Below are 72089 nucleotides of genomic sequence, written 5' to 3'. Positions count from 1 at the left end.
CCCCAGTAGCCCTGTGGCCAGGCTGGGAAGGTATTAATCCATATTCCAGTTTCAAGCCCTGCGTTTCTCACTGCCTGCAGTGTTTTTACCAGGCAGCTTCATCAGGGACTCACAGTGAACATTTCTGAAACATGCTGTCTGGCCCCCACCTACCTCTCTTACTCCTGTGTTTTGCTTTTGTTCATCGCAGCGTCATGTTCCTGATGGTCCAGACTTGAAATCTTGACATCCTTGTTGGGTTTCACTCTCTTCCTTGACTGCATATCCAGTCAGCCCCTAAATCCCTCTGCTTCTATCTTTGGTATTTTCGGCCTCTGATTTCAGCTGCCTTCTCTCACTGCCATCTGCCTTCTCCCTTCTCTCCTGAGCAATTGTAGTTGCCTCCCAAGTGATCATCCCAGCCCAGTCCTTGTAGCTGGATTAACCACCCTAAGTGTAGCTCTCTCTGGTCACTCCCCGCTCACAGCCCTCCAGCACTCCCTACTGCCTTATGAATTTATTCCAAATTCCTGAGTGGCATTTCAAGATCTCTTACTATGCATGACTCCAATCTACCTCTCCAGTTTCACTTCCTGTTCTGTGTCTTACATGGCAGCCAAGCTGGATCCTAGACATTCCTGAAGTATGTCCCAGGCTTCTCCATCTCTGGGCCTTTAATGTCACTGATGTGATTAGAAGACTCCCTCTTATTTCCCCCACCTTTTGGCCTGTTGGAGCCCTACCTGTTCATAAGTTTGCCCAAATGTCCTTTCCTCCACGAGGCCTTCTTAGTCTGTCGCTTACAAGTGGGTTCTTCTATGCTTTCCCTAGTCCTTTCAGATTATCTTGAAGCTTTATCAAATTTGCCTTTTATTGTGGTTACTTACGTAGAAGTGTAATCTTGTGCACTAAACTACAAGCTCTCTGAGGGCAAGGAAGGCAAGCCCCTTGTGGTTTTCATCTCTGCAGGCGCCAGGAGAGCCTGGCAGGGTCCTTAAACATTGTGCCAGCTCCAAAAACATTTGCTGAATCGAGCGGATTCCCCATCCAGCGTGCAGACAGTCTGAGAATCAAAGAGATTAAGTAGCTTGCACCAGGTCAGAAACTATGCTCACAGCCCCCGACTCACAGTGCAATCTTTCTTTACTTGACCACAAGATTAGCTGAAGAGCTAGATAGAAGTCCCATTGGCCATTCAACAAATACTCATTAGCCGCTGACTTTGTGTCTGGCCTTGGGTGCTGGTGATACACTGGTGAAAAGACAGTGGCAGACCCTGCCCTCATGGGAGGCTTAAACCAATGGGGGAAGGCAAAACTAAGTACATGATAATTACATGCTAAGGGGACAAAGAGTGCTGGGATGGCATAGAGAAGGGGTGTCTGCCTAGACTTGAGGGGCTGTGGATAGTCGGGAAGACCTTTCCTGAGACACCGCTGTTTAAAACAGTTATCTAGTTGAAGAAGACCTAGAAAAGAATGGCTTTCATCATGGAGGAGGGAATATTTAAAGGCCCTGGGGCAGGAAGTAGAGAGGATGAAAAGAAGGCCAGGGTGGCTGAAGCATAGAGAGGGAGAGAGACAACTGGCAAGAAACAAGGCTGGTCAGGGCAGGGTGTCTGAGGGGCCATTTAAAGGCCACGTCCAGCAGGGGCTGTGGTGGGAAGTGGGGTATGGAGAAATGAGTGGGCACGAGTGGATGGGGAGATCACCGGAGACATCAAGCGAGAAAGGATGGAGGCCTCAGGTAGAGAGGTCACAGTGCAGCAGAGGAAAGCAGACTGACAACCACCCCAAACAACCCTCTCCACGATTACATACTGTGAGCTCACACTTGGAAGGGAGCAGGAGGGTTTAATGCCTTTTCCAGCTACTGGTTTGGGCAGGCTCGGTGGAGAAGACAAGTAGAGCCCCAGGTGGCACCTGGAGGTCTGGCTTAACCCCCAGGCCCTCCACACACTTCTGTGTGGCCTGTGCAGGACCTGGAGCCTCTTTGGTTTTTATTTTCTGAAATTATAGTGAAATTGGTAAAGTTTCCGTGTTGATTCCACTAAAATCCTTTAGATTCTCTAATAGAATAGGACTCCAGACGTCCTCCAAAGAATGACTATCACTTACAGTCTCCTGGTGAGGGGGTCCATGTATGAAAGAAAATGTTGAAAAACAAACAAAAACACAAAACTCCCCCAAACAAAAACACCAACAACAATGCAGTTTACAGCTCTAGGAACTTATTGCAGACTGGCCTTTGCAAGGTGGACAAACCCTTGCTGTTCGGGGAAAAAAAGTTTAGCCAACACTCATTGGATTAAGAGTGTAGAAAAGCAAATGTGTTCAAATCTTAAACACATCATAATTTTAAGCATCCACAAGTATTTAAAAAGTGTTAGCTGCTATGAGCACATATATCCATTCACTAGTTAAACATCATAACCTGTTTCTTTTCTAAATACTTGGGCAGGAGAACAGAGGACGGTTAACATGTTAAACACACTGACATGTTTACTATGTGTTGCAAGAAGGTGTTTAACTTTTTGTGATCCAAAGCTAAACACTTTGGAATTAGAGGGTTGGGTAGTTCCACCACCAGTTAGTATGACTATCACCTAGTAGTCTCTGGCTTTGGGCAGAGACACCCTTGGAACTGCAGATAATCCAGTGATAACCTGGATTTCATAAAGAGTAGGACTGGGCTACTTACTGCAGGATCTTGGGTGCAGATGAAATGTATGTTTCTGAAAGCAAGTCATAAAGGGAATTAGTCCTGAATCCATGAATTGCTGAACCCAGACCATGCTCTGGGTTAGCATGACCAGACTCTTCTCCCAGGTGTTCATTCTATCCTGCTCTTAAAGAGCTTTCCAGGAGGCCCCAGAAGTTGACCAGCTTGGGCCTTGGTCTGTTTGCCACACTGGCTCAGACTCTTATAGAGATTGAGTAGAAGCTAGACTGGAAAGACAGAGAGGGAAGAAGGAGAAAGGAAGAAAGGTGAATATTTGTTTCCAGTGGCTGCTTAATCAACTATCACATACTTGGTGCTTAAAACAACATAAATGTATTATCTTACAGCTCTGGATGTAAGGTGTCCTACATGGGTCTCTTTGGGCTAAAACCAGATATCAGTAGGGCTGTGTTCCTTCTGGAGGCTCTAGGGGAGAATCCATTTCCTTGCCTAGTCTAGCTTCTAGAGGCTGCCACATTCCATGGCTTGTGGCCCCCACTTCATCTTCAAAACCAGCAGTGGGCAGTGGAGTCTTTCCCACACTGCATCACTCCATCTTTGCCTCTCTGCCTCCCCCTTTTACTTTAAGGACCTTTGTGATAACATTGCACTCACCTGAAAACTCCAGGATACCCTCCTTAGATGATTAGCATCCTTAATTCCCCTGCACCTTGTAACATGACATTCACAGGTTTTGGAGATAAGGACATAGACATGTTTAGGGAGGCGTTAATTCTGCTTTCTGCAGGGTATTACAGCAAGAAAGGCGAGGGGGGGGTGCAGGGAATGGGAGAAGCGGAATTACATGAAATTATACTAAATTGAAACCCGACTTATCCTGGGATTAGAAACCATCCCAGACAAGCACCAGATAGTGGTCTGGGAGTATGGGCCAAAGGACACAGTCTGGCCCTAAATGACTATGTAATTCATTTCAGACAGTCTGGGTCACTGGCCGCTTAAAATCCATTGTATCAGTTAGGGTGTGGGCTAAGCTGCTATAACAAAAGGACCCCCAAAATACAATGGCTTAAACAAAAGGGGCTGTTTCTTTTTCATGGTAGTAATGCAGGGAGGCTGCCATGGTGGCTCTGCTGTCTCCAAGCTTCTGGTTTCTATTTCTAGGTCCAAGGACATTGCTTCAATTTTCCTCAGCTCATAGCCTGGAGGACAGGAAGAAAGGACTGGAGAAGGTCATGTACATTCCTTTTAAGGGCATGATCTAGAACAGAATTTCTCAACCTTGACTCTGTTGACATTTTGGGCCAGATAATCATTTATTGTGGGGACCGTTTTGTGCATTGTAGGATGTTTAGCAGCATCCCTGGCCTCTACCCACTAGATACCAGCAGCAGCCACTAGTAATGACAACCAGAAATGTCTGGGGAGTGGGGAGAAAATCACTCCTGGTTGGGAATCACTGATCTAGTGGAAGCAACTGTTACTCCCAGTGTTATCCTATTGCATAGAAGTTAGTTGTATGGTCATGACAAGCTGGGTAGCCATATACCCATCTAAAACTTGGAAGTTCTCTATAAATGAAGAGAGAATGGGGACAACTTGTAGTCTTTGCATCTCTTTCATCTGCAAAGACTACTATCTGGACTGCCACATTACTGAGGTCCCACCTCATATCTGAGGTACCGGCCCGAAATGCACAATGGGGCTGGCTGTGGAGGTAAGGGACTAAAGGTGGTCACCAGGGGGAGGACTTTCTGGGGTCCTTGGCCAGAGCTCTGGATGGTCATCTGGTACCCCTGGGCAGAGCTTCCTGAAGGTGCTGGGCCATCTTTGGAGCCTGGCATCCCAGAGCTGGGGTTGGGGAAACAAGGACATTTCTGAGAGCCAGGGGTTTGCCATTCTTATACCATGAATCACGAGATGTGGCTTGACTGGTGAGGGTTCTGGCCTGGGTGCTCTGAATTGCAACTTTCTGTTCTGTCCTTTGAGGGGAGGGGTGGGGAGGACTAAGGTGACTTTGGGGACTCATTGGGTTGGATCCATATAAGGTAGTGAGTTAAAAGATAGAACTGGGTCCTAATTGTGTTTCTGGCATTTATTAGCTATATGACTCCTTAGCATCTTAGTTTTCCGCCTTCATAAAATTAGTACAGTATCATCTCCTGCATTGAAGGAGGTTGCTCGGAGGATTAAAATTAGATCACATGTGAAAAAGATGTAGTGCCGTCCTTGGGGCTTTATGTGTACTGGGTAGATGCTACTCGTTTACTCTTTTATTCCTCAAATGTATACTGAGTACCTACTATTGTAAGGCTCTGTCTGGATTCTGAGAACATGAACATAGCAGTGAGCAAAGTAGATCAGGTTCTTGTTTTCTCAGTAGCTATACTGTGGTAGTTACTACTGTTTTTATTATTATTGTCGTCATGATTCTGGAAAGAGGCCTAGACATTGTCTGCCAGTGGGTGGGTGAGGCTGAGCCAGCAAACTTTCAGTCTGAGTACGTAAGAATGAGCCTGTCTGGTGAGGTGGGTGTGCAGAGGTCTAGTCTGCATGTCTGATGGTGCCGGTTGGGTGGGGAGGAAGGGAGGGCGGAATAGCCAAGGACTTGGTCATATAAGCCAGGAGCAGAGATTCAGAAATCCCTGAAAATAAATTCAGAGGACATGAATTGAGATAGAGCTGCTATCTGGGGACTAACAAATATGGCAGGGATAGGGAAAGGCAGCTGCATGGTAGAGGAACTTTGGCCCAGTTGGAGGAGCTGAGAGACTTGGCTGAGGTCAGAGGTGACTGCTGAACTCATTCCTGGTAAGGCCAGGCTTGCTGATGTCCCAGAGAGGACTGTGTCTTGGGGTGAATGGGGTGCCCCACAGGCAGCCTAAGAGCGAGTTTAGTACAAATATGACAGCCCCTCACCTCCTTGTTCTACCGCCCACCCCGGTGCTATATCAGACAATCATGAGGGCGATTCGGAAGGCAGGTCACCTCCGTTAAATCCTCAGGGAGTCACTGAGTTAATGATGCCTCCAGGGCAGTGAGTCTTAGCCTTTTTCCATCCACAGCTCACTCTTGGCAAAGTGAAAGACCTCACATGTTCCCATTTACTAAAATGGAAACCCTTCTTTCTAGAATACAACTTAAATTCCTGGTCCGTCATTATAATCACTCCCTTGCCCCTCTCATTTTATTGTACTGTAAACCGCAATCAAGGTTAAATCCAACTCCCCATTTACTCCATGCTGGTTTAGGGGGAAAAAAATGCAACCATGCTGACTTGTGTCACTTTAAATTTATGCCCACAATTTCCAAGGTGGCCTTCAGCTGCTGCCAGGTCATCCTCCTCTACTCTCCTAGTCCACTCACTCTGCCATTATCCTGGATGATGACTTTACACTGTCACTTCTTTCTCCAGATCCCTAACGCCCTCTTCCCATATGACCTTGTTTCCCTCTTTATGACAAAGGTGAAGTCACCAGAAGAGAACTTCCACGGACTCCACCACTTCTCCCTGCCTGCCTCCGTCTTCCCTCATATCCTCTGTTTCCTTGGCTGTAACTTGATGAACTCTCCACGCCCCTCTCTAGAGCCAGCCTTTCCACCTGGGCATCAGATCCCGTCCCTGCTCACCTACTCAAGGATATTGCTCTGGCCATATTGCCCACTTCTCTCCTCCATCTTCAATTGTTCATGTTCTCCTGAATCATTTCATCAGCATGCAGGCATGTGATTGTCTCTCCCACTTTATAAAATCCTCCTTTTGAACCCACTTCTGCAACTTTTGACTTGCTCCCCACTCACAGCAGAACTTCTCCAGAAAATTGTCTGTACTCACTGTCTCCAATTAGTTGTTTCTTGAAAACAACTTTTTTGAGATATCATGGACATATAAAAATTATATATATTTAAGGAGTACATCTTGATGTTTTGATATATTCGATAGGCTATTTGGATATATTTGATGTTTTGATATATTTTGATATATTGTGAAAACATCACCACAATCAAGCTCAATAATTTATCCATCACCTCTACATAGTTACCATTGTGTGTATGTGTGTGTGTGTTGAGAAGATTTAACTTTAAGATTTAATTTAAGATTTAACTTTAAGATCTTTTTTTAAAAATTTATTTATTTTATTATTTTATTTTTGGCAGTGTTGGGTTTTAATTGCTGCGTGCAGGCTTTCTTTAGTTGCGGCGAGCGGGGGCTACTCTTCGTTGCAATGCACAGGCTTCTCACTGCGGTGGCCTCTCCCATTGCAGAGCACGGGCTCTAGGTGCGCAGGCTTCAGTAGTTGTAGCACGTGGGCTCAGTAGTTGTGGCTTGCGGGCTCTAGAGCACAGGCTCAGTAGTTGTGGTGCACGGGCTTAGTTGCTCCACGGCATGTGGGATCTTCCCAGACCAGGGCTCGAACCCGTGTCCCCTGCATTGGCAGGCAGACTTTCAACCACTGCGCCACCAGGGAAGTCCCTAAGATCTAACTTTAAAATCTATCCTCTTAGTAGCTTTCAAGTATACAATATGGTACTGTTAACTATCATCACCATGCTATACACAACTCATTCATGTTGCATAACTGAAATTTTGTACCCTTTGACCAACATCTCATTTCCCCCTCCCATCCTCCTAGCTCCTGGCAACCACCATTCTACTTTCTGCTTATATGAGTTTGACCCTTTTACATTCCACATACAAATGAGATCATGTAGTATTTGTCTTTCTGTTTTGTTTCACTTGGCATAATGTCCTCCATGTTGTCACAAATGGGAGGATTTCCTTCATTTTGTAAGGCTGAATAATATACCACTGTGATATATATTTCACATTTTCTTTATCCATTTGTCCTTTGGTGGACATTTAGGATGTTTCCGTATCTTGACTATTGTGAACGATGCTGTAATAAACATGTGAGATATCTCTTTGAGATACTGATTTCATTTCCTTTGGATATATACCCAGAAGTGGGGTTGCTGGATCACCTGGTAGTTCTATTTTTAATTTTTTGAAGAACTTTAATACTATTTTCCATAGTGGCTGTACCAATTTACATTCCCACCAACAGTGCACAAAGTTTCCCTTTTTTCTACATCCTCGCCAACACGTGTTATATTTGTCTTTTTGATAATAGCTGTTCTAACAGGTATAAGGTGATATGTCACTGTGGTTTTGAATTACACTTCCCTGATGATAAATGATGTTTAGTATGTTTCCATGTACCTGTTGGTCATTTGTATATCTTCTTTTGAAAAATGTCTATTCAGGTCCTTTGCCCATTTTAAAATCACCTTTTAAAAAAATTGAGTTGTAGGAGTTCCTTATATATTTTAGATATTAACACCTTATCAGATATGTGGTTTGCAGTTTTTTTCTCCCATTCCATAGGTTTCCTTTTCATTCTGTACAGAAGCTTAGTTTGATATAGTTCCACTTGTCTGTTTTTGCCTTTGTTGCCTGTGATTTTGGTGTCATAACCAAAAAATTATTGCCAAGAGCAATGTCAAGAAGCCTTCCCCCTAGGTTTTCTTCTAGTTTTACAGTTTCAGGTCTTACATGTAAGTCTTTAATCCATTTTGAGTTAATTTTTGTATATGGTATGAGATAAGGATCCAATTTCATTCTTCTGCCTGTGGATATCCAGTTATAGGAGAGACTGTCTTGTCCCCATTGTGTGTTCATGGCATGCTTGTTGAAGGTCAGTTGACCATAAATGTGTGGACTCCTCCCATTCTCTCTTAAACACACTCCAATCAGCCTTTGCCCCCAATACTCAACAGGCTACTCTTGACAGCCTTCTTATTGCCGAGTTCAGTGGTCAGGTGTGTCTTTACCACTTAGTTGATCAGCTGCATTTAACACAAAGTTGATCGCTTTTCCTCCTTGTTACATATTCTTCCCTTGACCTTCTCTTTGTTTTCCTCCTGTCTTGCAAGTTGCTCCCTCTTGGTCTCCTTTGCCGGTTCCTCCTCATCTCCTTGATCTTTTAATGTTGATATACCTCAGAGCTCAGTCCTTGGTACTCTTCTCTCCTTTTTCTACAATTAATATTTTTGGTGATCTCATGGCTTTGCACATCATATATCACTGTTGATGTCCAAATTTCAGTTTATACCTCCAGCCTTCAGATATCTATTTGGATGTCTACTTGGGTGATACCTTAAGTTCAGCATGCTCTCCTGGTCTGCCCTATGCCCAGCCCTGCCTCATAAACCTGCTCTACCCACAGCCATCTCCATCTCACTTGATGCCAACTCCATCCTTCAGTTGCTTAGTCTTGCCGTATTTATGGCTACCACCCTGGTTGGAGACTATCATTTCTCACCTGGATTACTAGAATAGCCTCCTAATTGCTCCCACCTTTGTTTCCTTGCAATCTGTTCTCAAAACAGCAACTAGAGGGAGTCTTCCAAGATTTAAATCAAATCATGTCATCAGATCATGTCATTCCTTTTCTCAAAACCTTTCAATGGTTCCCCATTTCTCTGTGGTCCTACAGAATCTGCCAACCATCTCGACTCTACCTCTCTCAACTCTCTCCTACTATCCTTCTTATTTACTCCACTCCAGCCTACTGACCTCATGGCGGTTCCTCAGACACACCTAGGATGCTCCGTTTTACAAACTATCTGTTCACTCTCCTGGAATGCTCCTCCCTCAAATAGCCACATGACTCACTCCTTCAGGTCCCTCAAATTTTTGCTCAGATGTCACCATCTCAGTGAGACCCACTCTGACTCCTGTTTATAGTACAACTGCCTCTACTCAAATCCCAGCCCTCCTCATCCTGTTCTACTTAGTTTGTTTCCATAGTAGTTATCACTTTCTGACATACTGTGAAATTACTTGATTTTAAGTGTTTATTGTTTATAGATCTCCTCCTGATAGAATATAAGTTCCAGGAAGGCAGAGCTTTTTTTTGTATTTTTGTCCACTGATGAATCTCAATGGCCTAAAACAATGGCTGGCGTGTAGTTAGTGCACAATAAGTATTTGTTGGATAAATGCACATAAAAACTGTTTCTGTTGTGGGAAGATTTCCATGAAGGATGTCTGCCATCCATCTATCTGTCCATCTGTCTGTCTGTACACCTGTCCATCCAGGTTAGTCATTCAACGAGTGTGTTTTAGGTGCCCGGTCCTTTTTTGCCCTATGCTTTGGCCTTTAGGAAATCGGTGTCTACCTTAAAGAACGTCTAATGAAGTTAGGGGAAAAAGCTCAGACATGGGAATCATTAAATACAACCTAGCCATTGTTATCTAAGCCAGAATTTAAAACATAGGCGTTGTCACTCTAGAGGGCTGGTGACAGGGGTAGTAGCACAATATTTATGGCCTTGCACTCCAATGGATTTGAGGGTCTAAAGATCAAAGGGTCTTTGAGGACCCCAAACACTGCTTATCCTGGGGATGCTGAGAATCTGCTGGGAGGGGGAGGGGGAAACAGCCTTTGACAGGCCTGAGATGGGGAGCCCCGAGGCTGAGAGAGGGGCTGTGGCCCTGCCTATTTCCTCTGTATTTTACCTAGATGCCCCCCCCCCCGCCCCCAGGGGCTTTCTTCCAGGAGCTAGGGGAGCTAGCCCCTGTGGCATGGGTGACAACCAGCTGCCCTGTCCAGGGAGCTGCCCCTCCCTGAAAGGCAGCGTCCTCATACTTGTTGCAGGAGCTGGAATCCCCAGCAGCAGCACTGAGAAACCAGAGCTGAGAGGCCAGACTCTGGCTGTCTTCAGCCTGGGATCCTTCGCCTCACCCCCGACTGCACCAAACTCAGAAAGGAAAACAGTCCTAATCCTATAGCCCCAAACCAAACAGCTTGCAGCTGGCTCACTCACCAAAACAAATAAGCCAGGTTCCCCGGGTCAGCAGAACGGGAATGAGTGACACCCAGGCCCTCTTGCTCCTCTCCTTTGTTCTGTGGCCCCGGGAAGGCTTGTGGGAGGGGAGGTGGTGAAACACATAAACACATCTGGAGGTGTTGCTGCAGCTCAGAGAAGGATGCACTGAACGAGGGCTCAGGGAAGGAGGCAGCATGGAAAATTCACACACACACACACACACACACAGACACACACCCCACCCACACACACGCACACACACACACCACAAACACACACGTACCCACACCCACAAACACCCCCCCACACACACCCCACACACACACACCCCACACACACACCCCACACACATACCACACACACACACACACCACACACACCCCACACACACCACACCCCCACACCCCCCCCACACACCCCCCACACACATACACACACCCACTCACACACGCACCCCCCCCACACACACCACACACACACACCCCACCCACACATGCACACACACACACCACAAACACACACGCACCCACACCCACACACACCCCCCACACACACCCCCCACACACACCCCCCACACACATACCACACACACACACACCCCACACACACCCCACACACACCACACCCCCACACCCCCCCACACACACCCCCCCACACACATCCCACACACATACACACACCCACTCACACACACACACCCCACACACACCCCACACACACACCACACACACACACCACACACACCACACACACACCCCACCCCCACACCCCACACACACCCCACACACACACACCCCACACACACACCACACACACACACCACCCCCCACACACACGCACCCACACACACCTCACCCCCCCCACACACACCACACACACCCCCACACACACACCCACACACATACACCCACTCACACACACACACACCACACACACCCCACACACACCCCCACACACCCCCCACACAGACACACACTACACACACACCACACACACACACCACCCCCCACACACACGCACCCACACACACCTCACCCCCCCACACACACACCACACACACCCCCACACACATACCCACACACATACACCCACTCACACACACCCCACACACACACCACACACACACCACACACACACACCACACACACCCCACCCCACCCCACACACGCACCCACACACACACACCCCACACCCCCCACACACACCACACCCACCCACCCACACACACCCACACACATACACACACCCACTCACACACACCCACTCACACACACACACACCCACACACCCCACACACCCCACACACACACACCCCACACACACCCACACCACACACACACCACACACACCACACACACACACTGCTCGGCATCAGCAGGCAGAGCCCCGTCCACGCACTCGGGAAAGCTGGCTCCTGGTGGAGGGGATGGTGGGGCAGGGAGTAGTTCTTGACTTGTCCACCCAGAGCTCTGAGTGTGCCTCTTAGCACCATGTAGTTATTTACACGGGACAAGAACTTAATGCTCAGACCATGTGCTAGAGGTAAAATCACTCAGACGATATTCACTCTGCACACAAGGCTGCTTCCATTGCCCCAGCTTTTAAGTTCCCCCTATTTCAGAAACTTGTCATTCGGGCTTCTAAACAAGTCCTAGCTTCCTTACGAAACGCTTCTGTCAAATTTCATAATTTTTGATACAAATGATTCATATTAATTGTAGAAAGTACAGAGAAATTAAAAGGAGAAAATTCCAATCACCCATAATCTCCCCTCCCCTAGAGATACCACATTTGGGCTCCCACACACAGACTTGTCCGTACCCACGTGTGCACACACAAGCATGTAGTTAAGTAATGTCCTGGGCTCCTAATCAGCGTGGGTTCTCCCTGGCCCCTTCCCTCCCTATTCTAAGCCCACGCATTCCTAGCCTGGGGAGCCTCTGGTAGAGGAAGAAGCAGAAGTTGCCCCTCTTTCCGTCTCTCAGGAAAGCCCAAGCTCCCTCCGGCCCCGTATTATGGCAGGTGTGTGCGGGGGGTTGGGAGAAAGGACAAGACGGCACCTGACCCTGGTCAGGGATGCAGACTGGTGGGCCCCAAGTTGCAGGGAACCCAAGCTGTCCTGGCAGCACCTGAAGAGGGGACAGGACACCTGAGGGAAATGACTGCCCCAGGGGACGGGTTAAAGGCACCTGAGCTCCCAGCCTTGCTAAAGGAGCACCTCCACACATCCCCATCTCATGAACAGCCATCTACCTGCGAGAGACCCGTGGGCTTGACCGTGGCCAAGGGATGAGGGGCTAGAGGCCAGCCTCTGTTTTCTGGGCACCGCGTTAGCATGTTGGATTCTCGTGTGATGCTGGGTAGGAGAAGAAGACTCAGCGATGCCAAGAGTGAATTGCCTGCCAGCCCAGCAGGGTAGAACCTGAAGTCAGATTTGAGTTGATTTAAATAATGACATGTGATACTTCTTGCATATCTGAGCTTGTGGAGTATGATTCATACATGTTGCACGTATATGCTTTTAACAGAAACGGGGCCATTCTGTTCTGTTACCTGGTTATTCCACTCAGCACTGGATCACACAGGTCTTCCACGTGTGTTGCTATGCACGCGCCGTTATTTGTAACAGTCAAATCACATCCCATCATCTGAATGTATCACAGTTTACTCAACCAGTCCATCTAAATACTTCCTAACCCAATCTCTCTCCAAAACCCGTCTCTCCAAAAGGCTGGAAGAGGGGAGAGTCTTCATCTGGCTGCTGCCCTCAGGAGCACTGGGATGTCTCCTCAGATCTTCAGTTTTGGGGGCTTGGTGCCTAAGAATGACTGGAAGCGGTCGTGAGAACATTGCACCCAGTGACAACAGTAATTAACGCTTACGCAGCACTCTGGGCCTGCCCCATCCTAAGCACTTTATGAATATTATCTCACTTAATCTTCATAACAACCCTATGGGGAAATTGAAGCTCAGAGAGAGAGAGAGAGAGAAACTTGTGCAAGGTCACACAGTAAGTGATTGTGCTGGGATTTGAACCCGGCAGTCTGGCACAAGCATCGTGCTTTTAACCACCAAAGTAGTCAACTTCACTGGAGAGTTTTAGCTGGTTATTGGGAACAGGCAGCAGGGTTTTTTGACCTTTCCCCCTAAGTTTTGGCACATTACATTTTGAGCCTCGCATTTTTTTTTAAACCAAGAAATTCTTTTCTAGTTTTCCTCTAAAGAGTTCAAAAGCCCATACCCTCTGGGCCAGTCATTCCTGGGCAGGACCCTGCTGACTGATGGATAGGCCATGAGTCAGTAGTTTAAGCTGTTTCTGGGTGATGTGGCTTGACACTCTTCCACCCAGCCTCTTCAGGATCGGAATGACAAGGGCTTTCTGCTGCTAGCAAAGGGTCACCCTGCCAACCTTCTTCATCCTGTCCCAGCATGTTTCTGCATGGAAGCTGGCCGCCTTGCTGGGTCGAATCCAGTGGTTAGAACTAGAGGGCCCACAGGGCTGTCATGTACTGTTCAGCTGTGTATGGTGACCTTGGGTACACACCAGAATCACTGAGCTGCTTTTGCAGAATACAGATGCCTTGGGTCAGACCTATAAAAGGAACCTCTGGGGGCGGGGCCTGGGTTTGCACCTTTTGGAAACAGCCCCCAGTGAATCTGATGCCCAGCCCTGGCCAAGGACTACTGGGACTCTGACTGGTTTCAGTCTTTCAGTCTCTGCCTCTAACACTGGCTGTACGACGGGTCTCTCACTTGTCTCTCAGATGGTTGATGTGAAGTTTGAGGCTGTGCACGTGGTAACTCCCCGGAGTGTGTTGTCTGTAACCTGGAGTGATTTCGAGTTGAGCTCCTCCTGCTGGGAGCCAGAGCATGGACTTGATTAATGTCAAGGGTCCTACGATGGTGAACAATCCCAGAAATGCTGTTGCTTGTTGCTGACACCGTAAGTAGATGCAGAGAAGCCACTGCTTATCTGCCGCTCAGTGAAACCACCCAAATGGGAACAGTCTGTAAACTTGCAGTTGAATCGTCAAGAGCTCTGGCCGCTGTCAAGCTGAGGGAACATGGTTTTATGTTTCCGTCTGTTTTCCCTTCTCTTTTCCATTTTCCTGAAAGAAGGATCAGAAAAAAAACAAAAAGCAAAACAACAACAAACAAAAATGCATTTTCTTGATTGAAAAGGGAGTTGAGCCACTCTGTTTATAATGTCCTATTTCAGCCCTGCGTGGCCTGCCAAATCTTCCCTGTATAATAGGTGGCCCCGGCCCTGCGGGGCTGTTCAGCAGCTCTGAGTTTCAGCCTCTCCTTCCCCGTAGCTAATCTCCTTCCCCACTGCTATTATCTGAACCCACGAGAGTAGACTGGTGAGCACCACTCAAACCCACCGTGGGCAGAAACCCCTACAGGTGCTGTGGGGAGGCTCAAAGAACGAACTAGTCCACGGGGGATTCAACCCAAACTGAAGAAGACACATCTGTGGTTCTCATTAACCATAGGAATGCAGTGTGGCCCACAAAGCCCCAAACCCTTTAATTTAGGGTAAAAAAAAGCAGAAAAATGCCCAGGTTATTGGACCATATGTGCCGTGTCTAAGAAGAGAACAAAACCCCATTAGAACTCACATAATCTTGTGTATTGTCCTTCAGAGCGGACCCCTGGACCACCTTATGCTCATGCCCGGAAGGCCATCACTGACTGCTCTGAGAGGGCACTTTCCCTGCGGGGTCCCAGGAGCCAGCCCTGGAGGCAGGGGAAGAGGGACTCCCCTGCTCCATGTACCCCTACCTGCCGTGGACTCATAGCACAGTGCAGGCCTGTTCTCGGTTAATTCTGGTGGGGGATTTGGGGCCATGCAGCCTTTATGTATTTCCTGCTTGCTAGGCTCTCACACTCATCCCTAGGAGCCCTGCAGAAGCTCATCTGAGGTGCCCTTGGCAGCCACTCCACTTCGGCCCCACCCCAGGCTTTCCCGGTCAACCTTCTGACCCTCAGCAGAAACTGCTTCTCCATCACCTAATCCCCCTGTCTTCATCTGGCCCTCCTTTTCCCCACTTTGTTTCCCAAGAGGAGAATAGGTGACACGGTTCTATTCTGCTGCACTGGCATTTTCTTCTGAGGACTTGCTCCAACAAGGAGAATGATGTAGGCCTCCCTGGAGACAGAGCAAGAGTCTACCATGATCTTAAAAATGAGCTGAGTTCATGGGGAATGTGGTGGGTGGAGGCTCATGGGAGCCTAATGTTTGGGATGCAGGATGGGGTCATGTTACAAAGGAAGATTTAGGCAGATGTGATGGAGGCAACAGATTGGAAGGCGTTACATCCTCCAAGGTCTGCTAAACCTATATCTCAGTGAGGAACTCCTAAATCTCATCATTGGTCATGGGGGTGCCTTGTCATGGTCGAAGACATTTTAGAAGATAAAAGTGAAAAACTGGGAACCAGTAAAAAGTACAGTTAACCTTGAACTACACAAGTTTGAACTGTGCGGTTCCACCTACATGCAAATTCTTTTCAGTAAATGCTACAGTACTACACAATCTGTGGTTGGTTGAATCTGTGGATGCAGAACTACGGGTCTAGAGGGTTAACTTATAAGTTATACATGGATTTTTGACTGTGCTGGGGTTGGCACCCCTAACCCCTGTCATTTAAGGGTCAACTGTATATAAAAAGAAGAAGAAGAGGCAGAGGAGCAGGAAGAAGAGGAGGAAAAGGAGGAAGAAGGAGGGAAAGAAAAAAGGAAGGAGAAGAAAAAAAAAGGCTAGAAGAGTTTGGTGGGTTATTGAAAGGCTGAGAACTGCTGTCGCTGGCATCAGGTTGCCTGCCTTCCCCATTCTCACTATCTGCCTTTCACCTCAGCTCCATTCTGTCTCGGGGACAGTTAAGAATGCGGGACATGTCACGGATTACTTGTGACAGACAGCTGTGGGGAGCCTGTGCTGGGTGTGGCAGGGTGGGAAGCTTCGCCAGCGGGTGTGGGCTGGCCTCCAGTTCTGTTGGAGGCTCTCTGCGGAGGTTCAGCACTGAGTGGTCTCCCTGCCGCTTGAGTAGTCAGATCGCATGCTTCTCAAATGAGGGTCCGGCTGCCCCAAGCCAGGAGGCAGTGTGCTAGCTGATCACAGAGTAGGCAAGGCACAAACAAAGCATCGAGTGGTAACTGAACACCTACTTTGTGCTGAGAACCGTGCCGGGGGCACAGCAGTGACAAAGCGGATGCCTCCGGCATCCTAGAGCAGTGTTTCTCAAAGTGTGGTCCCTGGACCAGCGGCATCGGCATCACCTGGGAACCAGGGAGAAATGCAAGTTTAAACAAAAACTCTGAGGGCGTGGCCCAGTGTTTTGTGCTTTAGCAAGATCTCCACACTAACATTTGGGAAGTCCTGTCTAGATGCCATCGCCAGCATGGAGTGGGTGCTCAGTGGAAAGGAGTTGGCAACGGTGCGAACAAATAGCAATAAGTAGTACTCCGTGGTCCCAGCTCCCTTTCCCCACCGGCTCCAGGCCCATAAGGCCCAAGATTGCACATAAAAGGTAACTGTCAGTAGAGAACCCAGAGCTCACCCAGGGAGAATAACGATGATAATACTAATACAGTTGACCCTTGAACTTGAGGGCTGGGCGCACTGGCCCTCCGCACAGAGGAAGACCCACATATAACTTATAGTAGGCCCTCCGTATTCATATCCTCAGCTCTGCCTCCTCAGATTCAGCCAAGCCTAGATGGTGCAGTACTGTGCTAGTTACAATTGAGAAAAATCTTCGTATAAGTGGGCCGGTCCTGTTCAAACCCATGTTGTTCAAGGGCCAGTTGTAACACCAACCACAGCAGCTGACGTTAAGTGAGTAGTTGCTGTGGGTCAGCCGCTGCTCCAGGTGCGCCACATGCAGTTTAACGGTCACAGCCCTGAAGGAAGCACTGCTGCTACCGTCACCATTTCACTGATGAGGAAACAGGCTTAGAAAGCGGACAGATCTGGGAGGCCATGCAGCAAATGAGTGGGGTAGACAGGGTGTTGTTGAATTGGGGTGAAGTAAGAATCATCTGGGTGGGCTTAGCATCATGGCAGCAGGAGGGCCATCCTGGGGTGAGTGCAGGTGGCATTTGAGATAGAAAAGCCAAAAGCCTTGGGAGCCTTTCCTGCCTCCCCCTGGATTTCCCAGAAGACCCCTGGCCCAGAGCTTCCCACCATTAAAGCCCCTTCCTGCTATGGATTGGTGCCTGTGGACTCTCCACCTATGTTTATCTGGGAGCTTAGGGGAGAGCTCCAAACCAAACCATGACACCCTGGTTCAATGAGGGACCTTAGAACATGGGCGTGTCATTTCCCCTGACTCTTAGCTTGGCCCACGTGGCCACGAGAGCCTAGGAACTGGAGTTCTCTCTGAGGAGGGGGGGGAAAAGGCGAGGACATTTAGGCGGGTCTGCCCTAGGTCCCAGAGCCTCCGCATTCCCCATCGCCTCCTGGAAGGCTGAGGGAGCCGCACCCCCTCAGTCTGACTAGCCTACAATGCGGCGGGCAGGGGGTGGACTGAATTCCCTGTCCGGCCTCAGCTGTGGAGCGCCTGGAGCGAAGGCCCGTCCCTGAAGCCTTCACTGCTTGGAATCTGCCTTCAGGCTGAGCGCTGAAGCCGCAGCCCTCCCCCCTTGCACCTCGTCCCTTCCCCATGCCTCTGAGTTCTCCAGTTGTGTGAGACCCCAGAGGCTGGAGAGCCCTGGGTGCGGGCGGGGCGAGAGGAGTGGAGGGAGAGAAGGACAGACATGCTGAGCACCCTGAGTTAAGCTCTGTGGACTTCACAGCTTCTCTCAGGCTGACTCGGCTCCTGAGGGTCTCTGTAGGGATGACAGAGTGGGGTGTATCCATCATATGAAGTTGCTTGCCAGTGTCAGAACAGACTACTTTTGGAAGGAAGGGAGGAAGCGTTTGAAAGTAACAGTAGAGGCAGTAGGTACCCCCTTGTTCGTTGAGGTATCTCCAGGGTGTAGCTAATAAGAGCCCAGTGAAAGATTTGCCTGCGTGAGCAACGTGCGCCCTGCAGCGAAACCAGGAGATGCCCTGCTGTGCAAAAGCACTGTGGGAAGGCCCGGAGACGTGGAGCGGAGGGGCTACGGCTGATTCCCGCCCAGGAAGAAGAGGGTCCGCCTGAGCCTGGGAGACTCGGAGGCTGGCAGGGGTTCCCACAGATGAATGCCAGGAGGCCATACTTCCCAGGCAGGGGCCCCAGCCGGGAAAACGCAGGTAAGAACGGACATCAGGAATGAGTGACCCACCCTGAGGCTCCCCGGCCCTCCGAGCCCAGGGCCAGAGGCACCTGCACATGTTCTGGGTCTGCGGCAAACTCCCCCAGGGTCATTAACTGCAGCAGGGAAACACCTGCCCTGGCTCGTGCTGGGATTTTTCTGTCGCCTTCATGGCTTCGCGCTTATCTCATTTATGATTATAGAAAAGATTCTTGGCAGCTGTCGTCAGATCCTAACAATGCCTTTAATGTCCCTCATATATCCTGAACATGTCAGTAATTCCATCCTGCCCATTTATGCATTTCTTTCACCTGCAATAAAGGTTGAGGAAAACGTAACTTCAATAGAAATGCCTGTGAGGACAGTAAAGAACATAAACCCTTGCTCTTCTAATGCCTGAGGTAGGTGTGTGCACACATCCAGGAGCGCACGCACTCAAAGAGCATGGGCTGAAGTTGTTGCGTAAGAGAAATGCGGAGCTTGAAGGGGATATCAGGCTGTGGGACGGTGAGATGGTGCATGCGAGGCTGGCCCGGCCGGGGCTCTCAGGGTTCTCCTTGAAGGCGCAGGTCATAGGTGGTGTGTTTACTTTCTGGCCTCTCTTGTGGTCAGTTAGTGTGGTTCTTTGGCTCTGACTGTTGAAATGATTTGCAGAGGCCCTGATGCCGTGTCCCTGTCACCTTCCTCTAGGGGCCAGGAGCAGAGCCTCCAGCTCAGGCTTACCTGGATGCCAGGGCGCACGCTGCTGCGACTCAGGGGCTCTGGACGAGCAGCTGGGCCGCAGGCCATCTCTTCTGAGGCTCCTCTCAGCCCCTGGAGCTTCAGTCTCTGCCCTGCCCCCCCCTCACTCAGGGCCCAGTTCATCTGGAGTTGAAGCTTGCTCGGGGCTCCCTACCGAGCCCTCCCTGGGATCCTAGTGGCGCTCCCAGAAAGGTCCCCGTGCCTGCTCTGCCTGCCAGTCCTCTGTGATGCTGGCTCGTGGTTGCCTGGGTCCCTTCACGGGCTCAGCAGCTTTCCAGGTCATGCTGGGTGCCGACCTCCAGACCTCCAACTGCCCTCATTCTAGATCTCCCATCACCCATATTATTGCCTGCCCTGCTCTGTTGACTCGGCCTGTTCCCTGGGAAGGGGAGCATGGGGGTGCAGTGTGGTCCCTCTCATGGCCAGGAGAGGCCTGTTTGTGGATCTCCTATACTGAGGTCACTAACAAATCCATTTAGAGACTGATGCATTATAATCAGCGGGTCTTTGTTGAGCACTTGCCGTGTGGCTGGCCCTGTGGAGGGTGCTGGATACAAGATAGGCTCTCCTGCTCTCAGAGCATTGCGTGCAGTCCAGTCCAGTGATTCTCCGCTTTTCTACATGGCAGTGATGTCCACAGGGGATACACGTACCCACTGGTTATGTGCTATTCCCTGGGCCTAAGAGCCTCGCTTTCGCCCCAAGAAGAACGAAGCACAGAGCCTTGGTAAGAAATTCTGAAGCATCATGGCACCTGCAGAACAGGCCAAGGCCTGTGTAAGTTCTGGTGATCAGAATGTTTCCGTATGTCATGCAGCTTTTCAGGGTGGGTACACTAAGAATTTCCCAATCTCGGCTGCCCCAGAGCTGTTCAGAAATTTGTTCAGAGTCTTGCCGAGTTTCGAATGTGGATGGCCCTTTTGAATCGAGGCTGTGAGCTCAAACCTGCCTTTGCCACAGCCTACCCACTGTGTACACAGCACAACCGGGAATATTCCCACAGAGCCAGTGGGGTCTCCAGAGAGGAGAGAGGTGCTCTCCTGAGTGCTGCCAGGGGTATAGAGGGTGCAAATTACCAAGCTTGGTGCCTGGGCTTGGGAGATGCTTGGCCTTTTTCTCCCTTTCCTCCCCTTGCTCCTGGCTCCCTTCTCTCCTGAGTGCAGGGCCCTCATACACCAGGGCTTTAAGAGACCCTGGCAATAGTGAAGGAGGATGGCCCCTGAGAACGCCAAGGTCAGCTCTGGGGGATCCCAAACATCACAGCAGCTTTAGGGGTTGGCCTTCCTGGAGAGCCTGAAGACCCATCCCCCTCACAGCACAGTGGGGAGGTGAGTGGATGGTGAATAAGCTGTCACGCATGCCTCTGTTGGGGTCCCTGGTAGCTCCACCATCTCTGGGACAGCCAGAGCAACCCCCCAAATGCCAGCAAAGTCTGGAGCCGACCATAGCCTTCAAGTTTCCTAATGGGTTAGTACTTATGCTGTGAAGTCTTCTAAGGGCCTGGGTAAAATTAAAAGTGAGTCAGGGATGAGCCCTCAAAACCCTCAAAACTACGTCAGGGTTCCACATCTGGGTATAGAGACCTCTTAGAAAAAGACAGCTCTAAGGCTCATCCCCTGTGACATTTGGTGAACCTGCTTATTTCAGTCTAGAAGACATTACTGGGGCCAAGAGAGAGGGGTCCCGGAGATAGGTGGGGTGTAGCTTAGAGGAGCACTGTTCTCTCGGGCCCATAGGGTCTAGGCCCTGTAAGATCTGAGATGCTGGGTAAGAGACCTGATGCTCCCTTAAAGAAGGTCGGAGAATCCTAGGCTTGATATCAGGGCTATAGGTGGCTTCACTGAGCGTTCCCAGGAATGGTCTGCTGGTGGCCCAGGGAGCACCTATGGGCCAAAGCCTAGTCTCTCTCCTATTCCAAACACGTTCTTTGGTTGATGCCATGGGACTGTCACTCTGTGGGCAAGGCACCCATAGCCCCATGGAAATTCAAGAGAGTTAGGATAACAGGAGTGGCCTTGTGGTAAAGAAGGTCAAGAGGCCAGATGCAACTGCAGAAACAGGGCCACTCCTCCCCTTCCAACCAGCCCTCACCCAGTGTCTCGCTGTTGACCAGCACCGAGGTCTCCGACTATAAGAGGAGCCTTGGGAAGCCAGAGGGCAGGACCCAGGGACAGCCTCTAGGCCACAGGAGGTGGAGTCTTCTGAGATTATGCCCTGGTCTGCTGGCTTGGTGAACACGAGGGACCAAACTTTGGCATGTGTGGGCTCTTTCTAGGAGCTTTGTGTGTGTAAAGAGCATGGTGTCATGTTCGTTCTGAGGTCTCCTGTCCTCCCTGCCGGGAACTCACCACTGCTCAGAGGCCCGCCTGCCTTCCCTGCCCTTGCTGGGGCCACTCACAGCCATCCTTGTCCGTGCAAGAGCTGATACAGATTAGGGAGTTCTTAATTAGCACCTGTTTTTGCAGAAGCTCCTGGTTGGAGGCCTCTTTCTGGAGCCCCAGGTTAAATGGCCTTACTGTGATTGGTTTGTGAGCAGACCAGTTGATTCATTCGTGAAGAGAATTCTTAGCAAGGAGAAACCCATTGACAGGCAGTGCATGGAGCCCCAGGTGTGTGTGTTGTGGGGAGGGGGCCTCACCCTTTGAAGTAATTTTTATTTTTAATGGACATAGGTGAATGCTAGGGGTAGAGAGAAGGGATAAGAAATCCAGGCACCAAGCTTACAAAATACATCTCCTTTGAAGTCCTCCAATGTGTGTCTGTTAACTCAAATTGACAATTAATTCAATTCTGACACTACCTAGAAATAGAGTTAGATCCCACAGGTTAAGGGCTCAGTCCTACAGGACTGCCTTCAACCCCCCTCAGCACATAAACACTTCAGAGGTGATTGCGAGTCTAGGTTGTCACCTGTGCTTCTGATCAACTGGCTATAGTTTGGAGCCTATGACCTCCTCCTCGGTGTTGATTAACTTGCTAGGGAGGCTTACAGAATTAAGAGGAATGTTTTACTTATTGGATTGCTGGTTGATTATAAAAGGATATAACTCAGGAACAGCCAGATGGAAGAGGTGAATAGGGCAAGGTATGTGGGAAGGGGCACAGAGCTTCCATGCTGTCTCTGGGTAGACCACTCTCCCCAAATTTCCTCTGTATGATCACCAGTCTGGAGCTATCCGAACCCATCCTTTTAGGTTTTTGTGGAGGCTGCTGTTACAGAGGCGTGAATGATTAAATCATTGACCATTGGTGATTGAACTCAATCTCCAGCTTTTCCCCTCCCCCATCCCAGGAGGTCAGGGGTGAAATGGAAAGTTCCACCCTCTAATCACATGGTTGGTTTTTCTGGCAACCAGCATCCCCATCCTTAGTTTACCTAAGGGCTTTCCAAAAGCCACATCATTCATGGAACAAAAGACACCTCCCTAGCTCTCACCTCTTAGGAAATTCCAAGGGTTTTCCAGCCTCTGTACCAGGAAAGGGGACAAGACCAAATATACAGGTTACCTTGTTCTATTGCACTTCGCTTTGCTGTGCTTCATAGATATTGCCCTTTTTACAAATCGAAGGTTTGTGTCAAACCTGCATTCAGCAAGTCTGTCGGTGCCATTTTTCCAAAAGGATTTTGCTCACTTTGTGTCACTGTATCACATTTTGGTAATTCTCACAATATTTCAGACTTTTTCATTATTATTAATCTGTCATGGTGGTCTGTGATCAGTGATCTTTGATGTTACTATTGTAATTATTTTGGGGAGCCATGAACTGCACACATATAAGATGTTGAACTTAATAAATGTTGTATTTTGACTGCTCCCCCACGTTTCTCCCTCTCCTTGGGACTCCCTATTCCCTGAGACACAATGATACTGAAATTAGGCCAACTGATAACCTTACAATGGCATGTAAGTGTTCAAGTGAAAGGAAGAGCTTGTACATCTCTCACTTTAAATCAAAAGCTAGAAGTGATTCAGGTTAGTGAGAAAGGCATGTCAAAAGCCAAGATAGGCCAAAAGCCAGGCCTCTTGCACCAAACAGCAAAGTTCTGAATGAAAAGAGAAGTTCTTGAAAGAAATGAAAAGTGCTACTCCAGGACACACATAAGTGATAAGAAAGCAAAACAGCCTTACTGCTGATACGGAGAAAGTTTTAGTCGTTTGGATAGAAGATTAAACCAGCCACAACATCCCACTTTAAGCCAGAGCTTAATCCAGCATGAGGCATAACTCTCTGCAATTCTTTGAAGGCTGAGAGAGACGAGGAAGCTGCAGAAGACAAGTTTGAAGTGAGCAGAGTTTGCTTTATGAGGCTTCAGGAAAGAGGCCATCTCCGTAACCTAAAAGTGCAAGGTGAAGCAGCAGGTGCTGATGGAGAAGCTGCAGCAAGTTACCCAGAAGATCTAGCTCAGATAATCATGAAGGTGGCTACACTAAACAAGAGATATTCAATGTGGACGAATCAGCCTTGTACTGGAAGAAGATGTCATCTAGGACTTTCATAGCTAGAGAGGAGAAGTCAAGGCCTGACTTCAAATTTTCGAAAGACAATCTAACTCTGTCTTAAAGAGCCAGTGCCACTGGTCACTTTAAGTTAAAACCAGTGCTCATTTACCATTCAAAAACTCCTGGAACCCTTAAGAAGTATGCTAAATCTACCCTGCCTGTGCTTTATGGACGAAAGAGCAAAGTCTGGATGACAGCACATCTATTTACAACATGGTTTACTGAATATTTTAAGCCCACCATTGGGACCTACTCTCAGAAAAAAAGATTCCTTTCAAAATACAGCTGCTCATTGACAATGCACCTGGTCACCCAAGAGCTCTGATGGAGATGTACAATGAGATTCACGTCGTTTTCATGCCTGCTAATACAGCGTCCATTCTGCAGCCCATGAATTAAGGAGTAATTTTGACTTTCAAGTCTTATTATTTAAGAAATACATTTCATAAGGCTATGGATAGTAATTATTCTTAGGAATCTGGGCAAAGTAAATTGAAAACCTTCTGAAAGCATTCACCATTTTTGATGCCATAAAGAACATTTGTGATTCATGGGAAGAGGTCAAAATATCAACATTAACAGGAGTTTGGAAGAAGTTAATTCCAACCCTCATGGATGACTTTGAGGGGTTTAAGACTTTAGTGATGGAAGGAACTGCAGATGTGGTGGAAACAGCAAAATTAGAAGATGTAACTGAATTGCTGCAGTCTCATGGTAAGACTTTAATGATGAATTGCTTCTTATGGATGAGCAAAGAAAATGGTTTCTGGAGATGGCCTCTACTCCTGCTGAAGACGCTATGAAGATTGTCGAAATGACAACAAAGATTTACGTTATGTTGTAAACTTAGCTGATAAACTTAGTTGAAAGAAGTTCTACCGTGGATAACATGCTGTCAAACAGTATTGCCTGCTACAGAGACATCATTCAGGAAAGGAGTCAATTGATGCGACAAACCTGGTTGCTGTCTTATTTTAAGAAGTTGCTACAGCCACCCGGCCTTCAGCAGCCACACCCAGATCAGTCAACATCGAGGCAAAACCTCCACCAACAAAAAGATTACAACTCACTGAAGGCTCAGATGACGGTTAGTTAGCATTTTTTGGCAATCAAGTATTTTTTTAACTAAAGTATGTACCTTTTTTTAGACATAATGCTATTGTACACTTAGACTACAGTATAGTGTAAATATAACTTTTATATGCACTAGGAAATCTAAACATTTGACTCACTTTATTGTGATATTCAACTTATTGTGGTGGTCTGGAACTGACCCCACAATATCTCTGAGGTATGCCTATATGTTTCCTATTATAAATCACAATATCACAAGACTCTTAGAGGTATATCCCCCCAAGCAACCAACCAGCAAGTCTTTATTGAACAATTACCATGGGCTAAGCTCTGTGCTAGAGCTTTAAGAGAAGATAGTTTCAGGCTTCAAAGAAGTTTACAGTTCACTGGGAGTGTGGGTAGAGGGAAGACCAAAGGGAGTGCGGGATTCATTCATGAAACAAAAAGAAAACACAAGACATAATTGTCACACAGTATAGAATAGGCTGTCAATGGGAATCAGGAGGAAGAGCAGTGTGGAAGGAGACGATAGAGACTTTATGAAGGACGTGATTTCTCCTTGGCTTCAGAAAAAGAAAAGAATTAATTAGCCAACAAGAATGTATTGAGTATCTAGCATAAAAACAATATGGCTAAAGCTTAAGTAAAGTCCTAAGGCAGAAGTCTTATAGCTAGCTAAAGACACAAGACGTGTGTATGAAACAAGAAACACAAACAAGACTCTGTGTATGTGTGTGTGTACGCGTGCACGCACACACACGTATCTGCATTATGCACTTTGTACGTTCATTTACCCATTCGTCAGCCCCACATTCACGTCCTTGTTGAGGGACTGCCCTGTGCCAGGTGCTTTGTCCTGTGGTTGATAAGGCAGCAGTTGGGCAAAGTCGGCAATAAAAAGAAAAGGGAATCAGACAAGAGGCATGTGTGGTGGGCAGGTATGGGTCGAGGATGCCTTTGACTTGCATTCTGAACTGCATGTGTTTGAATCGGTTGGTGGAATGGGAGATATAGTTACTGGGTTGGACAAGTTAAAGGACCAAATATGGAGAAAATGGATAAAGAAATTAAGATCCATAAGACTAAGGTTTTTTTGTTTGTTTTTTTTTTGTGGTACGCGGGCCTCTCACTGTTGTGGCCTCTCCCGCTGGGGAGCACAGGCTCTGGACGCGCAGGCTCAGCGGCCATGGCTCACGGGCCCAGCCCCTCTGCGGCATGTGGGATCCTCCTGGACCGGGACACGAACCCGTGTCCCCCGCATCGGCAGGCGGACTCTCAACCACTGCGCCACCAGGGAAGCCCAAGACTAAGGTTTTGAGGGAGACGCCACTCCCCACACTGGGTCCTACTTGCGTGGCTTGTTCACAAGTCTGTTCCCTTCCCGGGTTAGACCCCCTCTAAAGGTTGGTCATGTCCGATAGAAATATAACGTGAGCCACATGTGTATCTTAACACTTTCTAGTAGCCACATTAACAAGTAAAAAGAAACGAGTGAAGTTAATTTTAATAGTATATTTTATTTAATCCATTATATCTAAAATATTATCTTTTCGTTGTGTATTCAGTATTAATGAGCTATCTTACATTCTTTGTTTTTCTGCACTAAATCATTGAAATCCAGTGTGGATTTTACACTCACAGCGTGTCTTCATTTAGACTGGCCACAATCCAAGTGCTTAATAGCCACGTGCGGCTTAGTGGACTGGGCCCGGCTCTGCATCTCCTTACAACACCTTCCTCCCCTTATGTCACACACACACACACACACACACACCTACCTGTGCATTGGTGCCCAAGATATAGATGTTAAACGGATTGGTGTTTATCTAGCAGTCTGGAAAGTCATAATATCAGGGAGGCAAGTAGGTAGGTTGAATGTGATTAAGGAGACGTTTGTAGGTACATGACAGGCATGGAGATAGGGCGTAATTAGAGAGGCTAGCCCTGTGTTTTAAAGACCTCCAAAGAAAGTGTCTATGAATTTAGGTAGCAATAATATTTAAAATCCTTTTAACATGCCCTTTCCCTTTTGACGTCATCTCTGCACTAGGCCTACCAATCAATGAATCTGTGAATCTACTGAGCGCCTTCTAGATGTTGTGAGAGATAAAAAAACACCTTGGGAGATAAGACACAAACCTTGAGAAAACAGCTGCAGGGGCAAGGCCATTCATGCAAAGTGCCCCATAAGTGGTACTTGGCAATAACTAAGTTGCCTTTAAGACAAGGGAGGTTGGGGAAAACCTTGGAGCTATGCAATTCTCAGCTGCTGAACTGTATGGAAGCAGGATCAGAGGTGGAGGACCCAGAAACGCTTGGTGATGCCTGGGCTCCGTCCGTTAATTGCTATGTGAAGCCAGTCAGGGCACTAATCTCCCCGAGTCCTCCCTGCTCTGGAGAATGGCTATGTGACATTTGCCCTGCCTGCTTTCTGGGGTGTTTGTGAGTATGCAATGAGATTGGCCGTGAAGCATCCCCGAGAGGTGAGGAGGTACTATTAATATTGCTGCTGCAGAAGCTTGGCTCACGGTCACCTTGGAGAGTGCCAGAAAGGAACAGCCAGCCCAGTGTCGCATGTCCTCAAAGACTAAAGTTGTCTTGAATCTCTGCTCTCTCGGTTTATCCGTCCCTTCTTGGCCTATGACGTCCTTCTCATCCTCTAAGACTTTGGTCAGACCCCCCTGCTCCAGGAAGCCTACCTGAACTAGAGGCTCCTTAATTTCTGGGCCCCCAAAGTATGGTACCCATGTCTTTCTGCCTCATAGTCCAACTAACCATTTGTACGAATCTCCTCTGTTGGACCAGGAATGACTAAGAGGTGATAGCTTTGTTTTAGTCACCTCTGAATTCCAGGACATGCAGCAGGTACCCATTTGTGGATTTGAGCTGACTTGTAATGACCTGTTTGTCCCCGGAGGCTCTTTGGGCAGAAGAGCTTCTAGGCTCTCACGGCCTAAACAGGCTCAGCCTTCTGAGATCTTTTACTCTCTGCTGAATAAAGATTTGGAGGCTGTTTCTGATTTGGAAATTGCAGTTAAGAGTGTATTTGGTGCCGTTTTCCAAAGTCAACATTCCCAAGCAGAACTGGGGTGGAGAGGAAACAGTGCCCCTGGACCTTGGAAGAAAGGATCAGTGTGGTTCCATTATTTAATTAGGCTGAAGAATGCTCATGGGCGTGTCCTGAACATGAGGTGGTGGAGGCACCAGGGAAGGGGATGCTACATGTTATTGCACCATCTTCTGGACCTGGAGAGGGAGCCTGGGGTGGGAGGGAGAGCATGGGGTGAAAGGGTGCTCGCCTCAAAGATGCCACTAATTGTGTGTGTTTAGTCATTCAGGGCCTCAGTTTTTTCATCTGCCAGCTGTGGATACGTTGTTATTTCCCAGAATTATCATTTGACCTGATTTTAGGCACTCTTTATTAAAAAAAGGTTTGAAAAGCTCTAAAAACTGCACTGTGGTCTAATGGAAAATACACTGGGTCGTTCATGGGCTGTGTGGTCTTGATTAAGTCTCAACCCTCTCTGGACCTCAGATTCTTCATTTGAAAAAAATAAGGTGTTGTATTGGATAGCCCTGAAGGTTGCTTAGAGTTCCAAGTATTTATGTTTGCTCTTCTGATCAGCAGAGGCCCAGGAGACACATTAATTTACATTTCAAGACACATTGGTTGGCCAGCACTTGTGTACTAATAAGCTACTGCCATTTTATTTAGTTCAATGTATAAAAATATTACCATTTCATCATGCGTTTAGTATAAAACATAGTAACGAGATATGTTGGCATTTTTTTGTATTAAAGCACACACACTCCCTAGTGTGTATTATATACTTGCAGCCTGTGTAAATTTTCATCGGTCACATTTCAAGTGCTCAGTAGCCACACGTACCTAGTGGCTACCATATTGGACAGTACAGGCCTAGACTGTAAGCTGCTTAAAGGTAGGGATTGCATTTTGTGGTATCAATATTTAGTACTTGGAAATTGCTTTAGAGTTTATAAGCCCTTTCTGATATGTCACCTCCTTTGATCCTTACTGTTGTCTGGTGAAGTTGATAAAGTTATTAATGCCAGTTTTTAGATGAGAAAACTGAGGCTTTGGAGAGATCAAGCAGTTGCTCAAGGCCATGGAGTAAGTAGTAGCAGAGCTGGGATCTGAACCAAGATATTCTGGTTCCGAATGTAGAGGGAGTTCTAACTGAGCAGCTACCTTCATGTATTTGTCCATTCACTTGTCAGTTCATGTGTTGATTCTTCTGGGTGGAGGCTGTGTGCCTGCTGCTGACATTAACTAGGCATTATCCTCCTCCATTTAAAAAAAATTTTTTTTTAATTTAATTTTATTTATTTTCTTATACAGCAGGTTCTTATTAGTCATCAGTTTTATACACATCAGTGTATACATGTCAATCCCAATCGCCCAATTCATCACACTACCATCCCCACCCCCCTGCGGCTTTCCCCCCTTGATGTCCATACGTTTGTTCTCTACATCTGTGTCTCAACTTCTGTCCTGCAAACTGGTTCATCTGTACCATTTTTCTAGGTTCCACATACATGTGTTAATATAGGATATTTGTTTTTCTCTTTCTGACTTACTTCACTCTGTATGACAGTCTCTAGATCCATCCACGTCTCAACAAATGACCCAATTTTGTTCCTTTTTATGGCCGAGTCATATTCCATTGTATATATGTACCACATCTTCTTTATCCATTCGTCTGTTGATGGGCATTTAGGTTGCTTCCATGACCTGGCTATTGTAAACAGTGCTGCAATGAATATTGGGGTCCATGTTTCTTTTTGAATTATGTTTTTCTCAGGGTATATGCCCAGTAGTGGGATTGCTGGGTCATATGGTAGTTCTATTTTTAGTTTTTTAAGGAACCTCCATACTGTTCTCCATAGTGGCTGTATCAATTTACATTCCCACCAACAGTGCAAGGGGGTTCCCTTTTCTCCACACCCTCTCCAGCATTTGTTGTTTGTAGATTTTCTGATGATGCCCATTCTAACTGGTGTGAGGTGATACTTCATTGTAGTTTTGATTTGCATTTCTCTAATAATTAGTGATGTTGAGCAGCTTTTCATGTGCTTCTTGGCCATCTGTATGTCTTCTTTGGAGAAATGTCTATTTAGGTCTTCTACCCATTTTTGGATTGGGTTGTTGGTTTCTTTAATATTGAGCTGCATGAGCTGTTTATATATTTTGGAGATTAATCCTTTGTTTATTTGTTTGCAAATATTTTCTCCCATTCTGAGGGTTGTCTTTTTGTCTTGTTTATGGCTTCCTTCGCTGTGCAAAAACTTTGAAGTTTTATTAGGTCCCATTTGTTTATTTTTGTTTTTATTTCCATTACTCTAGGAGGTGAATCACAAAAGATCTTGCTGTGATTTATGTCAAAGAGTGTTCTTCCTATGTTTTCCTCTAAGAGTTTTATAGTGTCCGGTCTTACATTTAGGTCTTGAATCCATTTGGAGTTTATTTTTGTGTACAGTGTTAGGGAGTGTTCTAATTCCATTCTTTTACATGTAGCTGTCCAGTTTTCCCAGCACCACTTATTGAAGAGACTGTCTTTTCTCCGTTGTATATCCTTGCCTCCTTTGTCATAGATTAGTTGACCATAGGTGTGTGGGTTTATCTCTGGGCTTTCTATCTTGTTCCATTGATCTATGTTTCTGTTTTTGTGCCAGTACCATACTGTCTTGATTACTGTAGCTTTGCAGTATAGTCTGAAGTCAGGGAGTCTGATTCCTGTGATCCTCCTGCATTTTAAAAGGAGACAGAAATGGAGGTGGTTTCTCTCTCTCTTTTTTTTTTTCTTTTTCTTTTTTTCTTTTCAGTTTGAGAGAAAGTTGAGGTTGTTGGAGGATGACTCTAGCATTATTGACAGCATCTTTATCTTTTTATCTGTAAGCCTGCTTCAACATATCCAGTGAACCAGAGCTGGGTACATTCCTGCATTTTGGACTGTGTTTCCCCTCCTCCGTTATCTTCTGATTCTTTGAGTCCCCTGCCCAGCTCCTCTTTCCTCTTCGATCTGTATCCCCTAGCCAAGCCTGGAGATAGTTATCACACACACTCTCCATTAGACCTAACTTTAGCCAAACTAAACACAGTTCTGTCTCTCATATGGTGATCTTGGCTCCTTGTTTTAAGAAGGGACACCCTCATTTACTTTCCTGACAAGGATTCTCATTCTGGGTGCCTCAGGCCCTCCTGCTGCAAGGAAAGAGTGGCCTGTGCTGGTCTGGAGGGAGACTTGATATCCCAGCCAAGCTCTTGGCCAAATGCTACTCATCACAAGTGTCAGGTGATGGTTGTAGAGAATGAGTGAGGCGGTCCCAGCCTTGAAGGCAGGTCAAGGAGACACGGGAGGCAGAGCCAGAGCCCGTTACCAAATGTTGGTGGTCACTTGGTAATGCTAAATGGAGACAGTCTGGGAGCTGAGGAAAGAGCGAGGTGCAGAGTTTGAGTCCCCTGAGCTGAAGGAGACATTACCACAGTCAGGGCCCTAGGTGGGAGCTGAGGCTCAGGAAGGGGGGCCCTTCTGCTGCCAAGAACAAGGACCCATGTTCTTTGTACCCCCCACTCTTAGCGTGTTGGTATATAAGAAATCAGAGCCCTTGGGATGAAGGACTCTTGGAGGTCAACTGTTGTGATCCCCTAACTGAAGCCAACATTTCCCACACAGTGGGTTCAGTCAGTGCTCCTTGGGGCTGTCTCAGGGGTAGGGTTGCCCCATGCAATATTTGGAACATAATTATACTAAAAATTATTCATTGTTTATCTAAAATTCAAATTTAACTGGGTATCCTATATTTTTATTTGCTAAATTTGGCAACCTTATTCAGGGGATCTGCCAGCAGAGAAATGGAGGGTTCAAGAGGCAGGGATTTCTACCACCCATCCACCATTTTAAAAAGACCAACTCTGCTTTTATCTAGTTAAAACAGACAGACAAAACAACTCCTCCCCTCTCTGTGTTCTGTGACAAAGGAAGAATCCTAGGTGTTACAGGAAGGGATTTGGGCATAGTGCTATTCATGGCCAGGATTATTAACTCTCCCCAGATAAGTCAAAGTTGCATTAAAGGAGAAGTATAAATCTCTCTTGAAGACCAGCCGAAGTGTTTTGTTGTTGTTGCTATTGTTTTAGGGAATTGATCCTCATGATGGTGAGTTATTGTTGAGAAGACAGTTGCATCCAGGAAAGGACGTCTCCACTGTCCATCCTGCCCCCACGTTGTTGTGGGAAAACCTTAAGACCAGAGTGCACCCTCCCTTACTCCATAGAACAGCAGATACTGGGCTGGGAAGAGGCTCCGGGACAGTCAGAGGATGCTGCTGAAGTCTGTGACGTTTGCAAGATATGGGGAGGGACTTTAGGGGTTAGAAACTGATACATGAATGGGGAAGGGTGGGGCTGGCAGGGAAAGGATGGAGATGGTTAGGGTTGCCACCCTCTGGGGAGGAAAGGGTTAAAGGAATTGAGGGGAGAAGAGGAGAGCCAGGGAAGGAGGAAGCCTCCTCATCACCCTATCTGAAAGCCCAGGCAGTGAGGTGTGGTCCCTTGTGTGATGCAGAGAAGAAAGTGTGAAACACGAGGCTCAGAACTGTATTGCCCACCCCATCCTTCACTGCACTGCCTGGCTTTTCATAGCTTTGGATCAGTCGACGGATTTCATCAGAAAAGAACAGCTTTGGACCTTCAGAAAAGTCAGTGGGGATTCAGCCAGGAGAAAGCAGGTAAGGAGGGGTCCAGAGTAGGTTGGGGGCAACTACTTTCCTATGGTCTTGACGGGCATGGAGGGCCCTCTCTTTGGACTACCAGGTCATGTGGAGTATCTCCTTGTAGAAACAGCAGGGTACAGCCTTCCAACCCCCCAGCCCCCTTCCCAAGAAGGAGCCAAAAATGGGCCCCTAAGGAACCAAAAAGGAAGGGGTCCGTCCTGTAGGCCTTGGGTTTTAAATCCAGGGCTTCCACGTGAAATTTCAATTTGAAGAAAGGATTCTGTGACTAAAACGGTCTGAAAAAACATTGTTCCACACAACATTCCCAGGGAGTCGTCTTCTACCTTTGGGAAAAGGACCGTCTGAAAAATAAAAATGTGTCGCAGCTCACTCAGACGTGACATGATCAAGCTGTGGCTCCTTACCAGTTGTTGGGAAACATTGGGCTGCTGTGCTCCAACTGATACGTTTACATAGGCAGGATCTTGATAACTAGCTGCTAGTGTACTGTGAGCACATCATGGGCGCCTGAGTCATTCCTGGTGAGTACTTAATGAGTGACCATTCTTAAAATTCTCATTCTTGGCCGTGGAACACACCGATTGCCACAACCTTGGAAAGGCATTTTTCCTTCTGTCGTCAGCGCTGCACTCAGGAAGCAGCTCTGTGGAGAGCCTCTTCCAGTCCAAGACAGAAGACAGGATTTTCAGGTTGCCGAGGAGCTGGATTGATTTTAGAGAGCCTTGAATGCCATGCGGAGTTTGGGCTTGAAGCTGAGATTTTAAACAATTCCATGTTACTGATGGCCCCATACTAGATTTAACTTGCCATGCAAAAAACAACAACAACAAAATCCCACACTTCCCTGTCCTGTGACCTTTTTCACTCAGAGCTCCAGCAACTTGCAAAACCTATCTTGGGCTGGAAGAGGCTCTGGCTTTGCCCATGCCCCTGGGAATCCAGATGTTTTCACTGCAGAGAAGGAGATCATTTAAAAAAAAAAATTCAGCAGTTTGTAATGAGATGCAATTTTCTCTTGAAAGCAATTAGTGTCTGCTAATTTCTCTGCACACAATTGCTTTCAAGAATAAATTCCGGGTTCCATACAGTATCCCATAAATCATATCAAAAGATGTCTTCTACGCACTTTATTTTTAAACAGGTTCAGACTTTAGATTTTAAGCTGTGAAGGATCCCAAACTCAACCCCCTTCCTCACCATAGATGTGAGAGTTTACATATGAAATTCCAGATTGATTAGAATCCAGTTTATGTGGTTACTGAACTAGGTGGTGCAGCTACCAGCAGATTCTCCACTTCTGTTTCCAGGTGAGAGACCAGTGAAACAGCACTGGTGCTTCTAGGTAATATGTGGGATTCTAAATGGAGGATGAGACATAGTTAAAATGAACAAAATAGGAACAGCCAAAGAAGGCCCACCAGCTCTGGCGCATCTACATGATGAGGAGAGGGGAATGGAGGGGAGAGGAATAGGGGGAGAGAGAAGAGGAGGAGAGGAGAGATTATTCTAGGGTGTGGAGCACATTGATGCTGGGAAGGTAGGAGGTGGTGGAGGGCTCATTCCAAAGTAGGGAAGGCAGGGACCTGACAAGGAGCCCCAGAAGTGCTAAAATATAGCAGTGGCTATTTCAAAATTCTACTTAAAACCAATTCTGCATCAGGAAGGAGGGCTGCCCTGCCCCTAGGACCCAGAACTAGTATGTGATCCTTCAGCTGCGCTATGAGGTACACAGGTTAGCCCAAGAACAGACTGACAAGCACAGTAGGATTTTGCTGGGGAGATTTATTCTCAGTTAACTGACTTTGGGGGCACAGAGGATTTATAACTGGGGCTCCCTGATTCTGGTATGTCCATATTTAAGCAGGCCCTCCTTGGAACATGATGTTGGGATAGGAAGGTAGTTTCCTCAGGGCATAAATTCAAACATCCAAAATGACTCCCCTTAGTATAACTATTGAACAAGGGGATTCCCAGATACACTCGATGGTTTATCTTCCAGATGTTTGTACACCCATATTCATAACAGCATTATTCACAGTAGCTAAGATATGAGAGCAACCCAAGTGTCCACTGATGGATGGATGGATAAGCATACAATCGAATATTTTTCAGCCTTAAAAAGGAAGGAAATTCTAACATATGGTGCAACATGGATGAGCCTTGAGGATGTTATACTAAGTGAAATAAGCCAGTCACACAGAGACAAATACTGTATGATTCCACTTCCACGAGGTGCCGAGAGTCATCAGATTCATAGAGAAGGTAGAATGGTGCTTGTCAGGGGCTGGGAGAGAGGGAATGGGGGAAATGCTGTTTAATGGGTGCAGAGTTTCCGTTTTATGAGATGGAAAGAGCTGTGGAGATGGATGGTGGTGACGGTGCACAAGATCATGAGGGTATTTACCACCACTGACGTGTACACTGAGAAACGGCTACAATAGTAAATTTTATGTTGTGTATATTTTATCATAACAAAAATCACACACAAAAAGGTTTGTCTTCAAACCACTCACACATGACCAGAGGCGAGGGTTTCTGAGCCAGAGGAGTAGAGGGGCTACCTCAGTCTTTTGATGATTCTTTAGGCGGAAGGATGGAGCAATTCTTAAATAAGAAGCAATGGAAAAATTAGACTCTATTTATGAAAACGCCATCTAGAGAAAAGTTTTCAGGTCTGTGCTGTGCCTTTTGTAAGATGTGAAGCCCACCTAGGCAGAAGGTCTCCAGAGCACTGGAGGCTTTCCAGCTTCCCTCCGAGGGGAATGGTGGCAATGGCTGTGGGGGGAGTTAGGACCTCTCAGGACAGCTTGCTCTCAGGAGTCCCACTCCACATGCCAGCATGCTGTAGGGGAACCGTGGTAATTCAGCGCACTGAATATAAGCCTGGGGTTCAAATCCCTCTCTGCCATTTAACCAGTTAAGGAATCTTGGAGAATTGACTTGAGCTTTCTGGGCCTCAGACTCCTTATCTGTAACAAAGGATGTATCAGGCAGCTCTTACTGAACAACAAACTACCCGAAAACAGGGTGGCTTATGATAAGAAGCATTTAGTATTTCCTGTGATTCTCCAGGCTGGCTGGGTGTTCTTCAGGTCTGGGCTGCCTCAGCTGTGGCTGGATGGGCTAGGATGGCCTCACTCCTATGTTTGTGGTCCCAGCTGGGGTCATGCCCCATGTGGTCTCTCATCCTCCAGGAGGCTAGCTTGTGCTTGTTCACATAGCAGTGAAATGGTTCAAAGCAGCAAGAGAAGGCAAGTCTGATACACAGGCACTTTTCAAGCCCCTGCTTGCATTGTGTTTGCTAATGCAAACACACTGGCCCAAGCAAGATTCAGAGGATGGAGAAACAGACTCCACCTCAAAATATTGTGGCTTTTTGGGGTTTTTTCTTGCAAACTACCACAAAGGTTAATAACAGATCCTACCTCAGTGGGTTACTGTGAGGCTCATATGAGGTAATGCATAGAAACAAAGCTCTTGGCATGGTCCTGGCACATAGTAGGCCTTCCAGGAATGTGAGTTTCCTTTCCTCCTCCATCTCCTTGATTAAGAACACATCTTTATGAAAGACACGATGGATCTGTTGACTCTAATTCCATTCTCTTTCAGAGCACGTGGAAATTGAAGCCATGTGGAACTTAACAAGAGATCAAATAGTGCCTTAAATGTCCCAGGGCAGCAGCCCTGTCCCCAGAGCCTGGGGCGGCCCCTGTGATGGGGCCTGCCCTGCCTGGTGCTCTGGGCCCCTCTTTCCCAGCCTGCTGCAGGTCGGTCTTTTTTTCATTACAGATTGCTCATAAGCACACACATCCCCAGATGCCCGCATAAAAGCTGGTACTAAAGTTGTGTAATGGTGGCGTGAGCCTCGTTACAATTAGGGCAGCAGTAAGCTGTTCCCCAGAGCTCGGCGCTCTGGTAGGAAAAGCCCTGGGAACCTGCACACACTCCCCAATACAATCTGACCTCCCCCGCTCCTCCCACCGGTAAGTCTGGAGAGAGGAAGATACCGGGCTATGCAATCTGATGGTGAGTTGGTTATCAAGGGAATAAGAATTAGTGGGGGACAGAGATCTCTGGGGAGAGAAACCCTGGGAGATAGAAAAGAAGCACTTGAGATGTTCAAAGGACTCTGCTGACGAGTTTTTTTCTGAGGCACCGCGGTACGTGGCACCTGTCGGGGGATACTGTGGCCTGCTTTTGGATGACACTTCACAGGGGACTAGGCTTCTTGCTCTTGCTGGGTCCTACCAACAACCTAGTGAGCTTGGCAGGAACATTAGCCCCATTTCACAGATGTGGACACTTAGGTTTCAGAACCCAGGCTTCTCATTCATTTCCCAGGAATGCTCTTCCCTCTGCATCTGGTGACCCCTCCTGCTTCTTGATCTTGAACCAGCTGTATTCACTGATGACGATAGTGCTGATGAAACATTAATTAACGACCTCTGTAATATGCGTGTGTTAACAAGTATGTGTGTGCTGTGTGTATATATTGGATGATAAATCATCCTTGGTCTCTTGCTGTAGTAACATCCAGAGTTCTTACGATGGCTGATGTAAATCTCATGATTAATACTGGGCTTAATGGAAAGGAAAAACTACAAAAATCCAAGCCTGGAGGGTAAAAGGATTTGCAAGCTAGGAAATGGGCCACTGCTCCTTAGAACACTGGCCAGAACCAGAACGGAAGAGAAGGCAAGGCTTTGGAAAGCCATGATAATAATAATGATGTTGAACATTTATTAAAACTTTTCTGTGTGCTGAAGATTTACATTGAGCGTGATTACCAGCCCCCCATTATGCATTGCCCCATGGTTAGTGCTCCCCCATGTCTGCTTCTCTTCTCCTAGGCACAAGCTTGATTATGCTTCCCCGTACCCTTGCTGGAGACAGGGCCATGTGACTAGTTTTTTTTTGTTGTTTGTTTGTTTTTTGCTGTACGTGGGCCTCTCACTGTTGTGGCCTCTCCCGTTGTGGAGCACAGGCTCTGGACGCGCAGGCTCAGCGGCCATGGCTCACGGGCCCAGCTGCTCCATGGCATGCGGGATCTTCCCGGGCCGGGACACGCACCCGTGTCCCCTGCATCGGCAGGCGGACTCTCAAGCACTGCGCCACCAGGGAAGCCCGTGTGACTAGTTTTGACCAGTGATTGGTGAGGGGAAGTGACGTGCATCACTTCTGGGTTGAAGCATTTAAAAGTCTCTGCGAGGCCCTCCAGAGTCCCATTCTAATTGTGGAAGCGTGTGGTAGACAGCAGTGGCACATGGTTGAAATAGCCTGGATTGTTGAGCTTCCACATAGGGGGGCAAGTGCCTTGGGAGGTCTCTGGAGCCATCGCCAACTTTGCTTGCATAAAAAATAAGCCTTTGTTGTTTTAATCCATTGAAATTTTGGGGTTTGCTACTGCAAAACAAGCTAGCATATTCTGCCTAGTGGACACCCTCATTTTACAGATGAGGAAACTTGGGCTCTGATTAGGCAGGAACTCGCCCAGGACACACCAGTCAAAAGTGAGAACATCAGAGTTTGAACCTGATACGGCTCCAGAGCCCAAGCTCTAAACCGCCATGATATAATTCCATACACAGAAGTCATGGCCGATGGAAAGTCATGGAAGGAGTTTTCAAGCTGGATGCCCTGATGACAGCAGAGTCTGTGGGAGCCTGAGCTGGCTTATGGAGGGTGAGCTGGAGTAGGAAGATGGAGCACATGTCCACAGCCCATCAGGTCACCTGAGGTTTGTGCTTCTGCAACTTCTGCTGCACGGAAGGGAGGCCTTGTCGCCTGCTCTGCCTGTTACTGTTGCCGTGATATTTGCATGTCTCTGAGGAGAGGACAGCAAGACTGCTTCACCTCGAGAGCAGGGAAGAGCAGGATGGAAGGGGCAGCTGGTGTGGAGGTGTGGGCGGGGCTGCCGGAAAGGGAGCAGAGAAATTCTCTGCCTCCTCCCGGATCAGCACAGTCTGTGGCCCTGGCAGCCTACTCCGTGTACTCTTACCCCTCTGGGGCCTTACCTTACAAAGAATGCCACATTCCCAGGGATGGGGCTCGCCATTCTAAGGAGCTTTTACTGTCTTGTTGAGCCAGACTGTTGTGGTATTGGTTTATGGCAGTGTTTCTAAAGCTTGCTGAACATAGATCACCAGGAGACACAGATCAGACCCTGTCTCCCTTCCCTCCAAGATTCTGGTGCAGTCGGTTTGCTGTGGGGCTGTGGGCTCTATGTGCTTAGCAAGCCCTCCAGGGGGCTCCTACCTTCTGGCAGGGTTTGGAAACAGTGACTCATGCAGTGCCTGGTCAATCCAGCTGAGCTGTTTGGGGAGTGAGGTTGTGGGTTACTTTGGCGTCCTGCACAGAGCATGGAGCCCTTGTCCTCAAACTCCCCTTCAGCCAGAGCAGTTTTTTGGTCTATTTTGTTTCTTTGCATTTTGAAAATAAATTTTACTTTGAAAAAAAGAGTTATCCATTTGTTTTTGTTTTTCAAGATGAAAAGCACTGGTTTACTACACACCTCAAAATTCCCTGTGAGAAATTGCTTTGAAGTCTCATTCCCGAGAATATCTGTGATTCTTCTGAGTAATGGTTTGTTTCTTCACCTCAGTGACACCGTACTTCTTGTAACTGACAGTATTATCCTCGTTGCTCTGCACCTGGGAAGCCCAGACCCAAATTTACAGTTCTCCTTAGCAAAGATTTTGTGTAGCCCCCAGGATTCATCTTATTTTTTCTACCCTTGTTTCTTAGTCATTTGCTATAATATCGTCATCATCATCATCCTCTCTCTCTCTCTCTCTCTCTCTTTTAAATTTGTGTACACTTCTGTAAGCATCCACAAATCTTACTTGGAATTATAGATATAATTCTAGGGAAATAAGTTCACAGTATCATTGGCTCAGAGTTTCAGCTTGTAGGAACTACAGGAGCTCAGTGAGAGGAAAGTCCAGCTTCCTTAAGTGATCCTGAGATACAGAGAGGGGAAGTGATGCTGCTGGGGTCATAGGAGAAGGAGAGGCAGGTTGAAAGGGAACCCAGTCATCCCAGTGCTGGGTAAGTTCTAGGACACTGTCCTGTGGGTAGGGCCATGTGGGTGGTGGAGACCCCCTCCAGCGTGACAGTCCCCTGTTGCCCAGAAACAGCTTTCTGAGTACCTGAGACATTCCATAGCAGGGAGCTAATTCTTTTGGGTCTTGATAACCCTTAATTTTTCAGGGTCCATGAAGGTGCTACTATCCCTGGGAAGGAAGCAAGCCTCAGCTGTCTCAGCCAGTTTCAGGTGAATCTCCAGAGGGGATGGGGAGAAAATTCCTGGGGAAATGAGTGAGCCAGTCCGCCCCAGCGCCTGAGGGATAGAGCTGGCAAGGGTGCTTTGTGTGCCCTTGAGAAAGATTGTGCCTGCTTGGTTTGAAGCTTCTGCCCCTGTCCCCTTAGAGGCAGAGAGAGGGAGCGGAACTCAGAGGCAGTGAGCCCTCTCAGTGAGAGTCCCAGGTCATGTTGCCTCTCTGGCCTCTTGGCTCAAGGGTGCCATGGCTGTGGGGACTCAAGCCTTGCGGCCTTGTGGCCTCAGGGTCCCTGGTGGGACCCAGCCATGCCCGGCCTTTCATGAGACACATGTGTGGGTACGTGTATCTGAGTGGTAGTCTGAGGCCTGGTGGGCATGCGGAGGCCCGCCAACGTCTATTACATGGAGAAACATCTGTTTTCTGCAGAACATCCACAGTATCAGATGTTTTACTGCAAGGAACCCATTTTTTTAATAAAACAAAAATGAGACATGGAAAGCAAGGTAACCGCATTTTAAATGTTTATGGAAGATAAAGGTTTAACCACAAGTCTTTCATCAAATGGAGGACAGTAGAGAAAAGTCGAGGGGATGCCCTTTGGCTGTCCTCGCCTGTGCGGTGAAACGTCACAGTCTCACCTCATATAGTACAGGGGCCCTCTGGGCAGCTGGAAATATTTAGCAATGTGTCTAAAGATTGTTGCACAGCGGCCCTACCATTGGGCCTGTCCGGCCACAACTGTTACGAGAGAGATTTGCGCACAGGGAAAGCCCAGACTCAGGTGTGATGGGGGGATGGCACCCCAGGGTACACAGCAGCAAAAGGGACGAGGCCTCCGCTGGGAGGATGGGCCTCCGGCCTGATTCCCGAGCTGGGAGGGTGCGAGCAGGTGGAGATGAGGAGGGCCTGGCCCACTTGCTCCTTTGTTTCTGGTTTCCTGGGGTCTGGGGGTGCTGGGTCTGTGAAAAGAGAAGGGGGAGTCTGAGCCTCTTTCTGAGGCCCTGTGGAGGACTTTGTCTTCTTACATATCAACTGCATAGGCCTTCGGTGACAAACCAAGTGCCACCATCATTCCCACTCAACCCTGTCACTGCTGGTGAACAAAATGAAGCATTTGCTCTGTGGTTACCAGGTCATGTGGATGGAAAATAACCTTCTTGCCCAGTTCAAAGTTTCTTCCTCCTAGGACTGATGTGCATTGCTATTTTATCTCATTTTCTCAGCAGATTTTTCTCCTTCCCATGTTACAGATGAGAAAATGGGGCTTCCAAAACCTCCCAACAGGGTTCTGAGGTTGCCTGGGGCATGAGTAAGGAGGAGGGTCGAGTCTTCCCGATGGGGGTCAGAGTGGAAAACGGGGACTGGGGTTGGGCTTCCCCAGGGTGGCCCTCCCCTCCCCCCTTCTCCCCTCTGCAAGGTCTTGAGCCAGTTGCTCCTCTTTGGATCTGAAGTAACTTTTCCATTTGAGAGCAATCCCTCATCTTGCAGCCCCATCGCAGGGACTTAATCTCTCTCACCATCAGCTGCCGTGTCCCCCGAAGCATATAAAGTGTAGGATGGAGTGAGGGATCAAGTTGAATTATGTGACCTGCAGTTTATGGTGGGGGCCCACCGGACATTCGATCCAGTGTCTGAGCTCAGTTACCACGGATCTGGCTGCCTACTGATTAGACTTTCCTGAAAGGGGAGCAGTTCTTGAGGGAGAGGGTATCGGGGAGGAGGGAGGGACCAAGAGAGCTGTGAGTTCCATGTGGCAGCTCATCCTGGGCTTGCTTTGGGTCTCTGTGGTCTCATCACTGCTCAGACCCATGAACAGTCCAGGCGGTGGTGGAGGAGCTGGCTGGGGGAATGAAGTGAGACGGAGCCCACGGGGCTGCTTTGGCAAGCCAATGAACTGGGGTTAGGGACAAAGGTATCTTCCACCCCTCCAGCCCAAACCCAAGCCATGTTCATCTTGCTGAGTCAGCAGGAAGTAGAAGGTAAAAGGGTTTTCAACCAGGGCAGTGAAACCAGAGGTATTTCCTAGACTTGCAAACCCCTTATGCTATTAAATAAACTGGAGGATTCTGCTTGGCCCCTGAGCTTGGTCTTTATTAGAGCTGCCACGGTCCAGCTGTTTGGCAAACAGAACAATGTTCTGTTTTCTTAGGCATATGATATAGGAATATTTGCAAAACCCTGAGACATGCCAGTCTGGCCAGAGTCCTTTCCAAGGATCCTTGCAGCCTGAGACTCTGATTCTGGGAATCCTAGGGTGCATTAGGCCAACATGGAAAGGCTTGAGGAACTCAGAAACCTTCTATAACCAGGTGTTAAAACAAACCGACAACTTAAAGCCAGGCCCAAGGTAGGGTCTCAGTAAATATTTGTTGAATGAATGACTTTGAATAGGAATCAAAAGACCCAGATCCTGGCCCTGGTTCTGATATTTGTGAACTGTTTTAAAATAAAACATGGACCTTCTAAGCCTCAGTTTCCCCTTCTGTGAAAGGGCCTGTAAATACCTGTCCCGGACACCTCTGAGGGCTGCTTTGAGGATCATAGAAAGTGTAGGTCCTGCAAGGTCTTCACACAGGCACCCAGATTACTGTCTTCCTTTTGCTCCCAGAAGCTCCTCTTTCTAAGCAACCGTGACCTTTGTTCACACAAAGGCACTTTCTCAGCCTGGTTTCTGTTCTAGCCAGTGCCGTCTCTTCAGGCGAGCTGCTCTCTCAGTTTTCGCCAAAGGTATGATGTAAGGCGGTCTTTCTTGTGAGCCTTTCTACTGCTCTCGTGTGTGTTGTGTGTGTGTGTTGTGTGTGTGTGTGTGTGTGTGAGATATGGGTGTGATATGTATGTTTGCGTGATGAGTATGAATGTGTGTGTTGTGTGTGTGTGGGGGGGTTATGCGTATGTGTGTGTGATGTGGGTGATGTGTATGTATATGCGTGATGTCTGATATATGATGTGTGTGTGTGTATATGTTGTGGGTGGTGATGGGATGTAATCTGATTCCAGGAAAGCCCTTCATTTTCGGGATCTTGGTTCCTCTCAACATTTGTCTTTCTCACCTGAGGACCTCAGGTCTCTAGCATAGCCCTAGGCAGTCACGTTTGTCTCCATAGCACCCCCTTGCTTCCAGCTGGCTCAAATTGGCTTCAGTTCTCCAGGAAGGTGGAGCTCCTTTTCTTTGGGTCCAGCCTTGCCCTTGTTGGTAATAACAAAGTAATGATAGCTCATCTTGTTCTAGAACTTTCCACTTAGAAAACATTTCTCAATAATAAAATTGCTGCCAATGTCATAATCACCATGCTAAGCACTTTATATGTCATAAATAAAAGATAAACTAAGCAAAAAATGTGGTATTAATGAGGAAGGGCTAAAGTTTATAATATATAAAGAGCTCTTACAAACCAATATAATCTAAGTGTTCCAAAAGAACAAGTGGCGGTTTACAAAAGAAGAAATATACCAATCTCATGACCCCTCTCCACAGGCCAGTCTCCCTTTTATGGATGAGGAAACTGAGGCCAGGAGAGGTTAAATAAAGTTATACAACTAATGATCCCAAGCAAGAATATGAACCCCATAAGGGTTCAGAACCCAGGCAGGGATTATTAGCGTTCTCATTTTATAGATGAGAAAGCTGAAGGGCTGTCTGTGTATGTTTGAAATCATACCATTTAAAGGTGTGATTGTCTGCTTTTGACCTCCGCTTAGCTAGCTTGCTTGCTGACTGAAGAAGTGGTGGGTATAGGAATTTGGGAACTGGAATCGGAGTTTGGGATAGGTGAGAGCTGAGGGTGCCTGGGCTGGCTGAAGTTTAAAATCGTCAGTTAAAAATGTGGGTTCTCTCTCTTTCACAGTCACCAAGCTGGTGAGTGGCCGAGACAGGCCTCTGACCCAAGGTCTCTGAATGCAGAGCTGATGCTCTCCTTGCTGTGCCTTGTAACCCAGACTTCCACCGACTCTGGCCTCTGCTCATTGCTGCAGCTGCACCCAGACACGGGCGTGGACTATCCAATGAAAGGTAAGTACAGCTTGATTTTTGCAGCCTGCTGAGCTGTGGTGGATACCTCATCTGGAGAGATCTCTGATTCTTTGACTCAGAAATTAGCATGTAAGTGCGTAAACCTAATAGCTAAACAGAGACGAAGTCTCTAATAGACATAGTAAGTTTGAATTGTGTCTATTCGTAATCTGAAATGACCTGGCTGGCTTGCTGGGGCTGGTGTTGGGACCAGGGCCCCTTCTTTATGTAATATGTTTGCTACCAGCTGCCAAGGGAGTCTTCCTGTCTGTATTATTAATACGATATAGGCCTTTGGTTTCCAGTATCATCTCTTTGGAATTTCTGTCTCAGATCCTGTGCAAATGAACATAATCCCCTGGCAGGAAAGGCGTTTCGGAGTCCTGGCATCAAGCTGGGGGCCTCTGGGTTTCACGTGAAGAATGCCAGATGCTGCCGGCCTTTCATTAAGGTCTGAGTTTAACTCTGGAGCCTTTGGGTGCTCTTGCTGGAAGGGAGCAGGCTGCTGGCTCATCAGGGCTGTCATCCAGGACTTTCCCAAGAGAGAGGATACAGAACAATTTTCTTTTTTGTTTTCTTTTTAAAATATTTATTTATTTGGCTGCTCTGGGTCTTAGTTGCGGCACGCGGGATCTTCGTTGTGACTTGCAGGATCTTTAGTTGCGGCATGCGGGATCTAGTTCCCTGACCAGTGATCAAACCCGGGCCCCCTGCATTGGGAGCACAGAGTCTCAACGTGCTGGACTGCCAGGGAAGTCCCAGAACAATTCTCTAAATGTCTCAGGATAACTCGAAAGAGTTGGGGTGGGTTCACAGACCACCTTCCAAGTTTTTAATTAGCAGGACATATATTTACTCTTTAAATGAGACTGTGCTGTACTTCCCACACTTTCTCAAATCATACCACCTGTAGAACAGAATATTGTTGGACATTCTAAGGAAAGTAGACAAGGCTGCTTCCAGCCAGAGGAAGCTACTGGTCCAAGGGCTCTGGCTGCCCCAGCAGCTGAGAGGTTATGTATCTCAGTCGACTTATAACCCACCAAGACCTGCCAAGGTGCAACAACCAGACAGGTGGGGAGCTCTGGTAGGAATACGTGGAATGGGCTCGCTGAGGACTGTCAGGCTGCCATTCATTTATTTTACATTTGCCCCATAAACACTACTGAGCAGCTGTCCTGTGTCAGGCACCAGGTGCTGCAGATGGATACTGGGAGGGGCAAAAGCAATGACATATCATCCCTGGCCTCATGGAACTGAGGGAGACAAGCATACAAGTGGTTCTGTCACTGACTAGCTAAGTGGCCTTGGGCAAGTCCCTTAACCTCTCTGAGCTTCACTTTTTTCGTCTGTCAAATGAGAATAAAAAGCATGTACCTTGTGGGATCGTTGTGAAGATGGAAAGAGGCCATAATTATTAAACAGCCTCACTCAATGACCAGCTGGCAGGAAGCGCTTAGCAAGAGGGGAAGCACTTGACACCAGGTGAAAGGCTGATACAGGGTTATTAGATTATTATTCCCCATCTCTCACTCTGCATTGCCTGATGATATTTTACAGTGCTTTCCCCAAAAAGGGGATTCAGACAGTTGCACAGAACCATTTGGGTGGGGTGGGAAAAGGGGAAGAGGCTATTTCTAAATGTACTGATTATCCTTTCCCCTTCCTAGAACATTCTGGGGAAAGTAGACAATGCTGCTGGCAGCTGGAAGCTATTGGTCCAAGGTCTCTGAGCTAGAGTAGGCTTGCAGAATCTGTGTTTTTTCTAAGCTTTCAAGGTGGTTTGGATGCAGAGCAACTTTCAGAAACACTGGTATGGTTGACAGTTTAGGGGTGACTTTCCTGTCTCCATCCTATGGTCCTGGATCACAAGGGTGTATAGTCATAGGTCCTCTGCCAGCCACATGGGAGGTACTAACTGACCCCAGACCCCTGCCACAGTCAACTGGATAAGGGGTGAACATCTGGCTTAAAGGTGAACAGTCAAAATTCCTTATCCAAGAATCTAGAATAAGGACCAAGAGATTTCATTCTTGGCTAGACTTTTGAACAAAGAAGACATAAATTTTGGACCAGGAAGGAGGCTTTTCCCCACTATGTGGACTGAGTTAGCAGAGAGACAAGAATGGAGTCCTTGTGAGACGAAGAAGGAGTAGCCCCTGGGTTCCCCATGGCTTTCCATTTTCTGATTCCAGTCCCCTCCTTAGGTTTAGTTGCTCTTGCCTTCAGGGTCTGTGAGACCTACACTTGTGCATTTAAGTTAATGTAAGATGGTTTCCATTTCTTGCGACCAAAACAGTTCTCTTTAATAAGAGAAGGGGCACCTATTTATTTTACTACGAAGAAAGGAAAGGATTTGGAGGGTTTGGAGAGGGTCTAAGCCAGGGGTCCAGAATTTATTTAGTTAAGTTTAGAGTGTTAGATCTCATATCATCTCACTTAAACTAATTTTTAGAATGGAGTAGTCTCAGCCTTGAACCAGAAGCTTTTATGATCTGCTTCTTAGACCTGAGAAACTGAGTGTACTCTCAACTTCATCGGGTCCTGCAACCTGGAACATTAATGATGACAATACTTTCTACTTGTATATTTGCCTTATAGTTTACAAAGCCTAGATCACCTTTGTAGGATACCAGAAACACAATTGTTTGTTTATTCTGTGCATCTGCTGTGTTCTTAGCTTTGGGCCACATGCTATTTAAAATTGTCTTTTAGTTCGTGGAGGGCTCCTGCTAGAAACTTCATAAGCAGTACTTTTCTCCTGTGTGGGTGATATCACCAAAGAAAATGAGTTTAAATTAGGAGAGAAGGTCATTCCAGTTGGCAGTGGAGGAAGAAGCAACGGGTCATGTAAGTGAGGAGTGGGATTACATGCCTGGGAATCTTCAAGAATAGAAGTGATATGATCAAGATATATGCCTGTCTGATGGCAGGGGCTAAAGCCTGACTTTTGGGTTCTTTTCCAGCCCTGGGTTTTTATGTTACTAAATGGCAAAGTCATCATGTTAGAACGCAGACCCAGCACCTGTCTCTGTGACCAATTTACATTGCAGTGGCCTGATTTTGGTTTCTGTTCTCACTGAAGCTGTTTCCTCATCCATAAAATGGGGTTGATAACACTTCGGGTGTATTAGACAGGATCCTCCAGAGAAACAGAACCAACAGAAATATATTTCTGAGAGAGGAGAGAGAGACTGATTTTACAGAATTGGTTCATGTGATTATAGAGGCTTGACAAGTCCAAAATCTGCAGGGTAGGCCAGCAGGCTGGAGACCCAGAGAAGAGTTGCTGATCAAGTCCAAAGGCAGTCAACTGGCAGAATTCCTTCTTGCTCAGGGATGGTCAGACTTTGTTCTATATTCAGGCCTTCAGCTGATTGGATGAGGCTCACCACATCATGGAGAGTAATCTGCTTGCTCAAAGTCCACTGATTAAAATGTTAATCTCGGGCTTCCCTGGTGGCGCAGTGGTTGAGAGTCTGCCTGCCGATGCAGGGGACACGGGTTCGTGCCCCGGTCCGCGAAGATCCCACATGCCACGGAGCAGCTGGGGCCGTGAGCCATGGCCGCTGAGCCTGCGCGTCCGGAGCCTGTGCTCCGCAACGGGAGAGGCCACAACAGTGAGAGGCCCGCGTACCGCAAAAAAAAAAAAAAAAAAAAAATGTTAATCTCATCCAAAAAAACACCTTCACAGAAACACCCAGAATAATGTTTGACCAAATAGCTGGGCCATGTGGCCCAGCCAAGTTAATTTAAAAATTAACCCTTATCACAGCTGGTCTCATAGGCCAGAAGATTTAATTAGTCAGGAACTGTAAGTGTTTTGTGAATGGTAAACTGCTCTGTACTGCTAAAAGAGAGGGAAGCTCTGCAGGTTCCACCCTCCACCCCAAGTGAGAGCGTTTTGGCACATGGAGGGTTAAGGAGCCCCTGTCTCCGCTGCTCTTCCACCTGCTGTCTGAACTGTCACTACCCCCTCCCTGACCCTCAGGTGAGGAGGGACTGGAAAGGGGGCTGAAGTCATCTGACACCTGATACTTCCTTCCTGCCTGGATTAGAGTCATACTGTCAATGCCAGTGTTTACCAAATTAACAAATGGACTTCAAGTTAAACACTGAACGATTTGTGAGATGGATTTTTTAAAAATGTGACTGGACTCAGGGGATCACTCACAAGTGATGGGCTGTTTGCCTTTTTTGGACTCTTGGCCTTTAACATCATGTCACTTTAAATTGCTTTTCATGGAAAACAGCCTCCCTGCCATTCCTCAGCCTCAGCAGAGAGCCTCTCTGGCCAGGCAAGTCTGTGCACAGCTGGAGCCTTGCCTTGCTGTGGGGCAAACTTCTTTCTTCTGGGCCCAACAGAGACAAATCTCCTCTGGTCAGTTGGTCCAGAATGGAAAATTAAGTGTGTTGAAACACTTCACTCCCCACCAGGAATTTCTACCAGCAGAGCAGGGCCAAGCAGGGCTTCTAGCCAGTCATTACCATCTGCTAATAGCAACAAAGAAAGCAGAGGTTTCTCTGTGAGGCGGGCATGACACCAGGGTCCGGTCTGGGTGTTCCTTGTGCATCTAGATGTTGGCATCATGTCCACAGCAAAATCCCCAGCGATGTGCTGCACCTTCTCCTGGCACTTGAGAGGCTGTCTCCACAGGTCAGTCCTGCTCTGCTGGAGGGATGCGCTGACTTAAGAGCCTCTCAATGATGGGACACACCTTGACCCCAAGGAGACAGGCTGCTCAGGGAAGGGGCCTGATTCAGGTAGACAAAGTGATGAGTGTCTTTTGTAGATTTTCATTTTGTAGCCTATTAATTTTTAAATGCTATTTATTTTGGAAAGACATTAAAAGGAAAGAAAGAAGTGAATTTCAACACCTTTACCATGTGCTGTTCTGCCGTTGTTTCTATAAGGCAGCAAAGCAGCCATTTAAAAAGTGAAAGACTTAGGTCAATTATTTTTCTTTCCTTGGCTTACTGGACAGCAAAGAGCTGGTTTAGCTGAATTGACCAGTTGTTTGATGAATTAATCAATCAGCAAATATTTGTTCTGTGAGGCCTGTGAGCAAGGCACTCACTGTTTGATTAAATTGTTTGATGAAACAGAACAAACAGACCTGTCTTCTAGGTTCCTTGTAGACACAATCTAGCTGTGTGCAGCTAATTACCCTACCACCTCTAATTACAGATACACGCTCAAACTGAGCTCTTTTCCTTGAACGAAAAGTTAATCCTGGAAATCTGGTAATGCAATTACTGTGCTTGTTTCAACAAGTGAGAGAGTGAAGGAAGGAGGGAGGGAGGGTCAGAGAGAATATGAATGTGCCCCATTTATGCAGCGCCACAGTGAGGGAGAGTTACAAAAAGACTTTTCTATCCAAGGAAAAATGAAGGTCTGTGATTGAGTGTGATTTGGTGTCCAAGATTTGGCTTTGAAAAGGATCCGGAATCAACTTTCCTAAGTGGCATTTAATGTACTCCCATGGGTTTCGCTTTCTCATTAGCTTAGTTTTTAATAGATGTCACAACTCAAAGTCAGGACCGTATTTCAAGAAGGAGGAAAGAATGAAAACACTTGGGAAACACACAAAACAACGAGAAAACTCTAAACCACAGCGGTGCAAAAACATGTCTTTCTTCTAAACATCACCCTAGTGTGAAGCAGACGGACCTGTCAGATGCGCTTGTCACATCCACATAGTTTATAATCCAGTGTGTTCAGGCAAGAGCTCTGGCACACCTGCCAGCAGCAGTCTTGAACTTTTCCTGACACTCTAAAGAGCACGTAGGGAGGGGGAGGGGGCAGATGTGGGGGAGGCCTTAACCCTTTCATTTAGCATCTAAGAGTCCTTTGGAGTAAGCGTCACCTAAGAACAGCCCCAGGGGAGGACCCGCCATGGGCGTAGGTGATGACCCTCCCGTGAGCTCTGACAGCAGCTATGACTACAGCCTCACCGGTGGCCTCTCTCTGCCTGTCAGTCAGGAAGAGCTTTAAAGCTAACCCTCTCTCAGGGATGACCTCACCTGGAATACCGTCCAATTCAGTTCAGATCGTGGAAGCACAGAGTGCACAGGACTGTGATGATCTCATCCAGTGGTTCTCAGTTTTGGCTGCACCTTGGAATCACCTGGAACGCTTTAAAACTGTACAAAAACTAATGTCTGTTCCCACTCAACACTATTCAAACAGAAGACCTGGGGTAGGCCCTGGCTAGTGAGACTTTTTCTAAGTCCCCTGGTGACTCTGACGTGATGCCAGCATTGGGAACCACAGTCCAACCTTTCAGTTTATAGAGGCCCCCAAACAGAGGTGACTGCCAGTGTCAGGGCCAGGACTCAGATCCAGGCATAGGTTAGTTTGGATTGCTTGGTGGTTGTTAAACACCTGCAGAGTGCTCAGTCCTGCCCTGGGTGCCATGGGGTACGAGAGGAGACTGAAGCCTGCCCCCTGCCCTCAAGGAGCACACAACCTTGGTGGGGCGGCAGAACTCATGGCTGAAGCAGTCAAATGAACATGGTAGGGCAGTGTTCACTCAAGAGCAGAGCTTCCTAACATCAAACGCCAAGTCCAGCTAAAGCGTCCTGGAAGAGATGCTAACAACACTGTTGGGATTGGAGGGAAGCATTCTTGGAGTCAGGAGGCCATAGGCAAAGCTCAGGGCAGGGACATGTGGCCAGTGAAGGGGAGGAGAGGGCACTTTCCAGGGGGAGAGGTTGGGTGACAACTTGGAGGTTAGAGTGAATGATGTGCGGGTCATGTGCTTTAATGGTCTTTTGCTGGAGAGACCCCAGGACTTGAGGGAAGTATTGTGGGTATGAAGAGGGATTTGGGGCAGAGAGGCAGGTGCTGCCACTGGGGGAAATCCACAGCAGCTAATTATAAGGATGACTGCCTGCCCCACGTGGGGAGATGTCACTGAAGGTTAAAAAGCTAAATGGCAGAAGGGACTTAACATGAAGTTATTTGGTGAGAACCCTGTCCTGGTCGGTTGATACCCAAGGTGTACCAAGAGTTCAATATTTTGAAATCTCCCCTGCATCACATCCTTGGTCACATGGTGCCAGGTTCTTTGGGAGTGTTATCTTGAGCCAAGTATTTTGGGGGAGGAGTGGGGAGGCATTGAAGCTCTGGGACTGTTTGGGGGAGGAGGGGGGGACATTTAGAGACAGATGGGTAAAGAGAGCCTTCAGGTCAATGCTAGTAAAAGCTCCACGTTCTCCAGTATTGAGCCCATGGCCCCACTGCCGTTCCCCAGCATTTGATGGGCCATGAGACTGGTGGGGCCTCCCCTCCCTCACACACACCTTCTCACTGAGGCTCCCCTCCCTTTGTGTTCTCTTCCCCTGGACTTCTTGCATGGCTGTCTGCTTCTTCCCTTAACTCGGTGGATTAAACCTGCCTTTACTGTGCTTTTTATAAGAACAGGGCCGGAAGGCCATTTGGAAGGGGCAGGAAGGTAGGGTTTGGGCCCCAGGTGTCCCTGTCCTTCAGAGCCACTTTGCTCAGAGCCCTTAGGAGCCCACAGACAGAGGCTTTCCTCCTGAGCCCACTCTTCAGCCGTGCTGCCTCCTCTCACATCACACGTTTGTTACTTGACTGTCGTCTCCTCCATTTGCTTTCTAGGCAAGTGCAGCTACTAAGCAACCACTCCCATTCTACACATGTTGGCACTGTGTATGCTTTGGAAAGCCCCTAGGGTCCTTGCTCTCCGAGCCAACTCCGAGGGCTTCCTCCAAGAAGCTTTCTCAGATTCCATTTTGCCTGAATCGATTCTAGTAGTGAAGCCAGCTCGAAATTCCCTCCTACCAAGGTTGGAGGAGACCAAACTAAGGACGCCCTGACTGTCTTGGATTTGTCTTTATAAGAAAGGGTTTCTCTTTATTTGATCATATTTCTTGTACTTTAGCCCTGGGAATGCAAAGCTGAAAGAGACATTTGAGATCACTCGATCCAGGCCCTTCATTTTATAGTCTGTGTGGGTGAATGGCTAAGAAAGGAAGGTCTGGTGTCATATTGACGGGGTTTAAATCCTGGTCCCACCACTTTGAAGCTTCATGACCTTGGACATATCACTTAACCTCTTTGAACAGTTATAATAGTCCTTGTTTCATTGGTTGGTGGCCATACTTAAAGAAGATAATTCATATAAAGTGCTTAGAGTAGCACTTGGCATATGAATACTATTTTTTTTATTATTGCTATAAATGAAGAACTTGAGACAGACATATTCTGTAGACTTGCTGGAAATTGGATACTGGGAACTATTTTGTAATTTGTCATGCTAGTTAAGTGGTTCTTAAACTTTTCACCAAAGCATCCCTAATATCAGAGAAGAGTAGAAATGTAAATCCAAGTAATCTAGGGGCTTAACTCCATTCCATAAGAACGAAATATCTTGGACTTTTGTGTTATCTTTAAAAATGCACATAAAATATGCATTTTATTTCTTAATGTTTGTATTTGTTCCAATCTAGAATTAGTGGTTCCCCCACAAACTCTTTATCATTATAAAATCGACTCTCCTAAACATAAGTGATGCTTACTCTTTGTACGGTGAGCATATCTAAGAGTGTGAAACTCCAGTTTGAGGGACATGAGGTTAGTATGTGGAGTATCTTAAACAGCTAGTGATTGCTTCCACGAAGGGGGGGGCTTCAGGTGTCTTGCAGAAAGCAGGAGGGAGAAAGTCCCACAGAAGCGGCACCTCCTCCCTGGGAAGGCGGGGAGAGCCAGCCATGTGAGATGATGATAACTCCATCCCTGAAAGCTGCCAGCTTTTTGTTCTTGGCAGGCCCAGAGGCCCCTCTGTGTGATTCTCTGGGCTCCAGACGGGGGGCTCTGGTCTCGCCATGCCCCCAGGAGGCCACAATCTGAAAGATGTGGCGTGACTTGGTGCCTCGAGGCAGGCTATGTGCTGAAACGAAGGCGAGACAGACTGTCAGCGTGGAAACCATGCGGTGACAGCTTCCTTCACCCTCCAGACCTGTCATCTCGCAGGAGAACTGACAGGCCTGGACTAATAAGGTAAACAAAGGCTTTAGAGCATGGAGGAGGAATGCCGGAATTCTTTCTTTAATGTTTCCCTATTCACAACATGTCACAGAGTTAACGCCTGGCCTGGTGGAGGTAGCAGTTCCCGGCTTTTAAGATGTCCCAAGGGTAGTAAGGGGCAAGGCTGGAAGCCCAGAGGCTGAGCTCAGAGTCAGAGCATCTGGCCGCTTCCTTGGGAAGTCCATGCTCCTGGAGTCGCATGTTTGAGGATAAAATCCCAACTCTAGCCTGCTGGCCGAGCCCCGGTCATAGGCATTGTCTGGTCTCTCTCTCCCTACTCCAGTGCCCCTCCTCTTCACTCACCTTTCCCATTCCAGAAGCTCAGCTCCAGTTCTCTCTGTTAATCTTAGAACCTGCCAGGGAAAATCACCTCAGCGTTGCCTTCTCCGAGGTCTAGCCAGTGCGGCGCGCCCCCATTTGGCTCTAGAAAAGCCGCCAGGTTTTCTGAATCAAATCCCACCCCACGCCCCCCAAGTCAGGTGTGTCTGTCTCCTGGACCCCTTTCCTATCCACTCACCCACACTCCCCCTTGCAAGTCAGAGCCCCTTTGCAGGGCTGGGGTGGCAGTAATACAGTATCTCTGTGCCATTACTGAAAAAGGCAAATGGCCTGTTAGCCTTTTAGGATGTAATTTAAAAGCCGTTTGTCTAGTGGTAATAACTGGAAATGGACTTCCACTGTAGGCCAGGATGACTTCCTCCAGGAGCGAGCGATCAGCTCATGGTAGTCAGTTGGCCGTGGCTGTTGTCAGAGGTGCCTACTGTTTCCCCTGGAAGGCTTAGGGAGGGGAAAATGGCATTTCCAGGGGACTGTGAGCTCACAGAGGGCTTTGGAGAAAGGCAGATGCTGCTGCTCTTGTTTGTCTTCCGTACTGAGAGGACCAGGAATAAATATAGGTTCACAAGGGTGGAGAGCATGATGGTTTTAACAGCTAAATCTCACCAGTTGGAACCCTTGAAATTTGAAAAGGTTGGGCTTCATCTTTTTTCTGTCTAAGAATCTGCAGGCAGATTTGAGTTACCCGGTTTTGGTGCACCTCAGAAGCGACATTTCTCAGACAACCGGGGCTTTTTCCTGCAGACGGCAAAGCTTTTATTTGAACCATTCAGGACAGACAGTTTTCAAGAATATATTACCTGTGCCTCTTCTTCAGCAGAAATGTTGCAGAGATGTTAAGTGTTCGTTGATGACACAGGGCCATTATTGTGAATGTCAGTTTGAAAGACTTTGTCTTCTTTTTGCTGTTCTTTTGTTCATCATGTGCTCTTTTATAATTACGTCACTTCATCTATCTTGGTATTTAATACACATTTACTCCTTATTTAGTGGTGAAAAATGATGGAAACATCCCAAATGGCAAAATAAATGATGATGTACTCACTCTATGGGTTACTCTGTGACCTTTGAAAAGGATGTAGAAGACTATTGATATAGAAATTGAAATATTGGAAAGAAGTTTTTGCTGTATCACTAAGTGATGCAGTGGCTGCTACACAGTACGTACATCAGGGTGGCCTCTATGCCTGGGAATCCTGATGCATTCTGATTCCAGACTGTTCACATCTATGCATGAAGACACCAAAGTACTCAGCCTTAGATGAAAGTTCTGTGGGTTCAGTTAAAGAATTCCAGGCGAAGGAAGCAACATTTACTGATCACCCATCATGTGCCAGACACTATTTTAGTTGCTTTCATATGTTACCTCTGTTGATCCTGATAATGGTGCTCTGACGTTATCTTTGTCGCATAGACAAGGAAGCTAAAGCTAAGAGATGTTGTGTGGCTTGCTCAGGTTCACACAGTTGAAAGAGAGTGGGGCTAGGATTTGGATATAAATATAACTGACTCCAAAGCCCATGTACTTTCTTCTGTACTGCGCCAATTATCTGTTGTTTCAGTAACGCTGCATGATGCATGACGGGCAACCACAAAACCTCAGTGGCCTGCAACAGTAAGTGCGTACTGCTCATCCCTCTGGGGTCAGCGGGGAGTCGGCCAGGCACTCCTGCTGTTCTCGGCTGGGCTCGGCCACCTGTCTTGTGGTTCACTGGCTATGGGCTGATCTAGGCTGGCCTTGTCTGGGGCAGATGGGGCGGCTCAGCTCTGCTCCACATGTCTTTCAGCGTCAGCAGGCTAGCCCGGGCATGTTCTAGTGGCAATGGCACAGGTGGAAGAGAGCAAGAGGAACCATACAACCCCTTGAATCATACAGACTGGGAACTGGCACACAGACATTTCTATTGGCCAAACCAAGTCATATGATCCAACTCAGCATCAAGAGTGGGGAATATACTCCTCCTCTTTTATGGAAGGAACTGCAAAATTACGTGGCGAAAGATATGGATACAGGGAAGGGTGAAAAATTGGGGCCATTAAAGGAATCAATCATATACGACAAGCTGCCTTATTCAAGCAGGTATTCTGAGGGCTTCATCTGGGGGGTGGAGAGAGGGAAGACAGATATATGTTTAACCAAAATAATATTATCCCATAGTATATTATTAGCTATACTGACGGGAAAATTGTCCCATCCTTAGATAAATTTGCAGACGCTCAATAAATTAAAACGAAGATTTATCTACTACAGTCCTTCTCAGTGCCTTCAATATTTCAACGTACATTGTGAATATATGGGGAGAGTATGAAATATTTCCCAAACTAATTGACTCTGGGATACTTTTTATACAGGCTACCTGTTAACATCTCTTAGAAAAAATGTTCTGGGAAACCCCGGTTTTGAAAACACCAGACTAATGATTCTTAGGGTGACTTTTAACACCAAGTCCTATTACTCTATGTTATTCTGTAACACGGGGATACACTCTGGGACTATTAAGAAAAGGAGAGGGCTTTTGTGTTGTTGTTGTGTATTTTTCTCCCAGCCCCTACACTAAATGAACCCAGATTCATGACCCAGAAAGCAAACACACAGAACTGTTTCCACAGCCCTTCCTTGGCTGTCAGTGGTAATGTGGTTCTGCTGTTAGCGCTTTTTGCTCCTGGCCTCTGGCACTTAGGTGCCACATCTGGGCAAGAGGCTGAAGGACATGTGTCTTCTGAGAGTACAATGCACGAGCTTGGCGAAAGCTCTCTGCTCCTCAGCTGTTCTTTCCACTTCCTGGTGGGTATCATGATAGTTCCGTCTAGAGATTCCTGCAAGCATTTCCTTCAGGTAACTGCTGTGGCCCAAATGAAGTTGCAGGAGGAAAGGTAGCTCAGTTAAAAGCACAGCTGTCACACAATTTAGGAACATGTGCTTGAATACAGTCGACCATGTGAGTATAAATGATGATTCTTCTCTATTTGGTAAAGTGAGACCAACGAAATTGCTACTCGTCTATCTTTGTTCACTTCCTTCAAAGCCCTGTATGCACATGAAAATACCAATGTAACATAAAGAAGAAAAGAATCTGTAACTCACACTTTTTCATGTGAAAAATGGTGTGATTTTTCTAACGGGGGTTTCATTGCTTGTGCTAAGTAATGCCCTTATTGCCTTCAGCTGAGCATTGCTGCCTGGGCTCTGCCCGGCACTGGTTCTGGCTCACCCTGCCTGCCTGCCTGCCCAGGAGACCGGTTCGGCCAGGACTGAAAGGGGATGACACTGCTTCTGTTCCCCTCTGCTTGGCACCTGGGCAGCTGGAGGACTGGGTCCTTGGACCCTGCTCCTGCCCTCCATCCCGTCCTTTGGAACTGCATCCGTTGATCTCTGACTTGCACCCTGCTGTCTAGAAGTACCAGTCGCCCTGCCTGCCAGGAGTTCTGGCAAGGAGTGGAGTGGGGGCCTGTAACAAACTGCTTCAGACGGCTGACTCTTACTTTCCTCCAGAGGCTTAACGAAAATGATTGTAGCTGATTCAGCAGGGCTGGAAATGACCCATCATCTCCCTGTTGCAATGATCTCTGTGTCTTATACGGGCACGGTGCTTATTGTTCTGGGATTCATGCCCGCTGCATGTGTGATCATGTGTGAACTAGTGCTCGTTGGAACTGTGTTCATTTACATAACACATTTCTCAGGTGCACATAAGTTATGCATGAGTCTTTGTTAATCGTTTGACATTTCATTTGAACACAACAATTTTTTCTTACTCCTCCGTTTTCCCTCTCTCTCCACTCAAGCTCATGCAACACTTCAGAAGCAATTGATTTGCTTTTCCTGACACTGTGGGGTTCCTGACTTTTTATTTTAATGGTGGGGAGGTGCTCAGAAGCCCAGGTGGAGTGGAGTGTCTTGCCCAAGGCAACTCGATGGGCCAGCAGAGGATCTGTGAATAAGTCCCAAGGATTCCCTGCCCCACGAGCCCTTCCTCTCTCCTCATCCTCCATTCTCCAGGCTTGGTGGCCTGTCTCTGCTAGGAAAGCTAACTGATGAGGAGCCAAGCCGTTCCTAGGCAGCCCTGTGCTCAGGCTCCTCAGAGCCTTTCCCGTAATCTCATTAGGCGAGGGCTCTATACTGACTAATGTCCACTTATTGTTTCCTCATGCTGATTAGAATTCTCAAAAGCTGAGAGTGATTTTTTCTCACTCACAGGAAGGTGTGAGCTGAAGAGCTACAGAGGACAGAATTCTAAGTAGTTCTCAACAGGGTTTCCCCCTGCCGGAGCTCGGTCCTCTCCTCCGCCTGGTTCCATGCTGCTCCCTGCGTGTCATGACCGGAGCAGAAGCCAGGTTCATTTCCCACAGGTGCACAGATCCCACTTTCCTAAATGAGAGAGACGAGAAAAGTGATGAGAGCCGATATCCCTGCTCCCAAAAACAGGAAGCAGGCTGGATAGATTGACTCGATATGGAGCTATCAGACTGCAGCTCGCTCACAACTGGGACTTTTATCACTGCGAGTCATCAGCGCTCTGGCAAGTTCATGAATAATGCATTTCCCAGTGATTTCCTTCCTTATTTGCTAGCTTGAGGCAATATTGATTTTTTTAAAAAGTATACATAGCTGAGGTGTTGTGGTAACATTTATTTAAAATGCTGGGGAGACAGAACACATATGTATTTATCTCTACATATGTGTGTTAGTGTCTGTGGTCAGTGGATAACGGCAGTTGCTTCGGAGGCCACCGTTGGTTATTCAGCAATGATTTCCAATCAAAGATGTGTTCAGTTTGGAGCCCTGAGTTCGGTTGAAACAGCTGTGTGGTGATGGTGGTGGTGGACCCGGATGATGCGACACAGTGGACTGGGAAGAAGTCGAGGTGGAGGGGGACGAATTACAAGTGGGGAAACTGGGCCATTGAGTTAGCAGTAAGGTCTCTTGTTATTCCGTTGAGGGCCCTCCCTCCGTCCCTTCCTTCTCTTTCTCTTTCTCTCTGCATCTCTGCCCTGGATGCAAAGCCTCTCCTGGCTGCACCAGTCTCCATATCAAAGGAGCAAATGTGGTGGTGATACATGGGCAATGCTCCTGCATAGGCGCCAAAAAAAATAAAACAACCTAAAGTGCTAACTAGCGTTGGTGACCATGAGGCTGAGCTTGGGGAAAGAAGAGGTCGAGTGGGGCTGGGCTGTCAGAACTTCCCATGGGTGGCTCTGTCCTGCTGAAGTGAGCCGGTGAGTAGCTGGCATCCTCACCTGTTAAAGGCTCAGGGCCTCTGTTTACTTCGTCTGTGATTCTCAGGAACTGACAGAGAGAAGTGCATACCTGGAATTACTGCGCTGATGGCAGGCCTGACGCCCCCAGCCCTGCTCACCCACCAATCCCCTTAGGCAAGCCAGAGGCACACTTCCAATTTGACAGGCTGTTGTGGCCTCCTACTTAATTATATTGTCACACAAGCTTTCAGGGATTCCAAGAAGAGAGCCCTCTTTGGGGTAATTTAATTCTCCTCCCAAGACATTCACTGGCTCCACTTAGCCCTCCCCTCACCAAGTTGGTCTTTCCCTCTAAAAGTTCAGCAAGTGCCAGATGCCTGCTTGGTGTTGAAAGAGGGTCTAATAGGAGGAGGGGGTGGCTGGAGTAATCCTCCCTCACACCCTTCCCTCCCAGGCACTCAAGGCTCAGGCTTCATCTCCTGGGGCGGGTATAATGTCGGAAGTGGAGAAGCCACAGTCACTGAAGTTCTGGACAGAAACCCCAAGAGTCTGTGGAGGGTCAGAGAGGTGGAGGGCACAGCACGGCTGGCCGGCCGACGCTCAGGTCTCCCCTGTGTGCTGACTCAACACTCCTACCGGTTAACAATCAGGACCCCAAATTCTCACCCATGTGGCCCCCTACTGTTTTGAAGGTACTTTCACATATAGTGTATTATGCGAACTGCCCCAAAAGTCTAGAAGGTGCCCCCAAATCCCTCGTTCAGTTGTCTTATCCAGTAGTAGTTGAAGCTCTCTCATCTTTCCTTCAGTCCCAGACTTGTGGAAGAAAGAAGCTTCATACACACTGCCTCTACTTCATGCCTTACAACCCTCCTCGCACACTGACTGGAGCTGCCTTCTTTAAGGTGACCATTAATGTCCAGGTCTAACCCTAGGACCCTGAGTCCTCACTGGCTCTGGTGCATTTTTTCCTGTTACCAATTTCCAGTCCACCCCCATCTCCTCCTGGTATATTCCCACCTCCTCCCACTGCACCTTCACCATGTTACAAGCTGGTAACATGGTCAACCCAAAGAAATGGGTTTCCAGTGGTGTCACTGCAGGCATCAGATGCAGACATCAGATGCAGACAATATTTTGGGTTAGCCAACAGTGCTAGGGGTTTTCTCAAATCTTTCCATTTGAATAACTACCGACTTGGCCCACAATCAGAGGTGGTCCTAGGTCCCTAGAACTAGTGACGCTGGGAAGTCACCCAGCAGTGAGTCTCACCCACTTCCATCTCTTTGGTCCCAGGTAGTCCTGGAGGCCTAAGGGCTCTGAGTTCTGGACTTCCAGTTCCCACGCCGTTTGCTGAGCAGCACGTGGAACTGAGAGTTCGCACCCTTCTGCCCATACCTTGTTGAGTCAGAATCCTGAAACTGGACTGCCTCTCAGCTGGGGTCTTTACTTTTGCTCACCTAACAAGGAAGAGGCTGGAAGGGAAAGCTTGTTTCCTCCGTAGGGCGTGGAGAGCTGGAGCAAGCACAGCCGACTCTCGTTTGTTTGAAATTGCTCCATGGTGCAAGGCCCTCTAATCGATCATTCCTCTGCAAATGTCAATGGGAGAAATGTGAGTTCCGTATTTATAAAGCCAGAAAAATGGGGGCTTGTCCCCCACCTCCCAGGTGTGTATTTATGCACTGATAAATGACCCCAAAGTGGGTTTGTTATAGAAAACGTTCGTGCCAAAGGCAGGAACCTTGCATCTGGAAACACAGTCTGACAATTAGGCCTCTGAGCCCGGAGGCCAGCACTCAGGCTCTGCATTTGTTTCCTGGCTGTGACTATCACATCCTTAATGCTGGGCTGAATGCAAGAGTTTGGGAATTTGGATCCTCATGGTTTCTACAGTACTGTCCCCTGAGGTTGCTTTTCGTTCTGTTTCAGTTTTGTTTGTTTGTCTGTTTTTGGCCCTGGGAGTGGAGCTTTAAAAATCTTGGAATCGAGTCAGTTTCAGTGCAGGAGAACAAAACTCTAACCCCAGGCTTGTCCTGAGAGGAGACCTCAGAGGAATAAGGAGTTAAATGACCCTTTGAAGTAATGAGATGGGGAGTTCCTCGCAGACTTGGGGTGCCCTGATTGGATAGGCATTTCCCAGGAGCCTGCGTACCCCAGCTCCGCCTTAGGGAACAGCATGTCTGTACTAAGACATGACCCCTGACCCCAACTCCTGTCCCCTCCCTCTCTCCTCCAGCCGTCTAAACAATGGCACCCTTTGTTTTAAGAAGGAGGGTGAAATAGGAATCACACTTCCAAAGTAACATTTACAAAAAGGGACAGAAGTGAACACCTAGGACTGGTTGAGTCAAAAATGGTGTGTCCTGCTAAGGCTCCCGCAGATCTTTCTCCCCAGGTGAGGTCTGAGCTTAGTAATGTCTGACCAATCTGAGACTTGTGTTTTATGCGCTTTGGGGGGGAAAAAACCAGGTGCTGTGAAAGGGTTAAAAATTCAAGAGCCCTAAGCGCCAGGCCTGTCCAGTTTCAGTCGGGAAGAAAGACGAGTGTTTAGTTAGTAACTGGATATGGCTTGAGCTGGGTTTTTGGCCTCCCGTCCCTCCGCAGGTTGAGAGTTGAGGTTGGCCCAGTTCTTGTGGTTATTTGGAGGTAGAATCGAGGCAGGCAGCTCTGGAGGGCAGGGCCTGGGGGGTGCTACCCTCCCCTCCTTTACACAGAGGGAAACAAAACCCAGGGAAGGCTGGGGACTTGACTCAGGCCATCCTTACAGTGGCATGGCAAAGACCGGAGTGGGAAAGTCTTGCTTCCAGTCCCAGTGTCCTTTCTGGAAAGCCCTGGATTATTTTAGCACATGGATTCAGGCAGACGCGGATTGAAGGCTAGTTCAGCCTCTTCTTGGCTGGGTTACCTCCGGTTCATCTTTTCCCCTCTCCATTCGGATCCCTCATCTGCGAAAATGGGGTTCAAAATAGCTCTTTGGCCGGGTTTTTGGTATTAAATGAGATGGTCTGTATAAAGACCAGAGGCTCAAAAAATGTTTGTTCTTGGGCTACCAGGAATTCTCCCAGGCTCGGGACAGCCTCTTCCAAATCAGTAAGGATGCAGGTAAAGCCTCTGAAAACCAAATATCCTTGTTGAAGTTCTGCATGCTCCCAGCCCCTTAGTGGAGGAACCCCGCGTCAACCGGAAAGGCAAATGGGATGGAGAGAATAAAAAGGGGGCTTTTCTGAGCAAAGAGGGACTCACCCTGAGAAGCAGCACCGAGTTAACGATGCCCGAAGCAGGCCTGTGAAGTTAGAGAGGCCCAGAGATGAGAAGGCCAGGAGGAAATAATGCTTTTCTTGTCTCAGCTGTGGACAGAAGGCGCGCAACAGCTGGCGGGCATATGCGGCCTGTTAGGGGCACGCTCCCATCAGACAGAAGGAAATCCTGCCGGCTACAGCAGGGCCTTAGCAGCCACTGGGGAGCAGGCGGTTTGGGGCTCTCGGGGAGTCAGAGCCGTTGCTGCCAAGGCTCCAGGCTCCATGTCCCTCCTCGGCTGCCTGAGCAGGGGCCTCCCTCCCCAGCCACAGGCCCCTATGGCCCTTTTCCTTCTCAGAAGGTGTCGGATCCAGTGATTCTATCGACATAGAGTCCGGGGAAGCCTGGGGTTTATTTTGTATCCACTTCAAAACGCCTACGAATCCCCCCTCCTCCTCTGGCTGTGCCCAGATGGACGACTTTGGCCCACTCTGCAGCCTGGAATCCCACTCCCCAGGCAGCCTAGACAGCGAGCGACCTTCCTCCTCCATCTTTTCCTTGGTTTTCCTTTATTGGCCAAGGGATCAAACTCCTGAGAAAGGGGCCAGGGCCGCGTGCCATCCCCTCTCGGGCCCTCAGCCTCTGAGCCGTTGGACCATGTGACAAGATGCCCAGCATTAGCGTCTGCTAATTAATTGGAAAACCCGGCTCCCTGTTGGCCTGTAGCTTTTACAGACCTGAATTAAACGAAGTGTTTATGTGACAGATATGTGGGAGGGATTTCAGATATAATCACCATCAATCTGGCTGCAGCCAAAATAAATTCTGTGAAAAGTAAAACAAACTATTGCACAGACAAAGTAGGCCTTAGGGGTCTCCAGCAATAATCTGTGTTTTCTTATTTAGCCGCGTCTAATATTTCTGCTCTTTTCGGTGTAGATAGGATCTCTGCACACAGGGCACTCTCGCTGCAGCTGACAGAGGTGGACACACGCTCTCTCCCACTGCGTGGAGGGAGAGGAGAAGGGATGTTGCATATTTACATTTAAATTCTTAGTTCAAATAAACCATCTCTCGCTGGGCGTGGGGTGGGGGATGGGAAGTGGGCTGGAGGCCATGCAGCAGGCTCCGCTCCTCCAACCTGCCTGGGCTGGGGGCTGTGGTAGAAAGATCGGAGGCCGCTGCTTCTTCCCGAGAGGGGCCCCTCAGTGTGCCCGCGAAGTGCACAGGCTGTCCGAGCGCTCTCTCTCTGTTGGTTATTTCAGCACTCCTGTGAGGAAAGAGAGTGAGGAAATTGAAGCTCTGACGTGGTAACAATTTGCCCAGCTTTAGAGAACGGTGACATTGGCGTTGACCCTGACTCTGAAAGCCCATGCAGTCTCTCTCTACAAGGCCTTGGTGAATAAAGAGCTGGTCGTCTCTGAGAAGAAGCCTTTTGCCCCCGGGTCAGCCCTGCTTGGCCCTGCCCTGCTCCCCTCCCTCTCTCACAGCTGGGGCTGCTTCACACCCCTCCCCGGTTCTCCCCCTTTGGTTCCACTTGACCCCAGTTCCCGGACCAGGCCTGGGGTGATGTAGGAAGTCCTGAGGTCTCCAGACTAGCGGCTGCTCGTCCTGCCTGAGCACAGCACGAGCCTCCTTCCCGAGCTGCAGTCTCTCCTGGGTCCTGCCCAGGTGGCCCGCCTAGGACCCAGCAGCCCCGTGACAGCAAAGGCTCCAGCTTGCTCCATACAGATGTCTGGGCACTTGAAGCCAGCTCTCCAGCTCGCCTGTACCCGGGCTTGGCATGATTGGAAATGCCCTCCCCCCTCAGCCCCTGCCCCACTAGTCAGTGCGGGCCTGGGCCCAGGGCTGGAAGAAGCCGTGTGCCCTTTGAACTCAATGCCTGCCCGCCTGCTTTGAATCCCTGTCCTGGCTCCTGTGCTGCAATGTCGGTGGATCTGGTGCCACATTCTATCTGTTCCTCAACATCTAGAAGTGCTCTCTGTAGCCCTCTCAGTGCTATCCCTTACTGATTCTGAGATGTGAGAACCCCTCTGAAAATCTACCATGAGGAATATGTTTTCCTGTTTTTTTCCATCTGCCCCTCTATTCCTCTTTACAAGAACCCCACCTAGGGTCAAAAGGCCCATGCCCAGTGGGAGAAGATTCTAGATCAGTGATTCAGGCCACAGCTGCTCCTCCCCGCCAACAAAAGCAACGGGACAGATTCCCTTCTCCCCGACCAACCTGCAGTACCAGAAAGGGTCAGTTATACCACAGTTATGCTTATACACTTGGATAGACCAGAAAGAAAACCTCTCTATGAAATAAAAGTGTGTTTGTAACTTTGCAAACCCATTCATTCAGCAACATTTATTGAGTCTGCTGTGTGTCAGACACTGTTCTACGCCCTTGGGATACACATCAGTGAATCCTTGCCCTCCTGGAGTTCATATTCTAGTAGGTGTAAGCAGATGATAAATAATCATAAACAATAAGAAATGTGTGCAATGGGATAGAAGGCAAAAGATGCCAATGAATAAAACAGAACAAGGTAGGAGAGATTGGAAAGTACCAGAGTGGGGGTGAGTTACATGTTCAAATATGATGTTTGGGGCAAGCCTATAGAGGAGGTGATGTTTGAACATAGACTTGAGGAAGGCAAGGAAGTTAGCCGTGAGGGTATCTGGGGAAGTGTGTTCTAGGCCGAGGGAACAGCCATTGCAAAGGCCCCGAGGCAGGACTAATGTCTGCCATGTGTAAAGACCAGCAAGAAGGCCAGAATGGCCAGAGTGAAGTGCCAGTGGGAGAAGTAAAAGGAGATGAGGTCAGAAAGATAACAGGGACCAGATCACATAGGAGGCTGCAGGTAGGTACTGTAATGACTTTGACTTTTTCTGTCTGTGCCTAACCTAAGTAAGTTCATAAAGGCCAGGCTCTCTCATTAGTCAAACTAGAGTTCAAGAAATTCAACAAAAATGTCTTGATCGTGTATGCCAAGTCCTGAGGCATACATTGATGAGTGAGGCAGTTTCTACCTTCAAAAAGTTCAAGTTTGAATCCCAGTGGTTGTGGCATCATGGTGCAGAGGAAAGAGCCCTGGACTAGGGAGTTGGGAGACCTGGGTTCTAGTCTTTCCATTTAACCTTGGCCATTTGCCAAACCTCCGCTTCCTGTCACCGGAGATAATGACCTATGCCCTGGTCACCTCCTAGGTACTATGGCAAATCAAAAGAATAAAGGAATATAAAGACTCTTTGAAAACCGAAGAGCCCTGCATAAACAGAGGAGGAGATTAGGGAATCAAGTTAACATGGTCACTGCCCCATGTCCCTTTCCTTGGGCCCAGTAGACTCAGTCTGTGTTGTAATCTTTGCAGTACTCTATACTGTTCTCTCTCTGACCTCGCTGGCACTCCCTTCACCTGGTGAGAACCACCACTGCCATTCATTCAAGTTGATGCAAATCTCTAGCATGAAAAATGCATCCAGGGGTATCTGCTTTGCAAAGGAAATTTACCCATTCCTTCTCTATTTCATGCTTCCCTGATCAGATAAAGCTGCATTTGGTGCTAACTTTTAAGTCAAGTATGCACGGCTCCAACCAACAATAACAAAAACAGGCCCACAAGTTGCCGAACACGGTGAGCTTTTTAAAATGCATTCAGACAGTGTGAGGATATTAATAGGGAGACACATATCTCATTTCAGCCTACAAAGCAGATCCCACAGTGGGACATGGAAATGCTGGGCGCTTCAAGGTTAGCTTTAACTGAAGAGAGGAACTTGGCTGGAATACAGACACGCCTGAGGCTGTGTCCCAGACGCTGCACTTCCAGCTCTAATGGCACAGTCTGTCAGCTCAGCTCTGTTTTGAGTGGAACTGGACACTCAGTGATGGCCAAAAACGGCAGTTGACTAAAATAATGAAGCTACGTGTGGACAGTGATGGAAGCAGAGAAAGATGAGTCTGGACGGGCCCTTTGGAAATCATCTTGAACACTCTTCCTTTACTTTACAGGAGAGGACACCAAGACCTGCAGGTCACACTGTGACTGTGATAATGACGAGACTCTAATGTCATTTTCACTGTGGGTGCATCTGCCTCCTCTGAGTCTCAGCATTCTAAATGTCATTAGCTCTCCTTTTTGTGTGACAGTGGTCCTCTGGACCCAGGTCTAGCTGAATGGACCCTTGGAGGTTTTGGGGTCCAGTGATGAGGACGGACTGTGTTGGTCACAATAGAAAGTGCACTGAACAAGGAATCCAAAGACCTGGTCTGAGGCCTGGCTTTCTAGATGAATTTACTGAGTGACACTTGTTTCTTCGACTGTTTTCTCAGCTGCAAAACATGAAGTGTAGCTAAGAGAATGTGTGTTGACTGAAACTATGCATGGAGATTTCTTCAGCCATTCTCTTCCATCTCTCTTCTTCAGATTGCAACATGTTGTTTGTGAGGACATGGTTCTGAATTAAGGGTGAGGCTCCGAACAGGGGATGTGGGGGGGAGTCGGCCGTCCGCAAATGGACCCTTCGCCTTCACGGTCACAGTGCACCGGGCTCGTCACCATCAACGCCCACCCCCTGGCCCCCCGCCCCCCGCCCCGCCATCACCTCCTTATCACACCCCAACTCCACGGCCTCACCAGCTTTCTCCTCAGTTCTCAAGGTTGTCTTCAAGTTTGTAAATGTCTCTTCTTCTCCTGGGGAACTGCCCCTATCCTTTCAAATGGTAGCATCACTACCTCCATAGGACCATTCCCAACTCCCCCAGACAAATTAGTTGCTGTCTTCTGTGTGTGCTGGTGAAAGGAACAAACTCTAGAGCCAGACCATATAGGGTTAAGTTCCAGCTCTACTACCTCCTAGGGGCTTGCCTTGAACACATTCTTTAGGCTGTCTGTGTCTCAGCTTCCTCATTTGTAAAATGGAGATAATAAGAGAATGTAGATTATAGGGTTATTCTGAGGAGTAAGTGGATTAGTACAAGTTACAGTGTTTAGGACAATGCCTGATTCATGGTAAATGCTACACATTTTCTGTTGTTGTTATTATTAGGATACTTAATATATTGTGTGCGACGTAATGGATCATATGTCTCTCTCTTCTACTCCAACTATTAGAGCCAGAACAGTCCTATTTTTCTCTGTTTTCTCAGTGTTTAACACCATGTCAAGAACATACTAAGTGCTCAGTGAATACTTGTTGAGTAAATGATTGGGCATAGCCTGTGTGGTTCTGTCTGACATCATTTATGTATTTTTTCCAGCAAACTTCATGGGACAAGCAGTCTGTCAACCATGCCTCTGTGGCCTTCTTATGAATTGTCTTGTGGTTTACAAAATATCCCAAGTCTCATTTTTGTTTAAATAACAAAAAGTTGTCTTGGAATTTTAACCAATAGAACTACAATGTGGAAACAAGTGAAACTCAACTGATAATAAATCTTTCTGCTTGGAGTTGTGGTCCCAGGGCTAGGGTCTATTTGAAGAGTAGTTAAAATAAAAGGAGATCCCCCCCAGAGTCTTTGGGATCATACGGTATGAAGGGATACAAAGGATTTCAGTAAGTGAACACAGTCTCCCAAAAGAGACAGATGAGATAAGGATATGCAGCGAGAGGGGAAGGCCTGAGTGGGGCTAGGGTTGTAATTTCCCAGAAGAAGCAGATTTTAAGCCCCTGGTTTCACTTCCTGTTCTTAATCTTGTTGCTATGTGCCATATCCTGAAACGGACACCCAAGAGACTGTGTATCCACCAGTTTGGGTTTAGGTCAGGGAGAAACAGCTATCTTCCTATTGTAGGCTTAATTTCCCATTTCCCTTGTATTCTTAGATAAAACAAAATACAGTCCTTCCAAGGGATTGTCAGGTAAAAATTCAACCATGTTATCTCTTCCTGATGGTCACTGGTGAAGATAATAATCTAATAGATGACCCATATTTGACAATATTTAGATATTAGCTAAGGCAGTGATAAAAATATATGTGTTTGTGAATATAATATGCATGTGTCTGTGGTTATATTACTATTTAAACAATTTAAATTACAGGTGGATACTTAGGAATATCAACATACTCTTGTCACCTACTTTATAATATAGTTTTCAGGCCAGTAGACACACAATAGGACCCATTCGATGAGCTGAGTAAGGGGTATGGTAAATTGTGTGCAAAGATGCTGCCAACAATTCCTCCCCTCCTTGGACACACCTGTTGTGCCTCCTATCAAGGGATTGAGTGTAGTTCTCCTCCCCTTGAACCGCGCCTGGCCTTGTGACTTGCTTTGGTCAACAGAATTCTGCAGAAATAATGCTATGCCCGTTCTGAGCCTTGCAAAAGGCTCCTAGGAGTCCCAGTAGCTTCTCCTGTCACTCTCTTAGAGCCTTGAGCCACCATGTAAGGACATCTGACCACCCTGCTGGAGAGGGGGGCCCAGCCAACCTCCCACCATTCCGGCCTCCCCAGCCAAGGTGCTAGACACGTAATGGGAAGTCATCTTGGCTCCTCCAGCCCCAGTCAAGTCCTGCCCCTTCACACCACTTGGAAAAGCAATAAGATGTCTCCCTAAAACCCAGTCCAAGTTATCCCATCATGAGCACGTGCTTGTTGTTTTGAGCCACTTCAATTTGAAATGTTTTATTACACAGCAGTACATACCTGAACCAAGGGATAGCACTGATCTAGATCCATGTCTGAGATCTCTTCCTGTGTAATCTCCCCTTTGGATTAGGACAGCCTGGGAAAAATCTCGAGTGCCGCTCTATTCCTCTTGCTCTTGACAGACACTGCTGGTTGATACAACTTTTTTCCCCATTCACCCACATATTGCCTTAAACCTCACCCCAGAGCTCTAGACAACAATTACAAAGCCATTGATGTAGGCCTTTGAACTGAAACAATTTGCCTTTCTAGGATTCGTCATTATGTTTCCAGGGTCTCCGGTGATGAAAGGAAAAGGGAAGTGGTGTATCCTAGTAAGCCATTAGCACCTCCTAGAATCATGGAATGTTAAAGGTGATAGAACTTTGGAGACCATCTAACCTAGTGGTTCTGAAGGTGGGCTGCAGGTTACCTGGGCTGCTTTGAAAATTAAACTGATGTCTGGGCCTCACCCCCAGATTCAGATTCAGTGGGGCCTTAGTATTTTAAAATATGCGTATTCCTTGGAAGTGAAGAAACTTGACCTCACAAATTGAGGCCTGAGGGGTGGATCACAGATGGCTGAGCCCTGTTGAGGAATTATCGTGAGGGTTCTTGGGATATCAGAGGCGGACAGTCCAAGGACTCCGAGCTCTAGAAGGAGAGCAGTTTCCTAAAGGGGAAACAAGGGTTCACGTGAGGGAAAAGGAGGGAAGGGCAGGCACCTAGGGGAGCCAGTTCCTAGTCAAAAGACGGACATCCCTTCCTTTCTGTCAGGAGGAGCTGGCAACTAACCTGTGAGGACAGGTTTTGATATATAGCTCCAGATGTGAGTAGGAGGTACAGTCCTTGTTTTGAGGTTTTTTCCTGTGGAGAATTGCTTAAATCTCAGACCTGATTGTCGAAAAGAACTGAGACAGAGTATGAAGCATGAGAGATGTGTTTGACACAATAGGGTCAGAAAAATTCAAGGCGCCTTCTCTCTTGGCAAGTTTGGCAGGAAGGCTAAGATACAACGCGGGGACTGGAAACCTTATGACAGTAAAATTTTAAGGCTTCATTTTTTGGTAAAATATGACTTGCTGTCAGGTATATGAGTTGGTAGCTTTGATGCAAATATATATCAACTCTCTTCTGAAATCTGAAGAGATTTTCTGCATATAAATAAAACCACGAGTGCGATAAAATTGCTTTTGATCACCTCACATGAAAGGTGTTAAGAATTTTCAAGCTGTTATATAATTAAAGTGCTATGGGAAACAAAAATCTTACTTGAATCTCTCTCCTCACGCCCCTTCTTAAAAGACATTTCTAGAGAAAAGCACACTCACCCACTTCGGTATTGTTTTGACCATAACTTTGTAGTTTGAAGAAAAGTTATAGCTCTTAGTGACAGCAGGAAAATTGTCTTGCAGTTGAAAACACTGCAAACCATGAATGACATAGGAATTTGCAAAAATGAACCAAGTTTCTTCTCATAGCCTCAGCCAAAATAGATGGCTTAAAAAGAGCTCATTTTTGTTGGTAAAGAAGTAGCCTGGAAACCTTCTTTCCTTCTTTTCCTGGGTCTGCTTCTTGATCTCCTGTCTATAGGGTCATGGTGAGGAATAATCTTTGCCTGACTTGTTCTTTCTACAGGTCTTTTTAAAATCGGTTTTGGTATCCGCTGTATATGCTAATCACGCTTTTTTTTTTTTTTTTAACCCAATCATGGGTTAAAAATGGGAGCGGAATCGTTACTCAAGCAGATACCCCCATCTGCTCCCACTCGGAGTATCACGATAACTGACTCATTGGTCATCCTGGCTCTACCCCACCTGCTCCAAGCCACCTCTTGCTCTCTCAAGATTTAATAGTCAAAAGCTCGGCTCTGCATATGCCACTGCTCCACTCAGAATATTTAAGACATTCCTTTTGCTTACAGAATAAAGCTCAAACCCCTTTAAGACCCTCTATAATCTGGTCCAGTGTTATCTCTGGCACTCACATCACTTGACACCTTGGATCCAGCCTTGCTGCTTTACTTGCTTCTCTCCCCACTTCAGGCACCTCGACTTCTGCCAGAAATGCCTTCCTCCCTCTGGTACAATTCCTGCAAGGTCCAGCTCACTTCGACCTCCACTGGGAAGCTTTTCCCAGATACTCTCTCCAACTCCCTTGAAATTTAGTGGGGATTATTTGATACTTAGCATACCCTGACTTATATTTTTATTTCTTTTACATATGTGTGCCTTATTTTCCTTTCTAGGTGGTAAGATTTCATTCATTTATTCAAAAAATATTTATTGTGGACTAACCACCTGTGAGGCCCTGAGCTCCATGCAGGAGTGCTGCAGTGCATAAGACAGACATGGTCGCTGCCCTACAGAGCTTATAGTCTAGTGAGGAGCAATAACCATTTAGTGTGACAAGTACTATTTAGGGGATAGTACTGAGCACCATGGAAGAACATAGGAGGAAGAACATACGTAAACATACTCAGGGGGCAGAGAGTCTTTCATAAAAAGCAATGCCCTAAGTGAGACTTAAAGGATGAATAGGAATGAGCTAGGCAAAGACGTTGTGGAAGATGGTTTCAGTGGAGAGAACAGCACGTGTAAACCATCTAACACAGTCACAGAAGCAGTCAAAGATCAGGATGGCTGGGGCAGAGAGGAGGTGTGGAGGAGTATCGAGAACTTTATTGGAGGTAAGCAGTGGCCTAGCCCTGGGCCTTGTGTTCATTTTGTCAATGAATACTCTTTAAGTATTAGATGCTCTGGGATAGCTTTCCCTGGAAGAAACAAGACTAGCAATAGAGACTTTTCATTTTCTCATACAATGTGAAATCCAGAGATAGGTGATTCCAGGGTGGATTCATTCAACAGTTCAATCATGTTAGGGCTTTGAGTCATGTCTCTAAGATTCCTCTGGTTCTCCCTTCATGGTCGCAAGATGACATCCACAGCTTCAAACAGCATGGCAGAAAGATAGAGAGGGTGGAAAATTGTTAAGGTCTCTTCCACATCCCTTTTTTATATCATGTGGGAAAATCTTTCCCAGACTCCTCCCTGAAGTCTTCACACTAATATTAGAGTGGACTGGATCACAAGCATATTTTTAAACCAATCACTGGCAAAGAGAAATCAGATTTCCGTGATAAGTTTAAACCAAACACGATTCATCTTCTGAAACTGGAGGAAGGTCCTATCTTCCCTAAAGGCATTGTCACATAATACTTGATCAATGTTGGAGTTTTTTAGCAAGGAAGAAGAAGTGATTACTGTTGGGGAGACAACCAACAGTGTCTGCCATAGAGCATCTTCTGAATCTACTGACTCAAACCCCTATACCAAAGGCCTAGCAGAGGGAAAGGTATAATCATTTCCAGGCATAAAAACTATTTGCATCAATTTTTACTGTCACATACAAGATGTCTGGCTTTCAACAAAAAAATTATAAAACATACAAAACACCAAGGAAAAAACACTGTCGAGAGACAAAGCCATCAGCAGAATTTAAAATAGCTATGGTTTAATAAATAAATAAATTAAATAGCTATGGTTTATATG

The 72089-nt window shown here is 47.3% G+C and overlaps 1 pseudogene; it reads left to right on the top strand.

The window, feature by feature from the left end:
* Nucleotides 1–23374: 23374 nt before the first annotated feature.
* LOC116764008 lies at nucleotides 23375–25070 on the top strand (annotated as a pseudogene).
* The last annotated feature ends 47019 nt before the right edge of the window (nucleotides 25071–72089 follow it).

Source organism: Phocoena sinus, chromosome 13 (genome assembly GCF_008692025.1).
Source record: "Phocoena sinus isolate mPhoSin1 chromosome 13, mPhoSin1.pri, whole genome shotgun sequence".
NCBI classification, from domain to species: domain Eukaryota; kingdom Metazoa; phylum Chordata; class Mammalia; order Artiodactyla; family Phocoenidae; genus Phocoena; species Phocoena sinus.
This window is presented reverse-complemented; position numbering and strand designations above follow the sequence as displayed.